General features: G+C 31.2%; 1 protein-coding gene across 1 annotated transcript; it reads left to right on the forward strand.

Moving 5' to 3' along the window:
• Window positions 1-16,874: 16,874 nt before the first annotated feature.
• Window positions 16,875-57,936, forward strand: LOC126885200 (zinc transporter ZIP1-like). The gene is made up of 4 exons (XM_050651649.1): window positions 16,875-17,580; window positions 24,263-24,475; window positions 30,836-30,998; window positions 57,748-57,936. Exons 1-4 carry the CDS (start codon window positions 16,960-16,962, stop codon window positions 57,750-57,752), a joined length of 1,002 nt encoding a protein of 333 aa, XP_050507606.1. The 5' UTR covers window positions 16,875-16,959; the 3' UTR covers window positions 57,753-57,936.
• The last annotated feature ends 3,012 nt before the right edge of the window (window positions 57,937-60,948 follow it).

The raw sequence follows: 60,948 nt of genomic DNA on the forward strand, positions 1-60,948 counted from the left end.
CCAGCAATAAAATTGATGGTAAATAACTTTTCCCAAAAATGGCCTATTCTCCGATAATCAGCCCAGACTATGTAGGTTTCATCGATTCAAAGTGCTTATTTTTGAAATAGTGCAGTCACTGAAGGTGGACATGAGCTATTACCTCCGATTTCGTTGAACCTCCATCGATTTGCATGAAAATTGGTGAGTGGTTAGGGTTACAGGATATCTCAAGGAACAAAGGTGACATTGTGCCAACTTGTGCTTTTACCCTGGAGGTGGATGCCACTCCTTATCGGGGGTGAAAATTATTTTATTAAAAATAGTCCCACAATTCGATAGAGGGACAAATTAGGCTATTTATTATATTCAAAATAATATAGCTAAAAGGAACTACAACGTTAACGGGGTTTTATTATTTGATATGGTCAATGGACATCTATGTATGAAAAAACCGCGGAGTGCTACCATTTAAAGGGGTGCGTTTTTGAGAAATGGGTAAATTAGTCCCTGAGCACAGGTTACATTAGGGTGAGTTCTATGCACGTTTGGTACAAACATATCTACATAAAAATTGTTCCTGGTTAAATTTCCTATCTAAATATTACTTTTTAAAGTCAATGATACTTTTTTTTACAAAAATATATTCAAAAGAAAAATCACAAAGAAACCCAAAAGAAAGAAATTTTGTTTTTTGTCCCATAACTTTTGTCCACGGGGATATAGGTATAGACATTGCTTCAGAGAAAAAAAACTTACATATTTTCTCTTTAAAATGATGTTTGGTAGAGGTCATTAGGATTTACAGTTTTTGAAATATGATTTTTCAAATTTCGCCACTCACAGCAATTTTAGGCAATTTTCCTTGTTATTTCGCAAATATTGTTCTGTAACTTTTTTCTACGTAACTTTAGGTATATGCAATGGTACATGTAATAGGAATAGAAATCAATTACCTTTAAAATGGTCTACTGTATAACGTTGTACGACTTTTTTTAAAGAGATTATGGTTTTTCAAGGTTTTATGCTTTGAACGATTTTTTTATAATATAATATAAAAATAAAATAAAATTATTATATAATATATTATATATTATATAATACCTAATATAAAAAAAATATTTTACTATAAAAAAACTTTACGATTATTTTTGAAATTTTTCATTAGGTATAACGTTTTTCTTCTTGTACATGAATATACTATCTATATATTGCGCAACAAAGAGGGCTTACTTTATGTTCTTTAAAATGGTGTATCATCTATATTTTAAATACATAATGGAAACCGAGTGATTCTTTGATATTTTTTTACCTGTATTATTTAAAATTATTTCTTTTACAAAAATTACATAAACATTAGTCTTAAAAAACATCACTTTAGTTAAAATTATTTAAACTTTGACATTTAAAAAATTTTCAAAATCAAAGTCCATCTCTTCATTAGCATTAGCTTCAATATCTTCCTCTGACACCTCAGTTACCTACATTAGAGTTCCCACAATTAGTATCCATGCACATGCACCCTTTGCAGAATATTGAACAACTAATTCCTATCTTCCTACAACCGTAGTTTTTTTACATCCTTTGGTACATTTACATGATATTTTTTCAAGCAAAGCTTGTGGTGAAGGTGCTTTGACAGAAAATATTGGAATTAATCCATATTTTTAAGTTTGCCCGGCCAATCCAAAGTATTACCTATAAAAAATAAGATTCAATCATAACACACAATCACATAAAAAAGTTATAATGAGGAATTTAAAAAATAATCCTACAATCAAAAATCGTTGCAAGTACTTATTACAATTTGAAAAAGCATATCTTATTCAAAAATAACCCTAGAATTTTTTGTAATACACCATTTTAAAGTAAAGAGAATAAGCTTTCTTTTTTATTACATAATGTATACCATATAGAAAAAAAGTTATAATGAGAAATTTAAAAAATAATCGTAAAAAATATAAAAACTCGTTAAAAGTATAAAGTCTTGAAAAAGATCACCTCGTTAAAAGAAGTCGTACAACATTATACAGTAGATTATTTTAAAGGTAATTGATTTCTATTCCTCTTACATGTACCATTGCATATACCTAAAGTTACGTAGAAAAAAGTTACAGAACAATATTTGCGAAATAACAAGGAAAATTGCCCAAAATTGCAGTGAGTGGCGAACTTTGAAAAATCATATTTCGAAAACTGTAAATCCTAATGACCTCTACCAAACATCATTTTAAAGAGAAAATATGTAAGTTTTTTTCTGTGTAGCAATGTCTATACATATATCCCCGTGGACAAAAGTTATGGGACAAAAAACAAAATTTCTTTCTTTTGGTTTTCTTTGTGCTTTTTCTTTTGAATATATTTTTGTAAAAAAAAGTATCTTTGACTTTAAAAAGTTATATTTAGATAGGAAATTTAACCAGGAACAATTTTTATGTAGACGCGTTTGTACCAAAAGTGCATAGAACTCACCCTAATGTAACCTGTGCCCAGGGACTAATTCACCCATTTCTCAAAAACGCACCCCTTTAAATGGTAGCACTCCGCGGTTTTTTCATATATAGAGATTCATTGACCATACGAAATAATAAAACCCCGTTAACGTTGTAGTTCCTTTCTATAGTACATAATCAATAGCCTAAATTCTAAGCAAAAGTTATATAGAGTTATTAGAATAAATCAAAACTTTTTGAGTTATTAAAGATCAAAAACCATTTTTCTTGAGAAAAATGCATGTTTTTAACCAATTTTTCATAAATAACTCAAAAACTAAGTTTTTCCAAAAAAGTTATTATGATCAAAATTTAAGCTATTAAAAAATGAAATATAAACTCTTTCCTAGAAAAATCTTTTAATGTTAAGTAAAAATGAGTTAAGGTGAGTCGGGGTAAGATCGCACCAAAAAATGTAAACATGAAATTTGTCTTACAATTGTAAAATGAAAATTAGGCATAGAATTATAATAATATGCATACTCTACTTTCAAGGCATAGTCTATTCATCTACAAGGTTAGATTTGTAGTTAACAAAACCGTTTTACTGAAATATTAAAAATAATAATATATAGTCAGTGTCCGATCTTATACCTACTTATGGCCTGACCGAACATGAGGTCAAAACTGTACAGAACATTAATTTGTCCTAATAAGGTGGAAGTTCGAATGCCGTTCTTCCCCAATGAGAAAATAAATTGTCTGTGCAAACGATGGCAGTAATTTAGTATTTTATTTAAGTCAGTATATAACAAGAAATAATGTAATGCTTATGAACAAAACTGGACATAAAGGAAAGTCCCATTATAACTAAATGTGTGCTTAAATAACTACAAAATAAAAAGTAATTTCTGGTGAAACTTAAAAAATACAACATTAATAATTTTAGCACAAGTTCATGCCAGAAAATTCAGTATTGAAAGTCATATATGAGCCTTGACGACCTTTCTCAGGTTCTGGTAAAATCATTACAATTGTATCTTTCGTTACAGTATCTTCGTCGGGTTGCTCGGGCCAAAAAAACTGGGCACTGTTATGCTTACGTTTTAAGCATTTTACCAGGTATTCATTATTCAATGTCTTTTCTATCACTTGTCCCACATAGTATTTAATAACCTTTAATAACCCAGGAATTAACTTCAACAGAAAAATCACTTATATTCTCCTCCCCCAATGGACTGTTTTGATCCAGAAAATCTATGTCATCAACTAAGTCTTGACAAATTTCTTTTATTTCATAATCGTCTTCATCACTTTCGCTACTGATTAATCTATTATTAATTTTCTTCTTTGACTTAGAACCTTTTTGCTTCTTAAATCAGTCTGCTTTTGCAATTTTTTTCTTGGCTTCTTGCAGAGTTATCACTTCTGCCCCCGCTGCAATCCGTCTTTTCTTTTTTGGACTACTGCTTGTATGCTGCTTAACTGTGTCAAGTAAAAGATCCTGGAATGACGCTTCAGTAGGCCCGACTTCTAAAAAACCATCAATTTGTCCAGCTTCTAATATGTCAGCATTATCATTTTTAGCTATACTCTTACGTCCAGGAATTCCAGCAGTATGGTTAACAGCATTTTTTGCGTGTTGCCATCGCTTCCATGCATCAGGGTGAAATTTTTCTTGCGGGATGACATCCGCATTGTAAGGATATATTCCCGCTTTTTTAAAACCATTTTGAATTATGTCTGGTTTTAAGTCTTTCCATACATCTCGTACCGTCTCTGAAAACTTATTTTTGGGAAGTTTTAATCCAGTATTTTGTCTCTGCCAAGCCACGAGTTTTGCATCCCAATTAGTTTTAAATGATTTGAATACAGCCAAGTCAAGTGGCTGGAGAAGATGTGAGGTGTGCGCGGGTAGCTTAAGTATTGTAATATTATTCTCTATAGCCACTTGTACCACTCTGGGATCCACATGTGTGCTATGACCGTCATAGACAAGTAGTACAGGTCTCTCAGGACCTATAGAAGGAATGAAAGTATTTATTATATAATTTAGAAATATGTCTGCTTCTATCCACCCGTTAGTGCTTGCTGCATAACCGATTTCAAAGCCGTCATCTTTAGTTGCCATCCACTGATCCCAGACGTATTTCCCTTTAAAAATGATGAGTGGGGGAACTTTCACTCCTGTGGCACTAACTGTTGATAGAATTGTCACATTCTCTTTTCCCGGACCACTTGTTACGCGTGAACATACTGCACCTTTTGCTCCAACTACTTTTGTCTTTGCGGGATCCATCGAGAGACTGGTTTCATCCAAATTCCATATTTGGGTAGGTTTTTCGTTGAGTTGCAAGTCATCTAAGGTTGTCTTCAATAATTTGAAATAATCCCCAATAACAAATGGATCTGTCATTTTTTTACGAGCAAATTCCACGGCTTGTGGAGTTTTTATTGACAGATTATGGCGTACTTTAAAGGCTGTGAACCAATCAGACTCTGGGATATTGTTTTTAAAAGGGGTGTTTAGTTTATTTTGGATAACAAACTGGGACACTAGAAGAATCACTTCTTTCCGCGAAAGACCAAAGCCCCATCGCTCTAATGTTCGGAGACCATCCGCTAAAATTGCTTCTTGGGCAAGTGGAACGGCCAGGTTTCTACCGAGTGATTGACTTTTAATACCAGTTTTTCCAGCAAAATTTTTTTTTGATCATGCAAAGTACTCTTAGGTATTCCATATTTTCGTGAAGAACCATGAATAGTTAACACGCCCCTATTTACTTCATCGATGGCAGCATTTAAATCGTCTTTAGTATACTTCTTAGCTCTTTCTGATTTTCGGACATATACACGAACCATTATGACTGCTGTAAGAAAAAAGTATATATTAGCCATTTTATTTTGCGAACTGTTCAAAAGAAATGATATATAATGCACACAGGGCAAGATCGGGCTTAAAATATTTCCATATGCATATAACAAGTCCGGTCTTACCCTTCATGGGGCAAGATCGGATTTTTATGGAAATCTACGAATATTGTAAGGTTATGTTTTGTAAGCACATGGGACAACAGCTAAGTAACAAAATAGTCGGTATTAAATAGTTAAATGTGTGTACTTACCTCGAATAAGGATTTATTTTCACTCAACGAAAAAGGTACGTAATATCAATAAAAATGTTAATTCAGACAACAAACGCAATACTTAAAATTTGTCCAATTCTTGGTTTTATTGGGACAACAAAACGATGTTCATCAATTCATTATTTTCGTTCGTTGAGCCAATGTTTTACGTTTATTGAATTTATGAACATTCATTATGTATACCATAATATCACTTTATTGGTATTATGAACTCTGTTCACTGAGTCAACGAACACTATTTATTGATATTACGAACTCTGCTCACTGAGTCAACGAACACTATTTATTGAAACAACAACTTCGTTAATTGACCGACGAAGATTATTCGTCGTGTCAATAACAGTGTTATTTCTCCTAACGTATTTCGTTTATTTCTACAATTATTTCTGTTTATTGTTACAATTAATTCCGTTCATTCCCTCAATAAATTCGGTTTTTCTTACAATCAATTCTATTCATTCTTACAATCAGTTTCGTTCATTCCTACTATGAACGTATTTTATATTAATAATTACTGAATGCAATAGCCCAATGTATGATATTAATTGATTAATAATAATTTTTTAAATCCCCCTTTTTTGTCCTTAACCTAAAGGACTTTACACTGTGTGATTTTTCATATGATTTCACTTATACAGTTTACTGAAATAAGTGTTACACTCCCACCGCCCCCTTATTAACTTATTTATTTTTAGCACATAAGCAAAACGCTCGGACAGGTCGATTTTTAAAATAATCAAAGTATATTATAACATCGATGTTTCGAACTTTACACGATCCCTCTTCAGGTGACAGGCGCGGCGTAACTTTCAAATAGTGATTCCAAAAATGTATAACACTTTAATCCTTTTTGAGAGCGCAAGTGCAAAATTTCGATCGAATTCTTTTTAAACGCATTCATTTTTTTTGGAATTCTGAGAAAACTAATAAGTATTTTTGAAAAATTTAAACGCAGAATAAAATATTACATTATTACCGAGGGCAGAAAGTCCCTTAGAATAAACAAAAAATTTCTGTTAAATGGTATGCCTATTTGAAATTAAAAATCATACTAAATTTTCTCTTTTTCACCCCTGTGACTTATTAAAATAATCATTATAGAGGTTCTCAGGTACTCCAGACCCTCGATAATACTGTAATATTTTATTTTGCATTTAAATTTTCAAAAATAATAATTAGTTTTCTCAAGATTCGAAAAAAATGAATACATTTAAAAAGAATTCGACCGAAATTTCACGATAATAGACACACAAAAACTTCCTTCTACTACAGACTACACTTGAAAACGAAATGCAATTATTATTCGGCACTTCGGTAACACAGAGAAGCTAGGGGTATCACGATAAGGAAAAGCCGTTAACTTTCAAATGGTCAAGCAAAACATTTATTGTCTCAACAACTACGATTATTGTCACAATTAACGCATTAATTGTGGGAATTAAATGCAGTAGTAGATTGATTAATGCATTCGTTGTCACAACAATCAATTTACATCTATTCAATAATCATATATTACTCTATATTAACAACATTTGTACATTGTTTTAATGAAATCTGTATGTTGTCACGATAAACCAAGGTAATTGCTTGTCATCTACGAAATCAAGAACGTGAGTTGCTGCCAGAATTAACAGTATTTATTAAATATACGAAACTAAGTTATTGACTGAATAAATTGAGTGTTATTGATTAATGTACTCTAGTTATTCTCACAATTATTATTCAATCATTGTGACAATAACCAAATACATTCGTCAATGTCTAAAAGGTCGTTGAAACAACAAATTAAATTGTTGTGACAACGAAATACTATTCAGCAATCACTGTTAATCAATATTACGAACTAAATTTTTTTGAGTGTTCTGTGGGCAAGACCGAATAGCTAAATTTAGTTAAAAAAACACACTAAATCTAAGAAAATTCACTTCCTAAAATAAGTGTAAGTAACCACGCTCCAACTTTGGTACCATCCAACCATGCCCCGCTAACTCTAATAAAAAACATGTAATCGTATTTATTTTCCTTCCGTTTAGTCAGAGGCGCTGATGTCGGCATTGTGATTGGTGGAACATGACTTTTGACAAATCCTGCGCTATCTGTGAATCTGTAATATGTGTTCGTGTTCGTTCGTTCGTTGTCGTTCACTTATTTTATATGGTCGGTTATGTGATGTGTTTGGTGTTTGTGTTTAGTTTGTGTCACCATAAAAAGCTGATATTCAGTCGTGTTTTTTGATATTTTTGATATTTCATAATCGAGTACCTTTTTAAAGGTAAGTTTTTCTGATTGTAGGTACTGTTTATCCAACAGTTTTAAAATACACATTTTATTTCGCGTTTTGTTGTTGGGTCTAATGGCCGATCAGCTGTTGTGTGCAGCCGATAAATTCAACAAGTAAACATATATTTAATCGAAATTAAATACTCATATTTCTATGTAAAATGTCACATTATTGTATAAATAAATAATTAAGAAACAAAAGTTGTTTGTGTTTTACCTTTATTGTCCACTTGAATAAAATAATATTAAATATTGGAAGTACCGTATGGAGGCTATGGTGTACCTAGCGTGGAGGCTAGATAACGCTACCCTTCCTATCCAATCAACAGCAAGAACGTTTAAAATTTCACACCTATCATGTCGAAGCTACAGACCACTTATGTGGAGGCCAGATTTGTAGTATCCTTCCAATTTTCCAGGTGCTGAAATACGTGACATATTTTTTGAAGGGTAAGATCGCATTCTACCAAATCACACAACACTTTTTTCTATGCATCCAACTAATCCGTAATCCGTAAAGCAAGCGAAAGCACTACCGGTGACGTGATTTCACGAAGTAATCCGAGTTACAGCGACAGTGGACGGTCTTCCCCCAGATTCGCTAATTGAATGTATATTTTTTTTCGGCGGGTACCCAAAACTAAGTAGGTATTTAAGATTAAATAACGGAAAATGATGTATTTTATAACAAACGTGTTAAACATTTTTCAAAGTAGGTACTTATAAATATCTATTAAATGAGCCCCCGAACAAGTTGATAGCATTAAATTTGTGCTTCAAACATTTTTCAAAATTTATCTTTTAAAAATTTTTCCAAAAAAGTTATTGTTTTTTTTTAATAACTCCGTTAGTTTTTACGATATCAGGTTCACCTAAAAACCATTTGAAAGATAATTTCAAGGGCTATTAAACCACGTTAAATTTAATCTTTTAAATCCCTTACTTTTTTAAAATAAAAGGTTAAATGGCCCCGGTTACATGGCTCTCACAGCAAAATTTAAGCTTTAAACGTTTCTATCTCGGTCATTTTTTACCCTACAGAAATAGTAAAATATTTGATACAGAAAAACTAATATTGGGTTATAAATCATTTTTTACGTATATTGAGTATTTTTGGAGTTATTATCAAAAGAAAATGAAAACTAAGATCATTTTAAAAAATCTGATTTTTTTAAATCATACTTTTTTTACAAAATCTGCATTCTAAACCAGTCAAAACTGTTAAAATCATTACTTATACTAATATAAAGAAATTATTGTAAGCATTAATATAAATTTTAAGTTTTGCGGAAATGGCGTATGTTTTATTTTTCACTTTTCCTAAAATATTCGAAAGGTTTCTGTTATTTTCATCATAACTTGCTTAATTTTGATGCTATTAACTTCTTCTGAAGCTCACTTGATAGGTATTCCGAAGTACTTTGATAAGTTATTAGCAGGCATATTTTATAAAATGCATCGTTTTCCCGTTATTTAAGCTTGAATACTTAGATTTGAGTACTCTTTATAGCCACTTTACACGATGCAAATAATTGCGAAATTTATTGCACAAGTTCTTGCAGCAAGAACTTCTGCAATAAGTTGCAACTAACTTTCTGCAATAAAGTGATTACACCGTGCAAGTAATTGCATAAACTGACATGAAATGTACAGAAATTTTGACATACCGGACATACCATAAGTTTTAGGTTATGTTGTTTTTATAAATTAAAAATGTAATTTTTTGAGTAGAGTTATCAGATATATGTAATCCCTCTTTATCCGCGGACTCATCAACCGCGGTTTCACTTATCCGCGGTTGCGATATCTGTTGAATCTTTAATGAGAATATTTTATTATTTTTATATATTTTTTATAATTTGATCAGTCGTATTAAATTTGGTACTCATGAAACGCCACTGGCGCTTGTTCTTATTAGTAATACTACGGCAATGGCAGCTAATCTGGAAAGCTCAACGTAGGTGGCGCTCGAGTAGTTGGAGGTCACCTAAACTTACGTCAAAACTTCAAATCAATATATTTCTAAGTAAATATTGCATATTTGTTTCGCTGTGTGAATTAAACTTAAGAGCATAAAATCCCTCAATGTTGTGCTGTGCATTTGTGCTCATCGACAACATCAGGACACAGCTTTCCCAAAGATATTCTGATGAGAAAAAAGTTGATTGTAGCAATAAGAAGGGATAAATATGTGCTGACAATAAATGCACGTATTTGAAATACAAAATTTGTTGAAACAGATTAGGTATTGCCCCTAGATTCGACTGTAAAAAATAGAATACTTCACTATAAAATTCAGATCAAAATTTATTATAAACGCACGGATTAAGATATGCAATTTTATATACATTCACACTGTTGCCACATCTACAATCGGCTTTTATGAAGTGAAAATATAAAAAAAAATTATATTTGAAATATTAATATAGAAAAATGTGAAATAATAATTTGAATTAATTCTCAAGTTCTCAATATTTTTTAGTGACTAAAACATAACCTGACGAAACCTAACCTAGCGTCGTCGAAAATAATATAAACAAGTTAATAACTGAAAATTTAAGTGACATACCTTTAAAATATGCTTTAAAATGACTAAAACATAACCTGATCAAACCTAACGTAATCAAAAATAAAATAAACAAGTTAATAATTGAAAATTAAATTGACCTAGTACCATTCAAATATTCTTTAATGACTAAAACCGTTGATTGAAATATTAATACCCGTATTAATATTTCAATCAACGCTAAAACATAACCTGATCAAACCTAACGCTAATTTTTTCTAATTTCACCTTAAATTTAAGGTCGCCTTTCACTTAGACAAACACCCAAATAATTATACTTAATTAAATTAACACATTCTATATTTCTATAAGGAATTATAATTTTTTTTAAATAGGGCAACATTGCAGAATTAACTGCGCTCAACCCATGTTAAACCAAATTTACCCCAAATGCGCAACTGTCAAGACGGCCATATTTTGAAAATATCACATTTTTAAATGAGATAAACACAAAAATTACACACTAGACTCGTGGGGGGAGTGAATCAATACCAAATAAATACCCTCAGATCTATAGAAATAAAACATTGAGACGATGATTAATATAGTTTATCATTCGATAAGGGCTTCCTTTTTTCCAGTAACTCTCGCATTCCTTCTCCTCAATTCGTTTTTCAACGCACAAACAGCCCAAGATCCGTATTTTTCGGCCATAATTTATTATTTGTTAAATCGTAATAAAAAACACCATATACAAACTTCACGAATTGTCAAAACGTTGACCTCCAACTACACTAGCGCCGCCAAGCGGGATCAAATGCGTACATAGCTGCCATTAGTTTATAGTTCGGAAGGTTTAAAATACCGGCGAATGTCTATATTTTTGTTGATATGATAATATCTACTATTTCACAGATACGCAATTACATATTTTGTACTTCTACAGTTCTCGATTTAACGTCGAACATTACTTAGTTTTGATACTGAAAAAAGTCTTCGTCTGAAATGAATAGTAAAGATTTTGTTAAAAGGAAAAGATGCGTAATGAGTTTAGATAAAAAAATTCAGTTCAGTTAGACTGTTTAGCTGCAGGAGATCATTTCTTTCTATGTACTAATATACGTATCCAAATTGGGATTATATGTCATATTCTTCTTTGGATCGTGGATCCCTCGCCAACCATGGTTTCACCAACCGCACCTTCCTCTTCGGAACGTAACCCCCGCGGTTGAAGAGGGATTACTGTAGTAAAAATGTTAGATTATAATTTGAGAAAATTATAATATGTATTATGTATAACAAAATCAATTAATACCTAATGCAAGTATACCTATAATACATTATTCATTTACAAAAGGAAACAAGTTGTTAAATACAAAAGAAATAGAATATAGTTTCTTTAATCCCTATGTTGCATAATTAAAGTTATCCACCAGAATAATGTTATCTGTGAAGCGTGAAATTGGTAAAAAGTTCCTCTAGTTTTGTCAAAAATTGTTTAGTTTGAAATTTAGGATGACAGAATATCAAAACATCAAAACAAACAGTGTAGCCTTAAAAGTTACTAAAAATATAACCAAATTGCAGAAAAAATTGCATGAAAAATAGGACATGTTCTATTTAGCTGCAACTTCTTGCAGCAAGAAATTGCTGCAAGAAGTTGCAGCTTTTCTGTGCAATTCGCGTATGACACGATGCAATTTCTATTGCTGCAAGAAATTGTGCAATTAATTGCGCAATTAGTTGCATGGTGTAAAGTGGCTATTAGAAGGAAATATACATTCAATTACCCATAACTCACTCTGAATTAACAATAATTTAGTTCTTTAAGTTCGAAGTTGAGGAGTGTATTCAATTTTTTATTATCTTTAATTTTGGTAATAATAACTTTTTTGTGAAAGCTTATAGTTTTTGAGTTATACTTGAAAAACATCGTTAAAACATGCATTCTTTTATGAAAACATAAAATCTTAGATCTTTAATAACTCAAAAAATTTGATTTATATTAATAGCTTTATGCTTTATATAACAAATTTTGCTTACAATTTGTCATTCTATAGATTTATGGTATTATTTTTAATAAAATAATTTTCACCCCGAGAAGGGGTGGCATCCACCCCAGGATAAAACCGCAAGTTGGCACAATGTCACCTTTGTTCCTTGAGATATCCTCTGACTACTCACCAATTTTTATGAAAATCGATGGAGGTTCAACGAAATCGGAGGTGAAAACCTTCAGTGACTGCACTAAAAAGGATGTAGTTAAAAGGGCTTGAACGAGTCACTCAATCACGAGTGTGTGCAAATTTTGAACAGGCATATCTTAACCAATAGTTGTCTTAACAAAAAATCCAATATTCAGAAAAGCATAACCTACATTTTTTTACTTTTATTAGTGATACTTTTAGTATCACTAATAATGTTTACGTTAGTTAAAAAAAGGTATTTTATTTTCTTAAAAAAAAATACTTTAAAATAAATTTGTTTCAAAAATGAACACTTTGAACTGATGAAACTTACACATCATATTATAAACAATACAAAAGTAAAGCAGAAACTTGTGAAGCAGAAATGATTAATTTCAGTTGGATGCTAATTAGAGGGCGATTTTTACAATTTTTATTACCAAATAAAAGGAACCAACTTTTACCAAGCGTAAAAAACAAAAATAAGCTTTTTTTAAACACTTTATAACAACTTGTGATAAGTTTTCCTCAAAAAGTGCTTCATTTTTGGATATTTCATGTTGAAATATTCGATTTGGAGTTTGACGAATAAGAACCTACTTTTCATTACTTACAACGCTTCTTTCAATGGGTGTACAGACTTCTTATACCTATACACTGGTTTTTTTCATTTTTTGATAGCTCTAGGTATATAAAAACCGTCTAAAACGTGTTTTTTACTTTATCGTACTATATACGTAGTATAGTATAATAGATAAAGTTATAGGATCGCGCAAATTTTTTTTTTCAGATTTCACTTTTTTTCGACGTTTTGAGTCCCCCTGAGTCTAAAAAGCAAATAAAAAAACATGTCGGAAGTATGTACGTATGTCGCCACCGCCCAGCAAAAACTACCGGACCGATTTCGATGAAATTCTGTATGAGTAAGTTTAAGAGGATTTTGTCGAGAAACTAAGCTTTTAAAAAAACCTCTTAAAGGGGGGCCGAAATAGGGGGGTTATTTAGGGCCCATTTTTGCAAATTGTGACCGAAACGAACGAAATTTAACTCAAAGTTAACTCATCGTTAGGTAAATACAAATACGGAATTTGACATTTCCAAATTCAAAATAGCTGCCAACATGGCCGACCGCCCACCCGACACATTTCCCTACCTACCTAAAAACTTGTTTAAGATAAGTTTAATTTGAAAAAGTCGTTATATAGCCTAAAGATGGGCTATAAGAAGAATATTATCGTTTTTCAGAAAAAGTTATGGGTTGCCTATATTTAAGGCCTTAAGGGGTCTTAAGTTTGTTTATTTTTTGATATATTTTTGATATCCTTTTTGTCATCCATAATTGAATGACATTAGTCAGATTTCTTAACTCCCCATAGGAGGGGGGATATGAATTTTCTATTAAAAAATATTCGAGTGCCCGTAACTTCCTTTGTAATAAAAACTAAAATTTAAAATGTTGCAGACATATATGATACTTTATTATCTATTATCACAATAAATTTTACCCAAAATGTGGCTTCCGGTTGAACTGGAAATGAAAAAACATCTTAAGTTTTTCAGATACGCCCTGTATATTTTTGCATATTTTGAAAGAATGCAAAATTACCTTTCAAATGACATAAAGCTCGTTGCTATAGCTCAAAAACTCGAAAAGTTACAGTAAATAGAAATTTTGCTATAATTTTGTGTGTGTCCTCTCTCACGCGATCATAGCAGAACATTATTATAGGGCAGTCAATGAGGGTATTTGGCTCCGAATTCCATCCTACTACATCGATGTACTTGATATTTTCACAGAAAGTAGGGAATAGCTCAAGAAACAAAATCTACCCTATATACTATGGTGCTTTTTATCTTGGGGCGGTTCCCACCCCTTCAAGGGGTTGGAAAATTTGTTGGTCAAAATAAGCACGGAAGTGGCTAGAGAACCTATTTCTAAGCAAAAACTTGTCTATACTTTTTTTGAGAAACTCAATACTTTTTGAGTTATGCGTAGTTGAAAATTGGCATTTTCATTGAAAAATGACACCTCTTCGGACGGTTTTTTGTGAATACCTTAAAAACTATGCATCGAACTAAAAACACTTGTATATAAAACATTTTTTAGATTATAAATAACAAAGAGATTCGTTCCTTCGTAAATGTTCTATTTATAATACAAAAAGAGATATGGTAGGTGAAAAGAGTTTGTTTTTTGGTGCATGCTCAAATTGGTGTATTCAACTTGAAATAACAGAGGATCGGTAGGTTTTAGGTGTATAATGCTACCAACGCCTTTTGTAGTGTTTGAAAAGGCCTTTAAAACGAGCACCATTAAATGCCGGTTACATTCAAACTAAGCGAGATATGGTGCAAAAAAATATATGACTAATGTACTTAAAGGAAAAATGAAAAGTACATACATTTAACCCCTCGTCCACCAGAATTTAAATGCATTGTTTTTCTTCTGCAATGCCTTTTAATATAGTGTTATTTCTACTTTCAAAAAGTTGAACGGGTTTAAAATGAATGGTTTTTGTAAAAAATGTGATTAAATTATAGAATGCATTTTTAAATTTACTTAAAAATCTTCTTTTTCTCCATGTAATTCGAAAATAAAAATGTTCCACCCCCGAAAAGTGGTGGGAACCGCCCCCATGATAAAAGCGCCATAGTATATAGGATAGACTTTGAATCAGGAGATTGGGCTACTCCCAAAATTCCATTAAAATCCATTCAGTAGGATAGAATTCGGAGGTAATATCTTGTTCTTAATCTCGCGCATTGACTGGCGTAATAGAAATAGAATGAAATGCAAATATTGTAAACTATTAATTTCTCAGAAAAATGAACTAATTTGAAATGAAAGTATGACTAATATTCTATTGATTTATGCAGTAATCTATACATCTATAGTGTGTCCCCGAAATATGGCATCGAACATTTTCTCAAATGTAGGAATTAATGATGCGTAGAACCATAAAATATTTTCAAGTATACAAGGTGTTTCTAAAATATCAAAATAACGAGTAACTTTGCTATTTTTATAGAATGCTAGTATCTAGTACGATAACGATAATAGATCGGTACGATAAAGTTCTCGGGCGGTCCTTCTGTCCAGCGTGTTTTTATAAAAAATGATCATTCACTCGCAAATAATTCGAAAAGTATTGACTTCTTGAAAAAACTGTGGAACAAAAGTTACTTAGAATTAGTCGGATTGATTTCCGGACTTTTAAAGGAATATTTTTTCACCCCCGCAAATTTTTTTAAAATTTACAGCAAAACCCGTCAGTAAATGGACTAGACGCTTTTGCTATTTTTATTAGATACTTGTTGGCAATCTAAATCATTTATGGATCTTAAAAAGAGTTCTGTGCTGGAGTTTAAACGATTGAAGCATTCATCGAGGTGTTTGCTTCGTGTATAAACAACAAAATCATCGGCATATTGTATCATAGTTGCTTTAGATATGGAGGAGTGTAAATTAGTGGTATATATATTGAAGAGTAGTGCTGCAAAGATAGATCCTTGTGGAAAACCTAAATTTGCAGTTTGATATTTCACTGGACAGCCATCACATCCTCTGAGTCCTACTTGTTTGTTTATATACAATTTTCATAATGGTGTTAGCAACTTCTTGGGGGATTTTTAATTGTATAATTTTTTCCCGTAGAATGAACCAGTTGACATTGTCGTACGCACCTTTAACATCTAGAAACATCGTGCCATTGTAATCATCCCAATGCGATCTACAGACGATCAATATATTGTACAATATTAAATATTGTGCAATATATTGACAAAAATATTGAGCATCTAGGGGCCGCTTAAGAGTGATGTTCACTTATTCTAACGTTTAATGGTCTTGATGTTTTACCTCAATAAAAATGTTCGATTCATAAGGTATTTTATAAATACAATTCTTCGTTCTTTCTTGTTCATTGTTAGGTTTATAACTTGATAATAATTGTATTCCATAAATGCGTTCCTCACTGTATGATCAATTCCCTGTTTGTTCCAAATTACGGTTATAGTGCTTTAATTGCGGTAGTTAATCTAGTAAGATAATCCTTGACCTGTTTGTGGAAAATATTAAAGGAACATTTACGAAAAACAATATTTTTATCAGTTGAAGTATCTTAATTCATTATTTCAATTGTCACATAAGGCCCTAAATCGATCATACTTATTAAATATTTGAATGTTCCAATATAAATACAAAAGTCCATTCAATTTATTGTTTACATTTATAATTATGCTTGTTCTAATTTGGTTATGCTTGATAATGTGTGTTGATGAAAAAAGCCTTATCTTTTTGAGTTGTTGTAAAACTGATATGAAGGACTTTTTCTTAAGCGATAACTTTAACCTAATGACAGTACTAATAGCATTTAACACCAAGATGTGTCGTTAATTGCTGTATTTTCTCTCTCTTTTACATAATCAAAATGAATTTATCTCAGTCAAAGTTATTTTCTGCTATTATTTTGGGGGTTTCGAGTTTGTTTGTTGGGGTTGTACCAAATTGTTTCGCTCAACAAGGAAGACGACGTTGGCCTTTGTTTATATCAAGTTTACTTTGTTTTGGTGCTGGGGTACTGCTAGCAACTTCCGTAGTACATATTTTACCAGAGGTACGAGAATCAATACCAGTGCAATATGAAAACTATGCCGAAATTTTATACTGTTGCGGTTTTTTTATTCTCTACATAATTGATGAGATAGTTCATTACTTCTACGGTGATTCCGAGGAAGCAAATCTCTTCCACAACCATGGTCACAATCATGACCACCACAGAAGACAATCACAACAGCTAAAGTCATCATATGGCACTGCTGAAAGACACAATCTACTACATGCCGAGTCCGCACCCTATAATCCATCTTTTTATAGAACTAGAAGTGACAGTGCACTGTTTGGTGATCAGCAACCATCTCAGCTGTGCCACGTTGGCCATCAAGAGCCTTGCCATAATGCCCCGACTGCTAACTTTGGACTTATAGTTGCTCTTTCAATACACGAGTTGCTGGAAGGGTTAGTTGTTGGATTAGAGACGAAACCAGAAAAGGTAAACATAAATAATTGTTAAGTAAATGTTTCTTTTAATATTATATTATATCTATTTATCTACCTATACGCGAAAGTGTCCGGAGATCGGCCCAATCTGTTGCTCGTAAAATGTTATCTAATTTTTCTTGAATATTGTCTCAAAGGATCTTTTTCTTTTATAATTATGTCGCAGCTACTCTTCTTGTGTAAGTTTATAGTGTTCAGGGTTTGATACTCATCATCCCCAAGTTTTCTTTATGTGTAGCCACGTGCTTTTCATGAACTACTTTCAGATGTTCATCTCCCTCGAAACATAAAAATATTTTACATCTTTGTGCAATAATGTTTGCTAATTATTCTGCCAGACATATTTTTTATACTTTTTTTTTTATTTTATATCCACTTAATGAAAAATTTCGTGTAATACAATTGATTTGTTCATGTGCATTTGTCGACAGCTTCAAAGGATACATCTATTTATTTATTATTTATTTATTTATCTGTGTATAAACACAGTGTATAAACACATCATGTACACAGTGCTTTGGCATAATATTCTCCTCTTCCCGTATCTTCTTGATAATGTTATACATTATTTTTTGCAGATCTTCGTTTATATTTTTTAGCATTTCTGCAGCTATTTCGATTTCTTCCGACTTTCTGTTATTTTTGAGACCATTTAGGTATTATGACTCAGTAATTGTAATTGTCAGACTTTATCAAAATGAAAAGCTTATTTGTAACAGTGCCATTAATATCAAGGCTTAGATGTCGTTTTCTGAATTGCTATGTATGGCCCATACCTACTATTATATGGATCGAAGGCCTGGAATGGAAGCTCAACATTGCGCTAATGAACAAGCTATACTAAATTTACAACCAAGATGCAGTAGAAATAAACAAACCAAGGCACGTTAAATGCTACTAGGAGCACTCCCGAATCATAATTTACAATGTATAAACTTTGGAAATCATGATTTGGGATTTACAAAGTATATACATTGTAAATTATGATTCGGGAGTGCTCCTAGTAGCATTTAACGAGTCTTGGTTTGTTTATTTCTACTGCATCTTGAATGTAAATTTAGTATACAAACATTTGAACTCTAGCTTTATAGAAGGATCTTGAAAATACCTTGAACAACCCACACCACCAACGAAAATGTCCTGAGGAGAATAGGTACAGATAAGAAGCTGCTGAAGATCATCAAAGTTAGAAAAGTTAGGTACCAATGACACATAATGAGGAACAAAAAGTAAGTCCAGGGTAATAAGCTGGAAATAGACCATGTTCTGGACACTCAAAGATCCAGGTAGCTGACTACTTTTTTAGTTATTGTAGACCTATATTATAAGAAGAAAACCTACCTGTTTTCTGCCTAAAGTTCGCGTCCGTTTTTTAATTAATAACAATTTAGTGCAAAAATCGCGCTTTTTTCGAGTTTTTGCACCCCATTCAAAAGCGAAACAGTTTACATAAAACTACAAAATTTAATTTTTTAGAACATTGAAAAACCTTCAAAATGCCGATTTGTGAAAGTTAAAATGTTAATTTGTTGCTACGCAAACTGCAAAATAAGTGAAAATCGTTATTTGTTAATAACTTTTACTAAAACTACTTTAGAACTTTAGTGTTTCACCCAAAGTTGTGTATTGAGGTACTTAGTAAACCCTCAAAATTTGAGACCGATCCATTAATTAGTTTAAAAGTTATTCTATTTGTTTATCCCAGAGACCTTTATTTTGCAATAACATAAGACAGAAAATAATGAAGATAAGGCAATTCTGCGTATGTCAAATGAAAGTAGAAAAGTGATATTATCAAAATGTACTAAAAAAAGGTAAAAAAATTATCTAATATAGTCAAAAATACTAAGGCCAAATTTTTGAAATTTTGTAGTTTATAAACATTTAGAACAACTTTAAAAATATTGTCCGTAGAAAAAATCATTTTACCTATTCGAAAAGTTGGTATTTTACACGAATCTTTAAAAATGTTGTTCAGTTGGCGACTAGTCGTGGTAAGTGAAGTGGGAGCTGGGAGCCGACAAATGCACGATTTCAAAAACTAAAAAAGGCAACTTAAAACTACTATCATTTTCTATATCTTTATCTCGGGATCTACTGAATATATTTTGATCTTTCTTTTTTTAATTTGTATGTAATTTTTCTGTACATTACAAATATGTAATTTTTCTATTTGCAATTTGACATTTATTAATTAATAAACAATCTAATTTGTTTAAACAATTTTTGAAAAAATAATTTTTTCCCAAAAATCCATGTGTTTAATCAGACTATCATTATTAATCATAGAAAAAGTTAAGGTATACTTTAATAAATAAATTATCTTCAATAAATAATTATCTAATAAAAATAATTTATTTATTAAAGTGACCTTAAACTTTTTGTATGATCATTAATGATACTATGATTAAAAACATAGATTTTTGTAAAAAATATTTTTTCAAGAATTGTTTAAACAAATTAGACTGAATATTAATTAATAAATTTATAAACAAATTGCATATTTTGGTCCAAGAGCTGTGAGACATTTTTGAGTAGGTATTTTAGGCAACCTGAAAATTTTTCAGCTGACTATTCCATGATAGCCTAATACAAAAATGCCGGTCTGGCTGGAGGGTAGCGGTTATTTTCCCCAAAAATCCCCCCCAAAGTTAAACAAAAGGGTAAAAATTGTTATTACAAAAAATATCATTGACGTGACTTTAAAGTAAATTTATATATTCAAATATAAAGAAAATAAACAGGCCATGCGATTTAAGGGCGATTTTAACTCTGCAAGATACTTGCATGGGCGCCCCAGGATTATTTTCAGGGGATGCATCTGCTTCAGAAGATTTCATCTGAATCTGTACATACTATTAAGAAGTATATAATATACAACTATACATGCATAGCTATGTATGTACATTCCTTCCGGACAGGGAGGTGCAATTGTTATTTGACAGGGTATTTTTTAATAATAAAAATAAATATTCTAAAAAAGACAGGTTTTTTTTTTGGTGAAATTTTCCAATTGTCAGGTGATCAAAAAAATTACGCGTGAATATAAATGAAAAGCGCTATAGGTCAGCAGCAGTGTGAGAAAGATCGTATACCGATAGCTGTTTGCGTCCTCTGTTGTAGCTGAGCGAGTCCGTTCGCAGGAGAAAAATCACATAACCTGGCCATATCCATGTTGTTGTTTCTCGAAACGTTAGAGTAATTATTATATATTATAGTTTTTTAAGTAACTTTTTCTTAATTAAAGAAAAATAATACGTATTTTACAATAGACTTTTCAAATATGATAGAAAAAGACAAAGTATAAAACTATAAACTAAATTATTTCTGTGGCCGAGTCTTGTACTTCTTCTTCAAACTCCTCATCTGAGCCTTAATATTCATTCTCTTCCTCTTCGTCAGACTCCCCTCGAGACTCAGATTCCTCTTCTACATGATCTGTAAATAGTTGTATCATTAATTAGTTTAGTTGCTACGTATTCTCCGTCCTTTTATACGGAGTCGAAGCCTGGACAATCACATGCTCATCTGAAGAAAGACTTACCGTTGTTGAGATGTGGAGTTATCGAATACGTAACAAACACGGAAACATTAAGAAAGATGAAAAAGGCAAAAGAAACACTCAACACTATGAAGGAAAGAAACATGAGCTACTTTGGTCATATACTAAGAAATAAAAAACGTGATGTGATTGGTTATATAAGGAAAAGTATTAAGCATTGGTTATATAAGTAAGAATACGTAGCAACTCAATCAATTAACCACTAATTAATTTTTCATTAATTCTAAATACATATTACAACTATTTACAGATCAGGTAGAAGAATCTAAGTATCGAGGGGAGTCTGATGAAGAAGAAGAGAATGTATATTTATTTTAGCTCATTTTTCTTTCCTTCATAGTGTTGAGTATTTCTTATTTTGCCTTTTTCATCTTTCTTAATGTTTCCCTGTGTGTTAAGTGTTGTGTGCATGATATTTTTTACATTATTCGATAACACCACATCTCAACAATGGCAAGTCTTTCTTCAGATGCGCCCGTGATTGTCCAGGCTTCGACTCTGTATAAAAGGACAGAGAATACGTAGCAACTTAATTAATTAATCACAGATTATTTTTAATTAATTCTAAATACATATTACAAGTATTTACAGATCATGTAGAAGAGGAATCTGAGTCTCGAGGAGAGTCTGACGAAGAAGATGAGAATGAACATTTAAGCTCCGATTAGAAATTTGAAGAAGAAGTACAAGATTCGGACACAGAATTAATTTAGTTTATAGTTTTATACTTTTCTACCTATATATTTATAATAATAAATTTGTCTTTTTCTATCATATTTGCAAAATCTATTGTATAGTACGTATTATTTTTCTTTAATTAAGAAAAAGTTACTTGAAAAACTATAATATATAATAATTACTCTAACGTTTCGAGAAACAACAACATGGATATCGCCAGGTTATGTGATTTTTCTCGAGCGAACGGACTCGCTCAGCTACAACAGAGGACGCAAACAGCTATCGGTATAAGCTCTTTCTCACACTGCTGCTTACCTATAGTGGTTTCATTTATATGCACGCGTAATTTGTTTGATCACATGGCAATTGGATAATGTCACCAAAAAAAACGTGTCTTTTTTAGAATATTTATATTTAAAATTAAAAAATACCCTGCCAAAATAACAATTGCACCTCCCTGTCCGGAAGGAATGTACATAGGTATGCATGTATAATTGTATATTTTATACTCATTAGTAGTATGTACAGATTCAGATGAAATCTTCTGAAGTTCAGATGCACCCCCTGAAAATAATCCTGGGGCGCCCATGCAAGTATCTTGCAGAGTTAAAATCGCCCTCAAATCGCCTTGTCTGTTTATTTTCTTTATATTTGAATATTTAAATTTACTTTCAAGTCATATCAATGATATTTCTTTGTAAAAAAATTTTTACTCTTTTTTTAAATTTGGGGGGGATTTTTGGGGAAAATAACCGCTACCCTCCAGCCAGACCGGCATTTTTGTATTAGGCTATCATAGAAGAGTCACCTGAAAAATTTTCAGGTTGCCTAAAATACGTACTCAAAAATGTCTCACAGCTCTTATACTATTTGTAATGTACGTAGAAATTACATTCAAATTAAAAAAAAAGATGAAAATCCATTGAGTTGATCCGGAGATTCAGAAAATTGTATTAGTTTGAAATTGCTTTTTCGGTATTTTAACTCGTTGGATTCGTAGGTTCCCCCTAGTAACCGTTTGAACTACAATTTCGAAAAATCGTACAATGTTTATGCAATTTTTTGAACAAAAAATACAAATTCCATTATTTAAAATGGCATCAATGAAATTTCTTAATTATTATAAACAAATTAGCTGTGAATTAAAAAAAAAACAAATGGCTAACTTTGTCCCTAATGAACCCAGGCAAAAATTTTTTATTTGAAAATTTGTATTAAAATACTAGCTTTCCGAATATATAAAAAGATTGTTCCTACGGACAATATTTGTCAAGTTATTCTAAATGTTTATAAACTACATACAAAATTTCAAAAATTTGGCATTAGGATTTTTGATTATATTGATTAATTTTTTATCTTTTTTTAATACATTTTGATATTATCAGTCTTCTACTTTCGTTTGGCATACTCAGAATTGCCCAATGTTCATTATTTCCTGTCTTATGTTATTGCAAAATAAATGTCTCTGGGATAAACAAATAGAATAACTTTTAAACTAATTAATGGATCGGTCTCAAATTTTGAGGGTTTGTTAAGTACCAAAATAACCAACTTTGGGCGAAACCCTAAAATTCTAAGTTGAATTTAATAAAAGTTATTAACAAATATCGATTTTCATTTATTTTGCAATTTGCGAAGCAACGAATTAACTTTTTAACTTTCAAAAATCGGTATTTTGAAGGTTTTTCAATGTTCTAAAAAATTAAATTTTGTAGTTTTATGTCAATTGCTTAGCTTTTGAATAGGGTGCAAAAAATCGAAAAAATGGCGATTTTTGCAATAAATTGTTAATAATTAAAAAACGGTCGCGAACTCTAGGCAGGAAACAAGTAGGTTTTCGTCCTACAGGTCTACAAAAATTAAAAAAGTAGTCACCTACCTGGATCTTTGAGTGTCCTGAGAAAATCCTTATTACCCTGGACTATGCCTCGCGCGAATATTGAAGGAAAATGGGGTCCTGGTAGGCGTCAGATTTCATGGCTTAAAAATATCAGAGACTGGACCGGCCTTGATTCAACATCTTTGTTTAGAGCCGCATTGGACAGATACAGATATGTCAGTGTAGCCGCTAACCTCCACTAAAGGAGATAGCACCACAAGAAGAAGAATTGTAATAGTCTCATTAACTCAGTACACTGGATACACAGAATTACAGAATAGGGTCAGATACTAATAAGAAAGAGTAAGACCACGAGGATAGTTTAGAGATGAAGTAAACAAAGGAATAGAAAGAAGATACTTGCAAGAAGGAGACTGGCATGAAAGATAGAACTGGAGAGAGCGGATAAACCAAGGAATACAGTAAAAACTATGGAAATCGTTAGCAATACCAGTTTCTTGTAGGTATTTTATCGTTCATCTGATAGTATCGATAGGTAGATTGATAATATTAACAATATTAATTTTATAATTTAATATGCACTTACTGTTTTAGGTGTTGCTGCTTTTGGGAGCTGTAGCATCCCATAAACTGGTGATTTCATTTTGTTTAGGAGTAGAATTATCATCTACCCCATTAATTTCGTGTACAAGACACTTTATTTACATTCTTATCTTCTCGGTGGGGTCTGCTGCTGGTATAATAGCAGGAATGATTGTATCAGATGTTCCTGGAGGGTTTAAGAATGTTGCAATGCCTATATTACAAGTAGGTAGACATAATGCCAACTTTAGTATACATATATATTTTCCCATTTCCATTAAATTTTAATTATGTGAACTATAATATTAAAAATATCTGAAGACTCGTAATTATAACTCTCATATCTTAATTGGTGGTTTGCAATGCATTATTGTTGCATAAAAGAACCAATTTATCTACCAATAATCTAAATAATTTTATTTTTTAAATAAAAATAAGAAAATATAATAATGAAGTAAAAAACAGACGTACTCTCAATCATTTATTGTAACTTCCGACGACCGGTTTCGCTCTCTCTAAAGTATTCAGAGCATCTTCAGGTCAACGGTTACAAGTCGCTAAATGATTCGGTTACAAGGAGCTACTTCCTGAGTATTCATTAACATGATATCTTGCTTAAGTTATGCTAACGGGATATGGTGGAATAGACGGAGAATGTTGTAAAGGTTAACAAGTTTTTGGAAATTGGAAATTCTTGACGGTGATGAGATAGTTGGTGAAAGACAACCAACAAATCTGTGCCAGTTATTTTGTTTGTGAAGTAGACTAAAGTGAATCTCATAATATATACAATTTTAATATGTGATGGTTTTAAAGATTTTTATTTCTATTTATTAAAAGATTTTTAATAAATATTTTTATATATATTTAATATATTTAATAAATTAACATAGTTAAACAAATGCAGTTTTTCTGATCAATTTTCACTTCCCACATTATTTGTTGTATCGTCTTGTGTCCTGTGTGTTTTGTTTTAATTTTAATGGGGATTTTACTTATTTATTGACGAATTTTAAACACAATGTAGGTAACCGCCAATTTTTTTTTATTATTATTCCTTTCTTTTATCTGATTCAATAGTTTAATAAAATTCCTTCACTGCTTATATCATTAAAACATAGTCTCAATTTACAATCAATTACTTTCAACTGAATATTAATTCCTTTCTTTTCTTTTCTTTTCTTTTCTTTTCTTTTCTTTTCTTTTCTTTTCTTTTCTTTTCTATTATCCCCCCCTTTAATTTATATCTCAGTTTCATGTACCTACATTGTTGTCTATCAATTCACATTTATTATTGTTTTATTATATGACTGCTAATACAATCATTTAGCTACAATTTTTAAGCTTTCCGACTTTTCACCCTTATGCGACCACTACTCCTCTCATTAGAACATCAAGGAGTATTGACCTTAACAATTTGGGTTACAGCTGCACGTCCACAGTTAACATACATATTAGATATCAACCAACCCGTTTTGATCCAAACGTTGTCAGCCTTACACTAACACATACATTAATAAACAGAAGTATTTTAATAAATATAAATAAAAATCTTTTAATAAATAGAAATAAAAATCTTTAAAACCATCACATATTAAAATTGTATATATGACATTCACTTTAGTCTACTTCACAAACAAAATAACTGGCACAGATTTGTTGGTTGTATTTCACCAACTATCTCATCACCCTCAAGAATTTCCAATTTCCATAAACTTGTTAACCTTTACAACATTCTCCGTCTATTCCACCATATCCCGTTAGCTTAACAGCAAATTAACAGCAAAATATCATATTAATGAATACTCAGGAAGTAGCTCCTTGTAACCGAATCATTTAGTGACTTGTAACCGTTGACTTGAAGATGCTCTGCATACTTTAGAGAGCGAAGCCGGCCGTCGGAAACAATAAATGATTGAGAGTAGGTCTGTTTTTTATTTCATTCAAAATGAACTCTCACATGCAACCCATTCAACATTTGAATAATATAATATTTTTTTAAATCAATACAAATATAGGTATTATTTTTTAAATAAATATATTATAAACAGTTCTTATTAAATTCACCTAGTCTATACCATGTCTATGTCTACCAGTTCAAAATTTGATTTAAAATTGAATTGTCAATTTGTGAAACATACCTTCATAGCAATCTTGATTTTAATGATATATTAAAATATATGCCTAATATAAATATAACAATTATTATAAAAACAAGGGTGCCCGATCTAATTTTGTTCTGACTATAATTAATTAATAATTAAAAATTACTTTCTTTATAAATTAAAAAAAAATTCGACCCCGGCAGATATTATTTCAGATTTTTTGGATCATACTAAACAAAAAGATCCGTTGTCATTGTTCTCTTAACCTGATCGTTTTCGAGTTATAAACAATTTAAAACTGAAAGAACGAGAGATGACGATTTTCTAGGATCAAAAACTAGAAAATCGTCATCTCTCGTTCTTTCAGTTTTAAATTGTTTATAACTCGAAAACGATCAGGTTAAGAGAACAATGACAACGGATCTTTTTGTTTAGTATGATCCAAAAAATCTGAAATAATATCTGCCGGGGTCGAATTTTTTTTAATTTATAAAAAAAGTAATTTTTAATTATTAATTAATTATAGTCAGAACAAAATTAGATCGGGCACCTTTGTTTTTATAATAATTGTTATATTTATATTAATATGTAAAAAATGTCATTTTTGTAATCATCAAGTACATAAATTCAAGTTCAAACCTTCTTCTATCAGGTCTCCCCAAGAATTTTTGACATGTTTTTTAAAATATATTTTTTTAATTGTTAGTGAGGAAGGGCGAAGACGGGCGATCGGGCTGCATTAACAACCCATTAAACCATGTTTTAAAATGAAATTAGTCGTGACGTCACACTTCTGCTGTCAGCCCTAATTAAAATCACGACGTATTTTTCTATATTTAAACTATACCGGGTGGTGAATTGGAAAACGGGCCATAGGAAACTCAATGTAAAATTCTAAACTGTTGAATTCCTGCTTCCCTAATTATTTTACATTAAAAGACATGAGAAACTATTTGTAGAGGATTGAAATCTGTATTGAAAACAACTGTTAGAATTGTTCTACGAATTAAACATATTCAAAAATTTTGAAAAAATATAATACATTTTCAAAGAATTACGCCAAAATTAGGCCACACACAGTGCAATAATGTGTCACAATGAAGTTTTATATTAACCATATTTGAACTGTCAGTTTTTTTATTTTATCATTTATTGTTTAAAAAACAATAAAGTTGATAAGATACCATCAGTTGAGGAGAAAATAACAAAGATGGTTTTTTCAGTCAACAGTGTTCTGAGTAGCTGAGTCAGTTATATCGTAACGTGTCGCCTAACTTTTACACACATACCTACTGTGGCAAATGTATTATATTTTTCAAAATTTTGGAACGCGTTTAAATCATAGAACAATTTTAACTTCTGTTTTTAATACATATTTCAATCCTCTACAAATATTCTCTCATAACTTTTGATGTAAAATTATTACGAAAGCAGGAATTCAACAGTTTAGAATTTTACATTGAGTTTCCTATGGCCCGTTTTACGATTCACCACCCGGTATATGTATTAGATATATCAGATATTTTCTACCATCTAGAGTATTTATAGCAAATTTCTAATAATGTATTGATAGATTAGCACAAAATTAACAGCAACATTTTAAATGGTCTCTTGTTTTTGTAAATGATATATAAAGCATACACATATGATCATCCCCCGCGACGTTAGTTAACATCCATAATCATAGTTAACGCTCTCAGCGGATAACAAGTGTCTGTAGAATTCGCGGTGTCGTGCTATCTCCATGTATTTACTTTTGCTGGAGTGTATTATAAATTACAAGATCCATTTTATGCAAGCATATTATACAAGAATAAAAAACCGCTAAACGCCGTAAAAATGAGTGGCGCATACAATATTTCAGCTACAAAAGATCTGATAGGAATATTAGGTACGTGGCGCGAAAATGTATTTTCATTTTGATGCAAAATAAAATTCTAGTTTTATTTTAAAAGATTTTTTCATGCTATTTGCTAAATTTGAAGTAAAACTCGTCACAAAAGAGTAACTTTGATACAGTTTGAATTTTGAAGCTATTTTGTGACGCGTTTACTTCAAATTTAGCAAATATAAAGGCGGAGATACATATCCGCGCCGTGTGAGCGCCGCGCGTTCGTGGCGCGGTTATGTTCGTTAAAATTTTTCATTTTGACGAACCTTCCGCGATCCAGAGGAAACTTACGAACATTTAGTAATTGTAGATAATTAGTATTAAATGTGGGTGCATACATTGGATCCGTTTTTCTCCGATCATATCAGATCCGATATCGGCCGACGTCGGGAGTAGCTTCTCCTATTCTCATCGAGAAGTGTTTGGTTTCAATCCGATTGGTTGCAAGTTGAGTTGCAAGTTGGTTGCAAGTGGTTGCAAGTTGGTTGCAAATTGGTTGCAAGTTGGTTGCAAGTTGGTTGTAAGTTGGTTGCAAGATGGTTGCAAGTTGGGGGTTGCAAGCTAACATGTTTAAATATATTCAATGTCATCATCTCATTTTCATTTTCCACGGTAAACATCAATAAGTTTGATATTTCCTTCCGACCACTCCATTACTAACAAATATTCAACTCAGGCGCCCCAAAACCAACAAACCACTCGCAAATACGTATTGGGAACCATCAAAGCATTTGTTGAAAAGCCGACAGAAGTTAGATCGTGGTGCGCCGTGTGCGAGCCGTTTGTGTGCCACTTGAAAACACGTACTATTCTAACAAATATGCTGCGCGCGAGCGGCTCGCACACCGAGCAGAGCGCATATGTATACCCGCATTTATGAAAAAATCTTTTAAAATAAAAGTAGAATTTTATTTTGCATTAAAATGAAAATACATTTTCGCGTCACGTAATATTCATATCAGATCTTTTGTAGCTGGAATATTGTATGCGCCACTCGTTTTTACGGCGTTTAGCGGTTTTTTATTCGTGTATCAGAAGTTTTTCAAAGTTATTTATTAATTAAATGTATGAAGTTGAATGTAATGTTTCTCGATTACACGTTAAGCTTTATAAATGGTCGCCTTGCATTATCTCCCAAAAATGGTCTAGTGTCCATCGAATATACACTAAATTTTTTTTTCTATTCGAAATAGATTTAAAAAAAATATTGGGATGGCCGGTAAATGCACTCGGATTGTCCGTTTCCCGATCAAATTTAGCGTCGTAACCACTACAACTACATAAACCATTTCGGGGATAATGGTTAATTGGATTATACTTTTGTAGCTTAATAACTTCTAAACGGCTCAACCGATTTTGATCACTAAACATGAGTTTGAAACGTATTGACAAGCAGTATCTGATGCATCTAAGGTCAAGTATGATAACCGAAGGTATTACAGGAATTATTGAGCTTGAAAAACTATTTTTCCCATAGGAAATAGATTTGATCATACTTATGAAGCCTATAACTTAAAAAATCGAATTTTCCCGGATATGAGGTATACACCGTCGGATGCGCCTAGAATCCTTCTACAAACGCTCAGTTATTGGCGCAATTCGTAGATTGAAATTTTGAGTAATTGTCGAAAAACCAAAATTTTCAAAGTTTAATTTTTCGGTTATACTGAGCGGTTTGTACGTCTGATCCTGACGGCTTAAACACCATTTGAAAGGTTCACTCAACACTATTGATTTGGTGTATTTGTGGTTCTCCTTTCTCTTCTTGAACCGAAGATATATACCCCCAAAAAAATATGCCGTTTTGCACCTACCAAGTCCTATAGCTAGCTTATGGTTGGTCAAAAGTCACAAACTATACCGGTTCTGAATCGGCCCTGACCCCCTCTTCAACACACAGAAAAAAAGATTAAGATCGGTTTAACTTTTCCACATACATACATACATACATACATATCCACATTTTCCTTTTTTTTTAAATAGAAATTTAGTCATATTTCTGAGCTCGGTAACTTTTGAATTGTTTAACCGATTTTCAAAATTAGACATGCGTTGGAAATGTAATGATCAGTACTATCACAAGCCGCAAAGGTCGGACTTAAATTTTCGAAATTTTTGGGAGATTTGGGGACGAGAACGAAAAACAGACCCTAAATAGGAAGGGCCGTAAAATCCACACCCTTGGACCAAAATGGATGGGTGAGTCTTTTCCTGAAATTTAAGGTGGGATTTGGTCCAATTTTCAATTCAGTCAGATTTAGAAAATCGAAAATTTCGTGTATATATAGTGTCGCGTGTAGGGGGGTTGTGCGCCACTGGCGAGAACTGCCGTTCTCTTGGGATTATATTAATGCCTCATACATCGTTCCTACATCGTTTTGACTTTTACGCTAGATTAAACAGTATTCGGGAGATAGGGTCACTCTGGCGTAGACCGTTGTTGGCAAAGCATATAATATCTCATGGTCATGGTATATGATGCTGTTGGTTTTCAATGATTCATACATACAATTATTCCTCTTGGATCTCTGATCTCTAGTACAGAATATTTTTCATATATGTATATCAACATTTTTTTGTACATTGTAGGCACTTGCTGGCGGCACACTGTTATATGTAACTGTAAGTGAAGTATTACCTCGAGAAAGAGCTAGATGGCATCAGCAACATGACAGAAAATCAGCCGGAGTGGTACAACTCTTCTTCGTTTTCCTTGGTTTTGGGCTTATGACTCTGCTTACTAATTACTTAGGTAAGATCTGCTTATTGTTTAGATAATTACCAAAAGATTATAATGCTCATAAGATCAAACTTCCTAACAGTGGCGTGCTGGAACTTCTCAAGCGGTCCGGTGATTTTATAGGAAAGCGGCCTCCCATCCCCATTTTCCCTGCTATTATCAGTATCTTTTATTCGTTTTATTTTTTATAAAATAAAAAAAACAAAAATATAAATGATTTTTAAATAAAACATAAAACTTTTATCTTTTTTTATAAAACTTTGAATTCAATATTTTTTTTTAATTTGCTATATTTTTTTATTTAAGAATAAGCAATCTTACAAATAATAAATGACATGTGTATGACAAAATATTGTATGCAGTAAGGCAGAAACCATAATTTCCTGAATATACAGTGATGAGCGCGATATATGAATTTAATGTAATTAAGATAAGAGTAAAATAAAATTTTGAGAATTCTTCAATTATGTCGAATTTTAGTAAATCAATTATACAAGAGAGTACAAATACAAGTACAGTGCAAATACTTTAATTTAACAATCTAAATATTCTTTTGCAATTATTTTATAAAATAATTACTTAATGTTGTTCTGAAGCTACTTGTGGCATTTTTATAATCAACTATTTTCAATGGGAAATAAGCCACAATTTATTAATAATTACTTAACTCTCGATAAATAATTTCCGCATTAAAGTATATTTTTGAGAAAATTCGTCGACTTTTCACCATTTTTAAGCTCATACAAACCAAATATTTCTTTTTCTACAGCCATTAGCATACATGTGTTCAAGTGATCTTGTGTTAAAGTACTTCTTAACCGATTTTTTATGTATTTCAACGTTGAGAAGCTTCTTTCGCAAGTTACTTTTGTCACTGAAAGAATTAATAAATGCTTATACCTACTATATTTAAATTTGGATAAGCACACTGATATAAGTTGTACTTATGTCAAACAGTGTAACAGCAAGCTATACAATCTTTACACTTTTTATTACCACACGGAGGTGAACTTTTCACGATATCAACAACATTGTCATTTGTTACTTCATGTTCATTATCACTTAGATTAATAATATCATCCTTCATATATTCTGTAGACTGAACACATTCATCATTAACTCAATCTTCTACATATAATTTCTATAATTTCAGTATTTTGCAAAATCGTATTTTTTAATACAATCTATTTAGGTACCAGCAAAATCCACGAGTTCTCTAATTGCAGTCACAGATATAGTAGGATAAAAATTTCTTAATTTTTCAGTAAATGATTTGAATACCATTAAATGTATACCATTTTTATTGTACAAAGTGCTTATATCATCCTAAAAATTTGTCTTGATCTCTTGATCAAATCGTTTTTCGATACTCACAATAATTCGGTCAAAAATGTGCAAGACGTTTTCCCATTCTTTATTCTGCAGAGTACATATTAGTATTTATGAAAATAAATATTATCTGTAGCAATAATTTATGTATATAGAGTCTTATTCATTTACTTAAACTGTATTTTAAAATTAAAAATTTTTTTAAACGTCTTGTTAATATTATTCGATTAGAAATTAAAACAATATTTTTTTGTGACATCTAAAATGTTTCGTGAAAAAAGCCTAATTGACCGGCCTCAAGAGGCCGCGGCCTCTCGGTGATTGCACCGATTCATTTATTTGGCCAGCACGCCACTGCTTCCTAAGACGAATCATTTAAACTAAATAAGTTTAGCTGCTTATATTGATTATACCTAAGGGCGTTTTATTATTTTGATCCAAATATTCGTCAATATGGAGGTAGTAACGGTGAACTATCAATATTTTTAAAGTTTGATAAACCTTTTTTTTATTAACTAGAGACAGCTTGAGATTTAATTTGCTGCACCACCATCAGTTGACATATCGTCGGTCTAATGAGCAAATTGCCTAAGTCACAAATTGAAAATTTTACACTCAAAAAAATTTAGTTCGTAATATTGATTAACAGAGATTATTGTAACAGTGAGTATTTCGTTGTAACAACAATTTAATTTTTTGTTACAACGAACTTTTAGACATTGATCAATGTATTTGGTTATTGCAGCGTTGCTCAACTTTTACCCTTTGCGACCCAATCTTCCATAATTATTTCCACCGCGCCCCCCCTCGTTCAATAATTTTGACAAAAAACAGTAAAATCTTACTTTTTAGTATTGAGTGCTCTTTATGATTATAACTCCTATTCAGTGTTCATGTTTATTTTATTTTTTATTTTGTCAGAATTTTGTTTTGCTTTGATTTTAGTAAATTAGTTAATGGTGTTGGTGTATTTTTTATATGCTCACGCCCCCATTACTAAAAGCGCGCCCCCCTAGGAGGGCGCGCCCCACAGGTTGAGAATCGCTGGGTTATTGTCACAATGATTGAATAATAATTGTGAAAATAACTAGAGTGCATTAATCAATAACACTCAATTTATTCAGACAATAAGTTAGTTTCGTATATTTAATAAATAATGGTAATTCTGGCAGCAAACCACTTTCTTGATTTCGTAGATTATAAGCAATTACTTTGGTTTATCGTGACAACGTACAGATTTCATTAAAACAATGTACAAATGTTGTTAATATAGAGTAATATTTGATTATTCCATAGATGTAAACTGATTGTTGTGATAACGAATAAATTAATCAATCTACTACTACGTTTAATAACCACAATCAATGCGAACATGGTAACAATAAACGAAGTTGTTGAAACAATAAATGTTTTGCTTGGCCATTTGAAATGTAACGGCTTTTCCTTATCGTTCGTTGTTAAACAATGCTGTTACCTCTGCCGAAGTGCCGAATAATTTCATTTCGTTTCCAAGTGTAGTCTGTACTGGAAGGAAGTTTTCGTGTGTCTATTATCGTATTCATTTTTTTCGAATCCTGAGAAAACTAATTAGTATTTTTGAAAAATTTCTGAAGTCCCTGAGGACTTCTATAATGATTATTTTAATAAGTCACAGGGGTGAAAAAGAGAAAATTCAGTATGATTTTTAATTTCAAATATACCATTCAAAATAAACTGTTTGTTTATTCTAAGGGACTTTCAGCCCTCGGTAATAACGTAATCTTTTATGCTGTGTTTAAATTTTTCAAAAATACTTATTAGTTTTCTCAGGATTCCAAAAAAATGAATGCGTTTAAAAAGAATTCGATCGAAGTTTTGCACCTGCGCTCTCCGAAAGGATTAAAGTATTATACATTTTTGGAATCACTATTTCAAACGCTTTTAAATGAGCTGTCACATGATGTACTTTCCCATTAAAAAACCAAAGTTGTGGCTGTCACCTGAAGAGGGATCGCGTTAAGGTCGAAACATTGATGTTATAATATACTTTGATTATTTTAAATATCGACCTGTCCGAGAGTTTTGCTTATGTGCTAAAAATAAATAAGTTAATAAGGGGGCAACCCTTTTTCCAGCGCACTGTATAAGTGAAATCATATGAGAAATCACACAGTGTAAAGTCCATTAGATTTAGGACAAAAAGGGGGATTTGCAAAATTATTATTAATTAATTAATATCATACATTGAGCTAATGTATTCAGTAATTATCAATATAAACTACGTTCATAGTAGGAATGAACGAAATTGATTGTAGGGATGAATAGAATTGCTTGTAAGAATAACCGTATTTATTGTGGGAATGAACGGAATTAATTGTAAGAATAAACGGAAATAATTGTAGAAATAAACGAAATACGTTAGGAGAAATAACAATGTTATTGACACAACGAATAGTCTTCGTCGGTCAATTAACGACGTTGTTGTTTCAATGAATAGTGTTCAACAGTGTTCGTAATATTAATAAATGGATGTTCATCCATTCAATAAACGTAATACATTGGATCAACTAACGAAAATAATGAATTGATGAACATCGCTTTGTTGTTCCCATAAAACCAAGAATTGGACAAATTTTAAGTATTGCTTTTGTTGTCTGAATTAACATTTTTATTAATATTGCGTACCTTTTTCGTTGAGTGTACAAGAGAGACAAAAAACTTTTGAACAAAAGTAAAAAAAGAGAAAGTTGCCTAAATCCATGCAATACATAATTGACCAAAATTAGTTAAACACAATATTTAAACAAACTTTCTACTTATCTACTATATCCATATTAATAATAATAGCCAAAATATATTTATTTACTTACATTTTCTAACGTTTTCAATCAAAACAACTTCAGAAACACTGACACAGGCAATATTCGTCTGAATGGTAAAGAACGTTTGGACTTCAGAAAAATTCGTTTAGCAAAATTGGCGCGAAATAAAAAAATAATGACGCTTGTGGGAATTGTCAGGCGGTAGCTTTTACCGTCTACTACTAGATGACACCAAAAAACAATTTTCGGAAAAAATGGACTTAGGCACCCAGCAAACAGACCGACGTGTTAAAGACGTGAATTTTGGGTACATTTGTCACCAATATACGTAAATTGCTTACGTGAATTTCACGTGAAAATTTCGTTGGAATGTCACATTGAAAATACGTCTTTAAATTACGTGAATAACTCGTCTTCAATGGACGTGTTATTTACCTTAAATAGCAATAAAATGTTTAGAGAAATTCACGTTGCAAACACGTGTTGATTAACGTATCTTTTAGGGAACGTATATATTCGTTTTCACGTGAAAGATACTTCCTCGGTTCACGTAAATAATTCGACCTTAATTAACTTATGATTCACGTAATTATTATCCTCATTTAATATTATATAAAAAAAACAAGCAATATAATAAAGCTAATAAAGTATTAACAATGTATTTATTTAGTAGAATTTAGAGACTTTGAAAACATTTATCTTGTATAATTATTATACAAGATAATGCACCAAAAATGGTACCGACCTAAAGACACATAAAAAAATATGCAAACACAACACAGGTCAATTTTTATTTCAAGGAGGACACTTCTTGTTTTTTCTAATTGCACCACCGGCACTTCAACCCTCGAGCAGTGAAGTAAACATTAATACGAAAGACATTATTACTGAAGACTTACTAAAAATCTATTTCAATACCAGAACAATATAAAAAAAATAATCCTATCTAAACGTGTTATTCGATAAATCGATTAATTTAGTTTTCAAACCAACTATGTTAGTCACGTGGTGGTATTTAAAGGTGGAGAAAGGCTTGGTAGTACGTCATCACCGTACGCCATCACCATTTGAAAATTAGACTCAACATCTATATTTTTAAAGAAAAAAATAGCAAAAATAGCTTCAAATCAAAGTTGGATTGAAATAGTTATGCTAAATGATCTAATATTGGTATTATTTTCATTACTTTTTCGTGAAATGCATCTAATTTTTCGACGTCCATAAAATACAGTGAGTAAAATTCAAGCGATACGTATTTAACCAACACCAACACCGTTGTAAAATTTTGTTTTCCAAAATATTTCTCAAAATTTAATCAAAGGAAGTTATTTCTGTTTCGTGATTATTACGTGAGATAAACGTACATATGCGATGTAACCGACATTCACAAGTATTATAAAAAACATGTACTATATTCCTCATTATGATTTTATATTATTCTAATGTCAAACATGTATAAAGGAAGCACTAATATATAGGTGAACGATTTGGCACTGAAATACGTTTTTTTCCCGTCATAAATCACCAAGTTACGTATTCGTTGAAATTTGCCGTAAATTTAACGTAATCATCACGTAACTGGGCTCAAGTCTGTTTGCTGGGCAATTTGCTCATTAGACCGACGATATGTTTTTCTTCTTTCTTATAGAGTCTGTTCTGAGTTCTGATGACTCTATATAAGGAAGATGTTAACTGATGGTGGTGGCCTCTGACGCAAATTAAATCTTAAACTGTCTCTCGTTACTTTATTTTTACTCACATTTTGAGTACTAGGAAGCAGAATTTTGATGGATTTTTTTTTAGATAAGTGAACAGGTGTAGAATACATATTGTAGATTCCCCCATGTCGACTTTTTATCGGTCTGTTTGCCTTGCAAATTGTAGAAGGCTCAGATAGAAGGCTAATTTATTACCAAAAATGCTATAGATACCTATAGAGATCTATAGTACTTCGGTTCTTTAGATTTCTCTTTGTATATTTTGTATTATTTTTTGTTGTTTGGATAAAATCGAAAGTTAAGATTAAATTCACGATTTTCTGTAATAATTGAAGTTGGGACGTGCAATTGAATTTTCCATCAACAAAGCTTCCTGTAGGATCTACGAGTATGTATATTTTTGAATACATAAAAAAATCAACTAAAGAGCAAAAAATAAAAAAAATTCAAACTCGAAGGATTATGTGAAAAAAAACTGTTAGACAGATTAAATATACAAAAATCTAACACATTCATTAAAGAAAAGCGTGGGGCGCGTCTTCATCAAATAAACGGTTTGAGGATAGATACCTACTTTTTTACTGCAACAAAATGTGTAACAAAGTGTAAGTGTCACGTTGTGAATTCGCAGTAAAAAAGTATCTATCCTCAAACCGTTTATTCAATGAAGACGCGCCCCACGCTTTTCTTTAACGAATGTGTTAGATTTTTTCAATTCTTTAACGAATGTGAGATTTTTGTATATTTAATCTGTGACAGTTTTTTTCACATAATACTTCAAGTTTGAATTTTATTTTATTTTTGCTCTTTAGTTGATTTTTTTATACCATTTTTAAGTTTAGTCACTTGTAACTAAAGAAAAGCGTTTCTTAATTTTTTTTTTCATATTTTTTTATTTTTTACTTTTGTTTTCACCCAATTTTGAAAAAATGTGAAAACTGAATTATCCACGTCCGTCTGTCTGTCTGTCTGTGAACACAACTCCCCAGTCATTATACTAGGTAGAATGACAAATGAGGTGTCAAATGAAAGTTTATAATCCAAGGATGGTACTAAAGGTGAGAAATTTGACCTAGGGGAGCGTTCAAGTATTAAGTAACGCGATTTTTGAAGATTTTTTACCCCTCCCCCCATACGTAACGTATTCTAATGGCCGTTTAACTATTGCGTAACGCAATTTTTGAAGATTTTTGACCCCCCCTTCCCAACCTGCGTTACGTAATATTTGAACGGCCCCTAGGCTGTCTATCCGTCTGTCCATCCGACCGCGAATATAACTCCTCCTCCGTCATGGTACCAGGTAGAATGACAAATGAAGTGTCAAATGAAAGCATATAATCCAAGGATGATACTAAAGGTGATAAAGTTGAACTAGGATGTCTGTCCGTCCGACCGCGAATATAACTCCTCCTTCATTATACCAGGTAGAATGACAAATGAGGTGTCAAATTAAAGCTTATTTTCCAAGGATGGTACTAAAGGTAAGAAATTTGACCTAGGCTGTCTGTCCGTCTGTCCGTCCGACCGCAAATATTACTTCACACGCGAATATAGCTCCACACTGTTACACGAAGGGTTCAAATATGGACTTCCAGTTCTACTTTCGATTACTTTGGGAAAGTCCTAGGAAAACCTAGGACTTACGAAGTCCAATTACTTGTTTAGCATTACACTTTTCAAACATTAAAATATATCGACATGTTTAAAAATAGGATGTATATGATAGACACAATTCTTGCATTTATTTCAACATTTGATACATACATTGTACAGTGTGTCCCAAATTGGTATGTTTTGCAGTGTATACTGAAAACTAGAGAAGATAGAAAAAAAGTAGTTAAGATGTCATGACTTCTTTTTTCGTTAAAGTAACGATTGCCCAATCAAATCATCAATAGCTCCTCACATTATCGAGATACTGGCCGATTATTGAAAAATGTCGAAAACGACAGGGTTACAGATCTTCTTTATTAAGAAAAATTTTAAAAAACTTTATAGGAACTTTTGATAGATATATTATGGACGGATTCAGTGGCTTAGAAAAAACTTTTTTAGGGGGTCTCGCTAAGGAAATATAAACCATACTTATGCTTTTTTAAATGGGACACCCTGTATATTTTGACATTTTTCGTTTACCTTTTTTATTCTCTTTCATCTGATATGATATATCATATATCTATTTTCAGTTGTTGGAGCTACCGTGCAAATAAATTGTTTATAGTTGACGTCAGGTTAAAAGCACTTAAAAATAAAACACTCGGTAACGTATTTCAGCATTTTAATATTAGGGTACCAATTCTTGTCATTTTTATTTAGCAAAAATAAAATCAATCAACTTAAAAAATAGAAATAAAGTTGTTACGTTGTTTATTATTGTTGTTTGTTGGTTTATGGTAATGTTATTATTTTTGTAAAATTAATTCTTGTAGTTAGTAGTTTTTTGTTGTTGGTAAATTCGTCATTCCTATTTTTTAAGTTGATTGATTTTATTTTTGCTAAATAAAAATGTCAAGGATTGGTACCCTAATATTAAAATGCTAAAATACGTTACCGAGTGTTTTATTTTTAAGTGCTTTTAACCTGACGTCAACTATAATAAATTTATTTGCACGATAGCTCCAACAACTGAAAATAGATATGTGATATATCATATCAGATGAAAGAGAATAAAAAAGGTAAACGAAAAATGTCAAAATATACAGGGTGTCCCATTTAAAAAAGCATAAGTATGGTTTATATTTCCTTAGCGAGACCCCCTAAAAAAGTTTGTTCTCCGCCACTAAACCCGTCCATAATATGTCTATCAAAAGTTCCTATAAAGTTTTTTTAAATTGTTCTTAATAAAGAAGATCTGCAACCCTGTCGTTTTCGACATTTTTCAATAATCGCCCAGTATCTCGATAATGTGAGGAGCTATTGATGATTTGATTGGGCAATCGTTACTTTAACGAAAAAAGAAGTCATTACATCTTAACTACTTTTTTTCTATCTCCCCTAGTTTTCGGTATAAACTGCAAAACATACCAATTTGGGACACCCTGTACATTTTCTGTAATTTCTTCATACATTTCTTAAATCAGAATCATTACACGAAATTTTTTAATTTGAGTTTTTGTTGAAGTTTTGTTCCGTATCATATTGAAATTTGACACGAATAAGCGCCGATGTTTATATAAACAAAGATGTGAGCATTAAAAATCGTCGCCGCTTAGGATGTTTATAAACATGATGTACAACCATGAAAAGTAGTCAAAATCGCAAAAAATTATTGTTCGGAAACTTCATTGTTTATTTATGAAGCATAACGTAAATAATTAACGTAAAAAATGAAATTATGTATAGTTCATATAATTAGTTACAATCTGTAAAAGTTTCAAGTTTCTGCATTGTAAAAAACAAGAGAATTTAAGCATTTTCCATTAAAATCGTTATATTTAAACAATTAATAAACATAAAAAAATGTATTGTTCCCGCGAGTGCATATGTCTGCAAATTTTCATTCATTTGCATTGAAGGAAAGTCAGCCAAATTAACGTCTAAAGATTTGACCCAAAAGCGTTTAAAAATATAGAATAATTCGAGAGAAACTGAAAGTTCTGTGTAGAAAGAAAAAGGGATACCGTGACGAGTTGAAATTAAAAGAGATAGAAAACTAGATCCAGAACAAAGAGGTGAGGTCGTTCTAATAAGAAGTTAAAAGGATTGGAAAGGGTTATTATGTTATATGAAAGGCAAAGGTGGACATTTAAATAGTGATCCGGTAGAAATAATGTCAAATTAGAAAAAACATTTCGAAGAGATATTGAATGGTGAGGTGGAGCGTAACGCAGTGGGCAACTGGGTAGTTGAAGAAGATGCAGGGCTGCTTTATCCATTAGGCAATATAGGCAGGTGCCTAGGGCGGCAAATTGTGAGAGGGCGGCAAAAATACTGTACAAAAAATATTTGTATATAAAAATATATCGTTAAATATATTGTTATGATCTGCTTCTTATTTATTTTATATTAATTATTATTTATTTGATTAATTATTTAATTGTCGCAAATCATACATAAAAAATGAATAAAAAATCTCAGGGTGCCTTTTTATACTATTAAAAAAAATCCAAATTATCTCACGTTATACTTATCTTCTCTCGTGGGTTCAGTATCTCTTAGTTGATCCTAATCGGGATAAAATAGGGAAAAGAAATAAAGCAAAATATTAAAATAAAAATACAGAATTGTCTTTTATTTATCAAAATCAATACTCTAAAATCTATCAAGTCTAAAAACCTGTGGACACAGATGTCCGAATGAAATTTTTACCACTTAAATTTATTATAGTTAAAAAAAATAATTTATCGGTTTGTTCCCGATGACTTTGGTAAAACAAAATTAAACAAACAAATTTATGTATTCGCAAGATTAGCTATACTTCCTATTTACTTTTAGAAATATTTTTTTAATTCATATGCTTTTTACTCAAAATTTTAGTTTCCGAACATAAAAATATCTTTCACATAAGTTGACTGACCTTTTGCTTCAATCACTCTGATATCTTCTCGTGACCCAAAAACAGCTCTCCCTCGTTGACTATGTCAAAGGCTACTCATCAAAGCTCTCTCCGTTCTCCAGCTTCAAAACTATCAGCATACCAGCACCAATTCTCCAACAAGCCGGGCCTCTTTTGACACGTACTCGATTCAAACAAAACTCCAAAAATTCTCTGCTCTCCTTCTCACAATAATAGAGAATCAAAGAGGTATTTCGTCTCAATTTGATCTGTCTCTCGTTCCACTTTTCAACACTATTCTCCTCTATCAACCACTGGTACTTGCTAACTATCTATCCACGAAAACGTCGAACTGCTCTTCAGCGATGCCAAAAACATAATAATTTCTTTTTCAAACTCTCTCAATCATTCAAACTACCTTTCCCCTTCCAACTTGCCAAGAATCATAAACAATCTTTTCCATTCGACAAACAAACAGTCTTTTTCAAACTTATTCCGACCATCCTAATTACTTTCGGGGAACTATACAACATTTACTCGTGTTGAACAAAGATATTAAAATTCCAAACTTTCTTTTAAAACCACTTTTCTCGAAAACGATAATTACATCCAGCTGTGGATTCTATAGTTTCCGTAGTAAACAAACTTTCTCCATTTTAAACCTAAATACATCGTCCTTTTCACTTTAATTATTCACAAAAGTCTTTAATGGTTCATCGGAAAACTCATTAAAAGAGAAATCCACTTACATCCAAACTAAATTCTAATAAATATTTACAGATCAATATACAGGGTGTATCAAATTTATGTGCCCGCGTTATTAACAAAAAATTTAATTTAATTTTTATTTTGCCTTTGATTGATAAAATTGAAAACACAATAATATATTGTTAAAATAGAATAATAAGTATGTGTGTTAATCCATCAATGAAATAGAAGTGGGCATTCATTTCTAAATAGAATAAAACAAATTGCATTCATAACAAAAATAAAACAAACATAGCATTCTGTTATCTTAACACTATTCATTCAAAAAAAAAACGGAAGTTATAAATTTAGTGATTATTAGACCGCCGCGCCGGCAGCTGGGCAAAGGCGGTGGGCCATTGAACACTTCAATATTGCACATTTTGCAGAAACTAAAGATTTGACTTGTCTATAGTAAGACATCGAGTTAGAGTTGGGATTTTCAAACTCTATTATATTATTACAAGTAGATAAGTTTCGTGTCGTCGCACAGATATATTCCAGGGAAATAAGCAAGAAATAGACCATGTTCGGGACACTGAAATATCGAGGTAGCTGACTACTTTTTAGATATTGTTGACTGTTGACCTATAGGCTATAGGATGAAAACCTACAAGTTTCCTGCCTAGAGTTCGCGTTCGTTTTTTAATTATTTACAATTTAGTGCAATCAACGCGATTTTTTCCATTTTTTGCACTCAATTAAAAAGCTAAATAGTTGACATAAAATGACAAAATTTATTTTTTAGAACATTGAAAAACCTTCAAAATGACGATTTTTGAAAGGCAAAAAGTAAATTTGTTGCTTCGTAAACTGCAAAATAACTGAAAATCGTTATCTATTAATAAGTTATCTATTAATATATTATATATTAATAAGTTATCTATTAATAACTTTTACTAAAACTAACTTAGAACTGTAATGTTTTACTCAAAGTTGGGTATTGGGGTACATAACAAACCCTCAAAATTTGAAACCGATCCGTTAATTAGTTTAAAAGTTATTCTATTTCTTTATCCCAGAGACCTTTGTTTTGCAATAACAAATGACAGAAAATAATGAAGATGTGACAATTCGGCGTATGCCAAATGAAAGTAGAAAAGTGATACAGTGGAACCCCGATAAGTCGGCCTCCGATAACCCGGAAGTCCGGCTAACCCGGATCGATTTTCATCAGATAAAATAAAAATGTTTTCACTTTGACTGAGTTTTTTTACCCAGAAATAAACAATAATGTATACAACTGTACATAATTTAGATGTACTGGACATAAGTATTTCATTTTTTTGGCAATTATAATTAAGTTTATCTGTAAGAGTACCGTATTTTATTAATTTTTACCATATTCTCCGGCTAACCCGGATTTTCGATAACCCGGATCGGCCGCGGTCCCGATTAATCCGACTTATCGAGGTTCCACTGTACTATGAAAATGTCTAAATAAAAGATAAAAATAATCTAATATAGTAAAAAATCCTAGAATTTTATAAAAATGTAGTTCAAATGGTGACTAGTCATGTTAAGTGAAGGTGTAGCTACTGCTTTGATTGCACTAAAATGTTAATATCTAATTAAAAAACGGACGCGAACTCTAGGCAGGAGACATATTGGTTGTCAGCCTATAGGTCAACAATAACTAAAAAAGTTGTCAGCTACCTGGCGGAAGCCGACAAATGCATGAGTTCAAAAACTAGAAAAGCAACTTAAAACTACTATAATTTTCTATATGTATATTGGGATCTACTCAATGGATTTTGATCTTTCTTCTTTTAATTTGTATGTACTTTTGTGTACATTACAATTATGCCATTTGTCTAGATATTATTTAATTAATAAACAGTTTAACTTTTTAAAACAATTTTTGAAAAAATAATTTTTTCTCAAAAATCCATTTTTTGTAATCATACTCCCATTATTAATAGAAAAAGTTAAGGTAGGTATACTTTAATAAATAAATTATGTTCAATAAATAATTATTTAATAAAAATAATTTATTTATTAAAATATACTTTTAATTTTTCTGTGATCATTAATGATATGATTAAAAAAATAAATTTTTGGAAAAAAAGATTATTTTTTCAAGGAATGTTTAAACAAATTAGACCTTTTATTAATTAATACATTTATAATAAAATTACATATTAGTAATGTATGTAGAAATTACATAAACATTTAAAAAAGATTACATACAAATTAAATAATTGTTAATAATTAAAAAACGGACGTGAACTCTAGACAGGAAACGTGTAGGTTTTCTTCCTATAGGTCTACAATAACTAAAAAAGTAGTCAGCTACTTGAATATTTTGAGTTATTATGGATATTAAGTATAATAACTGAATATTTAAGTTATTTCAGTTAAAATGGTGTCACAATGTGAAGCAGCTTCAGTGGAATAACAGTTAAATAATAACGGGTACTGCTATCGCAACACATCCCTATCTTATTTTATGTATTTTGTCCCGTAGAACACGAATTCTTTGGGTAACAGTTGATCCGGATGTCGATAAGATGTTATAAACAAAGAACTTGAGTAATTACATACCAGCTATTCTTAGCAAAACAAACCTTTTTTTCTATTGTTTTGGGTCATTCTAAGCAAAAAATGTTGTTACAAGTTTTTTCGTAGGATGTATAGTTTTCGAGATAAACGCGGTTGAACTTTCAAGATATCGAAAAATTGCAATTTTTGAACACGAATAACTTTTGATTAACAAATAAAATAGCAATTCTGCTTACCGCATTTGAAAGTTCATGTCAAATTATACCGGTTTTGATTATTTGCATTGCTAAAAATTATTTTTTTTATTGCTAAACAAAGCTATAAACACATAGTGCTTGAGTAATATTTTCAATGCATCTCTCATTTAAAATCGAATGAGTAGGCTCGCCTACAAACAGGTAATTTCTACGTATCATGCATTAAAACACAATAATTGGGCACAGGTCAAAACGCTCAAACATACTTATAATAGTAATATGTAATATTACGCCTGATGTAAAATAAACAATATTTTTAACACATTTCCCAACATTATTTGAAGAACCTAACATTCTTATTTAAATAAAACATTCTGCTTGCATTTTTTTCGCAAAAATGGTACATGTTTGAAGGGCGGATACTAGAGAATTGCCTAGAGCGTCATTTGACCTAATCGCGGCCCTGAGAAGATGAGATAGTTGAACGGCAACATACAAAGGAGTTGGAGGTGACAGCAATTCAAGAAATGGAAAATATCAGAAATCCTAGGAAAAATGTCATATGCATGAAAATGATGGTTTGGTAATAGTCCAGGGTAATAAGGTAGAAATAGACCATGTTCGGGACACTCAAAGATCTAGGTAGCTGACTACTTTTTTAGTTATTATAAACCTATAGGAAGAAAACCTACCTGTTTCCTGCCTAGAGTTCCTACGTCCGTTTTTTATTTATTAACAATTTAGTGCAAAAATCGCGATTTTTCCGATTTTTTGCACCCCATTCAAAAGCTAAACAATTGACATAAAACTACAAAATTGAAACATTGAAAAACCTTCAAAATGCCGATTTTTGAAAGTTAAAAAGTTAATTTGTTGCTACGCAAACTGCAAAATAAGTGAAAATCGTTATTTGTTAATAAGTTTTACTAAAACTATCTTAGAACTTTAGTGTTTCACCCAAAGTTGTGTATTGGGGTACTTACAAACCCTCAAAATTTGAGACCGATCCATTAATTAGTTTAAAAGTTATTCTATTTGTTTATCCCAGAGACCTTTATTTTGCAATAACATAAGACAGAAAATAATGAAGATAAGGCAATTCTGCATATGTCAAATGAAAGTAGAACAGTGATACTATCAAAATGTACTACAAAAAGATACAAAAATTATCTCATATAGTCAAAAATACTAATGCCAAATTTTTGAAATTTTTTAGTTTTGTAGCTTTAGAACAACTATAAAAATATTGTCCGTAGAAAAATAATTTTACATATTCGAGAAGTTGGTATTTTACACAAATTTTTAAAAATGTTGTTCAGTTGGTGACTAGTCGTGGTAAGTGAAGGGGGAGCTGGGAGCCGACAAATGCACGAGTTTAAAAACTAAAAAAGGCAACTTAAAACTACTATCATTTTCTATATCTCGGGATCTGCTGAATATATTTTGATTTTTCTTTTTTTAATTGTATGTAATTTTTCTGTACATTACAAATATGTAATTCGTCTATTTGCAATTTGACATTTATTAATTAATAAAAAGTTTAATTTGTTTAAACAATTTTTGAAAAAATAATTTTATCCAAAAAATTCAGTAGTTTTAATCAGGCTATCATTATTAATCATACAAAAAGTTAAGGTATACTTTAATAAATAAATTATCTTCAATAAATAATTATCTAATAAAAATATTTTATTTATTAAAGTGAACTCTAACTTCTTGTATTAATGATACTATGATTAAAAAAATAGATTTTTGTAAAAAATATTTTTTCAAGTATTGTTTAAACAAATTAGACTGATTATTAATTAATAAATTTATAAACAAATTACATATTTGTAATGTACGTAGAAATTACATACAAATTAAAAAAAGAAAGATGAAAATCCATTGAGTGTATCCGGAGATACAGAAAATTGTATTAGTTTGAAATTGCTTTTTCGGTATTTTAACTCGGTGGATTCGTAGGTTCCTGCTAGTAACCGTTTGAACTACAATTTTGAAAAATCGTAGAGGGTGCTGTGAAGATACAATGTTTATGCAAATTTGTTAACAAAAAATACAAATCCCATTATTTTAAATGGCATCAATGGGATTCCTTAATTATTATAAACAAATTAGCTGTGAATTTAAAAAAAACACATGGCTAACTTTGTCCCTAATGAACCCAGGCTAATCTTTTTTATTTGAAAATTCGTGTTAAAATACTAGCTTTTAGAATATATAAAAAGATTGTTCCTACGGACAATATTTGTAAAATTATTCTAAATGTTTATAAACTACATACAAAATTTCAAAAATTTGGCATTAGGATTTTTGATTACATTGATTAATTTTTTATCTTTTTTTAATACATTTTGATATTATAACTCTTCTACTTTCATTTGGCATACTCAGAATTGCCCTATCTTCATTATTTTCTGTCTTATGTTATTGCAAAATAAAGGTATCTGGGATAAACAAATAGAGTAACTCTTAAACTAATTAATGGATCTTTCTCAAATTTTAAAGGTTTGTTTCAGGCCCGGCCCCAGGGGTGGGCGAACTGGGCGGCCGCCCAGGGCGGTCAATTTAGGGGCGGCAAATTTTAGAGGACGGCGAATTTTTGAAATTGAAGAAATAATAAATTATGTTTTTAGTATTATAAAAAAACAAATTTATGAACAAAAGCGGCGAAACCAACGACAGTCACCTAGGACTATCATCAGCATCCACATCTGCTGCCGCCCCCTCTCAGTCCAACGACAGTCATCTAGGACAATAATCAGCATCTACGTCAGCTACTGATGACACTACTACTGTCCACTGTCACAGGTAACAATGTTATTATTTATTATGATCCAGCAAAGTGGCCCAATAAAATTAATGATTTTGTTAGAACAACTTTGGTAATAAGAGGCCACCGCCAAAATTATCCGTTGCAGAGGCTCAGTTGTGCCCGAAAGATAATGCTGATTTCTAGATAGATGCCCATAGTTTTACAACTAACTACTACAGTTACAAAATCTACAATGGTGAAACTCTTGAGAGAAAGTGGTTAATTTATTCTAAGGCAAATACTTCTGTGTATTGGTTTTTCTGTAAAATATTTTCCAATGTCAAAATTAAATTTAGTGAAAATGGATATAATATTTGGAAACATATGGCTGACTTTGTCCAGCCACGCTAAGTCTCCAGCTCATCGACAGTCACAGCGACAGTGCAAGAAGCGAACTAGCAATTAGACAAGAATCGGACAAAACCATAACGAAGAGACACAAAAAGTTATGTAGAACGACTTATATCAATCATAAAGTTAATATACTAGCACAACATTGTCTTCCATTGAGAAGCGATTCTGATAAACTTTTTCATCACAACAATGGTAATTTTTTAAAGCTTGTTGAGCTCTTTGGAAAATTTGATTATGTTTTACAAGAGCACATTAGGAGAACAACGAATGGTAGTAACAATCAGCATCACTACTTGGGAAAACGTATTCAAAGCTAAATTATTCAGCTCCTCTATGACCAAACCAAAAATAAAATTTTAAACTTTTTGCAATCAGCAAAGTATTATAGCATAATTTTAGATTGTACATACTGATATTTTTGGAGTGGAACAGATGACTATTGTTGTACGTTTTGTCGATTTAGGTTCCTGTTCTCCAAAAAGGGTAAAAATTGCAGAACATTTTCTTAGATTTGTGCCTGTACTTGCAACCACTGGCTTGGGACTTTAGAAGTTAGTTTGCAAAAACTGAATGAACTGGGAATACCTTTGGAAGATATGAGAGGACAAGGGTATGATAATGGGGCAAACATGAAAGGGAAGAACTTTGGAGTTCAAAACAAAAGTTTGAAAATAAATCCTAGAGAATTTTTTGTCCCATATTCTAGCCTAGCCATTCACTCAATTTAGTCGTGAACGATGCTGCCAAAGCCTCACAGTTTGCAGTTTCTTTCTTTTCCTTAGTGACAAAAATTTACAACTTTTTCTCAGCATCTATTTATCGTTGGGCTGTACTGAAAAATCATATTTCTAGCCTAAAATTGAAACCTTTCTCCGAAAATAGATGGGAAAGTAGAATTGATGCTATTACTCCCATCAGATACCTAGTTGAAGAAATCTACAATGCTTTTGTAGAAACGACTATCAATAAAAACAACGATAAAATGGTTGCTCATGAAACAAGATGTTTGTTTGGCAAATCAAATTCGTGATTTTACTTTTCTTTGCTCTGTGGTAATATAACATGACATTTTACTTCACATCAATGTATTCAGCAAATCACTGCAGAGTATTGATATGGGAGTGTATCAAGCTGTAAGTTTATTAGAAAAAAACGGAAATCCATTTTAAATCTCTCAACAGTGATTTAAAATCCCAGGGCTATTTGACAGACGCAAAAGAGCTATCATCAAAGTTAGCAATCGAGAATCCGAAAATCGGAGGCACAGTAATAGAAGAAAGAGAAAAGTGAAAAATTATATTAAGTTGACTTCTATTTAAAAATTATAGACACAACCGTTAATGCATTAAGTGATAGATTTCAGCAAATTAAGAGCCATGGTGAAATTTTTGGGTTTTTGGGTCTACCAAGGGGGGGGGGGGGGGGGGCAGTTGCCGATCTTGCCCAGGGCGGCAAATTCCCTAGGGCCGGGGTGTAAGTACCTACCCCAATACCCAACTTTGAGTGAAACACTAATACCCCAGGCTGTGGGTGAAAAAACGTGATATAATTCAGGAATTTTTGAAACCTATCAGGTGTTGTAAAGGACGATGCCAGGAATAACTTCTACTAAAATGTAACCAAAAATATTGTGCGCTTTTTTTATATTGCGATTTTCATTTGTTAAATTTGCAATTTTTAAAGATTTTTAATTTTGCAGGTTAGGATACTGATTTTAGAGAAAAACTGTTTAATAGAAAGTTGTAGTGAATTAAAAAACCTACAATTTGAGCTATGGTAAGTTTAATTTCATTTATTGGTTATTGCAAAACAGCCTGCGATAGGTCCAAAATGGCCGTTTTTTTACAATTACATTATTTATTGTACAAATCATTTTTTTATATTTTTTAAAGCTTTAAAATGAAGATCTTTCAATTCCAAACATAAAAAAATTGTAAAGCCAGATTAACGAATTTGTTGCTTAGATATTATAAATTGTTTATCCCAAGAGGTCAAATGTCGAAGGCTATAACTTTTTGAAAAAAAATCGTAGAGAGTTGGTGAAACATCCAACCTCCTTCTAAGGAGTTATATTTTCATATTCTGATGTAAATAAATGCGTAAAACATTTTTAAACCTCTAATTTTTAAGTTTGAAAATAAGGGGGCAATTTTCGTTATAAACATTTAGAGCTGAAGCGGCCCTGTACATCCTATGAGTTTTTAACTTACAGATTATTGTTGCTGAAGACGAAACGAAGATTTATAAAAAAATAGAAAAAATTTACGACCAACTGAAGCCGAGATAATTTTTATGTTTGAAAATAAGGGGGCAAATTTCGTTATAAACATTTAGAGCTGAAGCGGCCCTGTACATCTTATAAGTTTCTAACTTACAGATTAAAGTTGTTGAAGACGAAACGAAGATTTATAAAAAAATAAAAAACTTCTACAACCAACTGAATCCGAGATAATTGTTTTTTTTTTCTTAAATCGTAGTGCCTTTATTTATAACAATTAAAAAATTATTTTACAGTCATTGACTAAAGAAAGACTTATATTATCTTAAGATAAAACTTATTATAAAATATAATTACATTTAATTATTAAAAATTATTTTTAAAATCGGTGCTTTTGCGAGCGGCCGAATTTTGCAAATCGCCCGGCCCGCTTCAAATCCGCGCGCTCGGAAAATTTTTACGTAACTCGTATTAAATTTTGGCAGAAAACAATTTAATAATATTACCATTATAATATACAGTGTGTTTACCACTGTATTTGTTTTTCTTGATAAACTTTTATATGTGAAATCTCATTTCTGAAGAAATAATATTATGTACAAAAATGAAACATATACATAAGTATATGAAATATATAACTATATTTTTAATTTTCTCATTGTTATGTAAATATAATAATAATGTTACTTCTTATTATACAATATAAAACTTTTTCTTCTTGTAGTGAGGCGAACATCCAAAACGGATAGTCACTACAAGAAGAAAAAGTTTTATATTGTATAATAACAAATAACATTATTATTATTATATTTATATAACAATGAAAAAATTAAAAATATAATTATATATTTCATATATTATTATTATATGTATCATCAGAAATGAGATTTCACATATAAAAGTTTATCAAGAAAAACAAATACAGTGATAAACAGACTGTATATTATAATGGTAATATTATTAAATTGTTTTCTGTCAAAATTTAATACAAGTTACGTAAAAATTTTCCGAGCGCCCGGATTTGAAACGAGCCGGGCGATTTGCAAAATTCGGCCGCCCGCAAAAGCACCGATTTTAAAAATAATTTTTAATAATTAAATGTAATTATATTTTAAAATCATTTTTATTTTAACATAATATAAGTCTTTCTTTAGTCAATGACTGTAAAATAATTTCTTAATTGTTATAAATAAAGGCACTACGATTTAAGAAAAAAAAAACAATTATCTCGGCTTCAGTTGGTTGTAGAAAATTTTTATTTTTTTATAAATCTTCGTTTCGTCTTCAGCAACTTTAATCTGTAAGTTAGAAACTCATAGGATGTACAGGGCCGCTTCAGCTCTAAATGATTATAACGAAATTTGCCCCCTTATTTTCAAACCCAAAAATTATCTCGGCTTCAGTTGGTCGTAGAAATTTTTTATTTTTTTTATAAATCTTCGTTTCGTCTTCAGCAACAATAATCTGTAAGTTAAAAACTCATAGGATGTACAGGGCCGCTTCAGCTCTAAATGTTTATAACGAAATTTGCCCCCTTATTTTCAAACCCAAAAATTAGAGGTTTAAAAATGTTTTACGCATTTATTTGCATCAGAATATAAAAATATAACTCTTTAGAAGGAGATTGGATTTTTCACCAACTCTCTACGATTTTTATTCAAAAAGTTATAGCCTTCGACATTTGACCTCTTGGGATAAACAATTTATAATATCTAAGCAACAAATTCGTTAATCTGGCTTTACAACTTTTTTTATGTTTGTAATGGAAAGATCCTTATTCTAAAGCTTTAAAAAATATAAAAAAAATTATTTGTACAATAAATAATGCAATTGTAAAAAACGGCCATTTTGGACCTTTTGCAGGCTGTTTTGCAATCACGAATAAACGAAATTAAACTTACCATAGCTCAAATTGTAGGTTTTTTAATTTACTACAACTTTCTATTAAAAAGTTTTTCTCTAAAATCAATATCCTAACCTGCAAAATTAAAAATCTTTAAAAATTGCAAATTTAACAAATGAAAATCGCAATATAAAAAAGCGCACAATATTTTTGGTTACATTTTAGTAGAAGTTATTCCTGGCATCGTCCTTTACAACACCTTATAGGTTTCAAAAATTCCTGAATTATATCCTGAAATCGACCTATTTTTCACCCACAGCCTGGGGTATAAAGTTCTAAGGTAGTTTTAGTAAAAGTTATTAATAAATAACGATTTTCACTTATTTTGCAGTTTGCGTAGCAACAAATTAACTTTTTAACTTTCAAAAATCGATATTTTAAAGGTTTTTCAATGTTCTAAAAAACTGAATTTTGTAATTTTATGTCAACTATTTAGCTTTTAAATGGGGTGCAAAAAATCGAAAAAATCGCGATTTTTGCACTAAATTGTTAATAATTAAAAAACGGACGCGAACTCTAGGCAGGAAACAGGTAGATTTTCTTCCTATAGGTCTACCATAACTAAAAAAGTAGTCAGCTACCTGGATATTTGAGTGTCCCGAGAAAATCCTTATTAACCTGGAATATATAAAGATCAACTGCAGAGAAGCAACTAATAGTGCAAGCAGCGTTGCCAGGCACAAAAAATTTATTTCCCCAAATTGTGTTTTAAAAGTTGCCAGATTTTTAACAGAATTCCCCAGATTTAAAGGTTTGTTACGCACATGCGCAATAACGAAAATTTCTGCGCAGTTACACATTTTCCGTTACTGCGCATACTCGTAACCGTTCATGAACGGTTTTGTATCGAGTTGGATAAACCTAGTTACAGTTGAGTCCGCGAGTCTTTACCCGTGCGTCATCATTTAAAGCATACGAAATAAGTCGGAAATCTATTTCACGTAACAACAACTGACAGAAAGTGGCTACTGTTCCGATTACGGGTTTTATTTTAAAATTTGACTTTATCAAATATATAGAATGTCAAATGTAAGTTTTGCTTAAAAATTTTTGTGCAGAATTACAGCTACATTTGAAGTAGCTTAATAAATTCTTTTATTATTATTGATTCATAAATAAATAAACAATTTATAAAAAAACTCAATAACATATTTTATTTTTGTTATTTTATTCACTTTGACGGAAATCTACACACAATCATTTCTTTACTGTGTGAATGACGTTAGCTTTGTATGTTTTAAATATTAATTGCCAAAATATAATTATTTACCTTAAAATTTCAGAGCCCAATATAAAATTAGTGGTGAAAACAACTGTTTGTGTAATATACAGAAACTTCAAAACGCAAAAATTAGACAAAAACCGCAAAAAATTCAACTGACTGACAGCCACAAAAATAAACAAAGCAGAAACGTCAAACAAATTGTGCTTAAAATATGAAAACATACCGAATCGTCTTTTTTTGTAGCTATCTCTTTTCAATGCACTGAGTCTAGATGGTTCATAAAAATAACATGTGTTTTTACTTAATAACAAACGGCAGCTGGTCTGTCATGAGTTTCATGCGTGGAAGAGAATGATGCTAGATAAAAAGTTTGTGTTTTATCTCGCCAGGTATTAATGACGCACGGGTAAAGACTCGCGGACTCAACTGTAGTTAAATTTTTAACAATTCTTCTCCTACATGTATGCAACCCGTGTTGCGGTGTGTGTTGCCTGTCATGTAGGCACTAATTCACAGATGTAAGTCGGGAACCCCGGACCTACACAGGTGTTCATAATATGTAGATGAGAGAGTCAGGGAACCCCAGGCAATATCATTGTTCGCGGTAGTCACAATTCACCAAACTGTATTGAGTGTGGCCTATATGTGGAATCAGTCACCACGATCTTGTCGTTGTAAAACATTTAATATTCACATAATTACTGGACTTTCTAAAATAACTCTTTTTTACTAAATTTAATAACATATTTTAGCCAATTTGATTTCCCCAGATATTAGTCATTTTAAAAAAGTTTTTCCCCAGTCCCCAAAGTTTATCAATTTTCCCCAGTTCTGGAGAAAAATCCCCAGACCTGGCATCCCTGAGGGCAAGTATGGAAAAATTAAATAATGCCTTGGTAATCTGCTTGGTGTGAGGTCCGCATATGCCCACTGCGTAAAAAATATAGAGGTATAGCCTTACCAGATACTGTATACAAAATCTTGGCAAAAATATTGAGAAATAGACTAAATTGCTTTACGGAAGGACTCCTACAAGAGTATCAGTCTGGCTTTAGAAAATACAGATCTACTATAGACCAAATATTCTCCTTAAACGTGATACAAACAAATTGTTACGAAGGTAAAAAAGTTCCCCTACCTGCTACATGTTTTGTTTGTGGATTTTAGACACGCATATGACAGAGTTGATAGAGTAGAAATATATCATTTGAGTATACCAAAAAAATTGATCAGACTAGTAAGAATGACACTAAATAACTCTATTCTGTGAAATTGCTTGGCACATACATTTCAGATCAATTTACGGTTGTAAAAGGCTTAAGACCGGGAGATCCTTTATCCACTACATTATTCAACTTAATGTTAGAAACTCTAATCAGAATATGCAGCATGAAGGTGGAAGAAACAATCATGAAAAATAAGTACCAGTGCATGGTATTTGCCCAATCAGGGAACGCAAAATTTTACGAAAACCTCCAAAAAAATAAAGGAAGGATGAAAATTTGGGAATAGGTAGTTGAAATTGTCTATTATTATATAAGAAAAAGTTTACAATTCTACATCCCCTCCATTTTACAAAAATTGGAATAATTTTTTCTCGGAGGTGAAAAAATATTCGTTCAAAATAAGTCTGGAATTAGATAAAATGACTAATTCTAAGTAACTTTTGTTCTATAGAGTTTTTTTACTAAGTCAATACCTTTCGAGTTATTTGCGAGTAAATGTGTTCATTTTTAACAAAAAAAAAAAATGTTTTTGGGCGGTTTTTCGGAGATAACTCAAAAAGTAAGTATTTTAGCGAAAAGAATACTCTTAGTAAAAATATAGCTTATAAAAAATTGAAAAAAAAAATGGTGTATGCGTGAGGTATGCAAACCCAGTAGAAGCAGAGTTGCAGCTATTGAAATGTAGGTTTTTCTTCGTCAAATTCCAAATCGAATATTTCAATGTGAAATAACCAAAAAACGGAGCACTCTTCGGGGAAAATGCATTACAACTTTTTTAAAATCTTTAAAAAGGTTTATTTTTGTTTAAAAAAAACTTCTAACATTAAAAGTAAGTGAGTTACGCTCAAAATATTGTTGGTCGAAATTGGTAAATTTTGGTAAAAAAATGACGAAAATCAACCCTTAATTAGCTTCTCAAATAAAATTAATCGTTACCGCTTTACAAGTTACTTTACTTTTGTATTGTTTATATTATCTATAAGTTTACTTGGTTCAAAGTGCTCAGTTTTGAAAAAAATTGGGTTTAAAATAAAACATTTTTTTTATTTTGAAAAGAATCGTAATTGTTTATGGAATTAACTTAAAAACAATTAAGAATACCAACAATCTCAAAGAGTAATAAAATGTACGTTTTGCTTTTCTGAATATTTTTGATTTTTTGTTTTCTTGTTAAACAAAAATTGGTTATGCTATAGCTGTTCAAAATTTGCCTAAAGTCGTGATTAGTTACTCGTTCAAGCCATTTTACCTACAGCTTTTTCAAAACGAAGCACTTTGAACCGATGAAACTTACAGATCATATAAATAATACATAGACAAAGTAACTTGTGAAGTGGTAATGTTAAAATTTATATATGATGCTAATTAGGGAGTGATTTTCCCGATTTTTTTACCAAAAAATAAAAGGGACCAACAATATTTTGAGCGTAATTCACTTAATTTAATATTACAAGTTTTTTTAACAAAAATAAACCTTTTTTTAAACACTTTAACAAAATTAAAATGAATTTTCTCCTAAAAGTGCTCCGTATTTGGTTATTTTACATTGAAATATTCTATTTGGAATTTGACGAAGAAGAACCTACTTTTCATTAGCTTCAACTCTGCTTCTACTGGGTCTACAGACCTCATGTATACACCATTTTTTTCAATTTTTTATGGGCTATATTTTTGCTAAGAATATTTTTTTCGCTAAAATACATACTTTTTGAGTTATCTCCGAAAACCCCTCCAAAAACATGTTTTATTTTGTTAAACATGAAAATATTCACTCGTAAATAACTGGAAAAGTATTGACTTAATGAAAAACTCTAGAAGAAAAGTTGTTTAGAATTAGTCATTTTATCCAATTCCGGTCTTATTTTGAATGTATTTTTTTCACCTTCGAGGGGGGTCCCCTCCATTTTTGTAAAATGGAGGGGATGTAGAAATGTAAACTTTTTCTTATATAATAACAAAAAATTTCAACTACCTATTCCCAAATTTTCATCCTTCCTTTATTTTTTTTGGGGTCAAATTATTCTTGGATCGGGCTATATGATAGCCATATTTGCTGATGATTGAATTATTTGCATGAGATTCTAAGCATTTATTAAGGTACAGTAGCGATCAACAGGTAGCCAAAACGCGTTCCAAGATTGCGGCTATAATTTTGAATATTTTTTCGAGAAATTAGGCACACGTATTCGTACTATAATAAAGAATGGCGGTACAGAGCCCAATTTGAAAAATATATTAATATGTGGAAATTACTCTGTAATTAAATACAATATTAAAAAAACGAGCAGTACCGCCATTAAGAAGAACAAAAAAATACACTTTCTTCAAATAAACTTTTTATCCGATGCCTAGATTTTGTGTCATTTTGGAACTACTAATGAAATAAAAAATTTTAGTAGTTCCAAAATGACAAAAAATCTAGGCATCGGATAAAAAAGTTTATTTGAAGAAAGTGTATTTTTTTTGTTCTTTTTAATGGCGGTACAGGCTCGTTTTTTTAACATTGTATTTAATTACAGAGTAATTTCCACATATTAATATATTTTTCAAATTGGGCTCTGTACCGCCATTCTTTATTATATTACGAATACGTGTGCCAAATATCTCGAAAAAATATTCAAAATTACAGCCGCAATCTTGGAACGCGTTTTCGCTACCTGTTGATCGCTACTGTTTCCTCTTAAGCAAGAAAGCTTATTATGAGCGCGATTTGTTTTATTTTTTGGCCTTGGTTTGAAACTTTTAGCCACGTAATTAGAGCGAGTAATGTGTAGTGTGTGTGTGTGTGTGTGTGTGTGTGTGTGTGTGTGTGTGTGTGTGTGTGTGTGTGTGTGTGTGTGTGTGTGTGTGTGTGTGTGTGTGTGTGTGTGTGTGTTGAGTAAATGTATTGTTACTTAGTAAAGTCAACTCATTGTCTTACAAAGAGACGGAATCCGAACATCTGCGATCCCTCAGGTGAGCACGAAACGAAAAATTTCCACCCAGCCGGGATTATCTAAGCCCGATTTTGACGTTTATAGTATAACTATTTCAGATTTTTGTTAACTTATTTAATAAAGCCCTTTAACAAAGAGTAGAAATACACCTTAAAAAATAATCTACTCTACTACTTCTAAAAAAAATAGTAGTAATTATTAATATTGCGCCAAAAGTAGGTACTCCATGTTCAGCGATATCTTTTAGTCTATTTTATGTTTGTCTTTAGTCATCCAAAGCTTTCTTAATTTTCAGAATAGGACGCATTAGCTAAGCATAGCATAAGAAAAATTTTTAACCGACAATGACGAATGGTAGCTCAGCATACTTTTGACAAGAGAAATTATGGTATTAGAAAAGGAAATTTTCAAATTAGGATTGAAAGGTGACATACGTTTTCAGAGTAATTCTGTATTTAATATAAATAAATAGGTACTCTAAGTATATTAGATGTTTTCTTAATTTTACCCTATGCCTCCAATGTTAAAATGAACAAATATACAGGCTGTAGCAAACAAGAGTAAAAAACCGCTATACGCCGTAAAAATGAGTGGCGCGCAATATTCCAGCTACAAAATAGTTGATATGAATATTACGTGGCGCAATAATGTATTTTCATTTTGATGGAAAATAAAATTCTAGTTTTTGTTTTAAAAGATTTTCCATAATATTTGCTAAATTTGAAGTAAAACGCGCCACACAAGAGCTTCAAATGCAAATTGTGTCAAAGTTATCCTTTTGTGGCGCGTTTTACTTCAAATTTAGCAAATATTATGGAAAAATCTTATAAAATAAAACTAGAATTTTATTTTCCATCAAAATGAAAGTACATTATCGCGCCACGTAATATTCATATCAGCTCTTTTGTAGCTGGAATATTGTGTGCGCCACTCATTTTTACGGCGTATAGCGCTTTTTTACTCTTGTATCAGGAGTTTTTCAAAGTTATTTATAAATTAAATGTATGAAGTTGACTGCAATGTTTATCGAATACACGTTAAGCTTTATAAATAGTGTCGCATGTAGGGATATTATGCGCCACTGGCGAGAACTGCCGTTCTCTGGTAATAAGTTTTTAACGTACACCATACAAAAAAACACCGCTAACTTACATTATTATGCTTACAATTGGATTTTTCCATTTTTTTTTTTCAAAAAAATTTATTGGTTTTTTAACCTTAACTTTTTTATTTTTATATTAGAAAGTTTGTTAAAAAAATTTTTTGCAGGTTTTTATACGATCTATAAGACTGTTAATATTAAATCCTTTTAAAACCCTCAGTCGCAAAAAGAGGTGACTTTGAAAGGGTTGGTAAAGGTGGTTTTTGCATGTTATTACAAGTTCTAATTGTCTGTAGCTCACTCAATTTTTGTCGTAGAAAAAATGTTCGTAAACCAAGTTCTTAAGAATTAAACAAGCTACCTTTTCATATGTAAACATTGTTTCGCATCACTGATGCTAATCTTTCTGTTCTGAAGAAAAGGGCATGTTTTACCAAACTACAAAAATTCGTTATTCGCTTTTAACTCCAGTTTTCTAAAAACTAATTGTTTTAAGCCGGTCAAACTTCTGTAATCTATTAAAAATACATAAATAAAAAATACGGAATAAGGTCGACGACTAATTTTAATTAGGGTGGTAATTAGGGGGTTGTTTCCGATAAATTTTTGACTGAAAAAATAGGGACTGACATTCTTTTCATTATAAGTCACTTAATTTTTAAGCTACAGACTTTATTTTTTATTTTTGAAGATAGATATTTTTAAACATTTAAAATTAGTTTCTATAAGTTATGCTCGAAAAATACATAGTTTTTCCGTCTTTTGACTTTGAAACTATAATATTTAGTATTTGACGAAGAAAAGCTATCATCATCTAACATATAATAAAGTACAGCTCGATTACTATTGGTCTTAAAGAAAATTAAAAAAAAAACACTTTTTCTTTTTTAAAAGGTATATATTCGCAGTGGCGTAACAAACTCCGTCGCCCCCCCCCCCCCCCGCAGAATTGGAAATGGGGCCCACTTTAAAAAATTACTAAATACGACTTGTGTAACAAAACGTATATGTGATAGCCTAGTAAATGACCGTGAAATACGGAGATTCCGTGTAATTTTCGGTGTCACCACCGAAGTGATCAAGTCAATACTTTTTAAATTATTTGCGAGTGAAAATGTATATTGTTCAACAAGAAAACCACATTTTCAAGCGGTTTTTCGCAAATAACTCAAAAAGAATTTGATCTAAAAAATATTCTTAGCAAAAATGTAGCTTATAAAAAAATGATGTCTATCGGCCCAGTAAAAACAAAGTTGTGACTTATGAAAAAATTTTCTTATTCTTCAAATTCCAAATCGAATATTTCAACGTGAAATAACCAAAAAAGGAAGCACTTTTCGGGAAAAACTCATTGAAACTTTTTTAATGCTTTAAAGGTTTATCTTTATTTTCTATAAAAGTTTCTAGCATCAAAACTAAGCGAGTTACACTCAAAATAAAGTTAACCCCTGGTTTTGGTAAAAAATCGTGAAAGTCTCCCCCTATTTTAGCACCCCAAATTAAACTAATCATTACCGCTTTACAAATTACTTAACTTTTTTTATATGATCTGTAAGTTTCACTGGTCCAAAGACCTTATTTTTGAACGAGCCACTAATCACGAGTGTATGCAAATTTTGAACAGCCATATCTTAACCAATTTTTGTGTTAATAAAATGTTAAAATAAACCGTAAATAAAAACTTTGAACCGGTCAAACTTACATAAAGTAAATGGTAAAGCGCTAAGTATTAATTTTATTTGAGGTGCTAAACAGGGGGGAATTTACACGATTTTTTTTACCAAAAAAAGTGGGAGAACTTTATTTTGAGCTTAACTCGATTAGTTTTGATCCTAGATACTTTTATAAAAAATAAAGCTTTTTTTAAACATTTAAAAATTTTTTATTGAGCTTTCCCCGAAAATTACTTTATTTTGGTTATTTTACGTTGAAATATTCGATTTGGAATTGGACGAATAAGAACAATTTTTCATGAGCTTTAACTTTGCTTTTACTGTGTCGATTGACTTCATAAATAGCCCATTTTTTTTGTTTTTTATAAGCTACATTTTTGCTAAAATTATTTTTTTGATGATATTTTATTCGATAAAAATGTTTGAGTTATTTGCGAATCGCCGCCTAAAAACGTGATTTTTTTTGTTGAAAATTAAACAATTTCACTCGTAGAAACTCGAAAAATATCGAAAAATATACAACAAAAGTTGTTGTCCACCGTGACCCGTCAAAATAGCCCGGTCAAAACAGCCCCGTCAAAAAAGCCCCGTCAAAATAGCCCGAACACAAAATAACCTCGACAAAATAGCCCTCAAACAAAATAGCCTCGACAAAATAGATCGCACACAAAATAGCCCCAGTCAAAACAGCCCCGGCTAAAATAGCCCCGGCTAAAACAGC

Source organism: Diabrotica virgifera, chromosome 5 (genome assembly GCF_917563875.1).
Source record: "Diabrotica virgifera virgifera chromosome 5, PGI_DIABVI_V3a".
Classification (NCBI taxonomy): domain Eukaryota; kingdom Metazoa; phylum Arthropoda; class Insecta; order Coleoptera; family Chrysomelidae; genus Diabrotica; species Diabrotica virgifera.

Bases quoted from the DNA above. Each gene is read 5' to 3' on its own strand.
- LOC126885200 (XM_050651649.1), top strand. From the start codon at position 16,960: ATGAATTTATCTCAGTCAAAGTTATTTTCTGCTATTATTTTGGGGGTT. The intron at 17,581-24,262 runs GTAAACATAAAT...TTACTGTTTTAG, and splicing joins TAGAGACGAAACCAGAAAAG to GTGTTGCTGCTTTTGGGAGC. The intron at 24,476-30,835 runs GTAGGTAGACAT...TGTACATTGTAG, and splicing joins TTGCAATGCCTATATTACAA to GCACTTGCTGGCGGCACACT.